This window comes from Lycium barbarum, chromosome 5 (assembly GCF_019175385.1).
Source record: "Lycium barbarum isolate Lr01 chromosome 5, ASM1917538v2, whole genome shotgun sequence".
In the NCBI taxonomy this organism is placed as follows: domain Eukaryota; kingdom Viridiplantae; phylum Streptophyta; class Magnoliopsida; order Solanales; family Solanaceae; genus Lycium; species Lycium barbarum.
Genome location: NC_083341.1, coordinates 143,366,123 through 143,438,211, shown reverse-complemented (window position 1 = coordinate 143,438,211; position 72,089 = coordinate 143,366,123). Strand labels below are relative to the sequence as shown.

Here is a 72,089-nt window from a genome sequence, read left to right as displayed (position 1 = left end):
ATAGATTTAGCGAGATATGATGATCGGTCCTTACCAAACGGATTGGGGATATATACGGATTGCTTACACGAGCACAGCTTAACTTATTTTTTCATTTATTTGGTCTAAACAATAAGAACCCTCGTTTGTAGACCCGCCGTGAGTATTGGCTCATAGATTTGGCGAGATCTTATGACCGGCTCTGTTTACCCTGAAAATTCACCGGTCCTTACCAAACGGGCTGGGGACATATACGAATTGCTTACATGGGCACGTCGTAGCTTATTTTTTCATTTATTTGGTTCAAACACCGGGTACCCTTGTTTGGAGACCCGTCGCGTGTATCAGGTCATAGATTTGGCGAGATCTGATGAACGGCTCTGTTTACCCTGAAAATCCACCGTTCCTTATCAAACAGGTTGGGTACATATATGGATTGCTTATATGGACACGTCGTAGCTTATTTTTCCATTTATATGGGCAAAACACCGAGGACCCTGGTTTGGAGACCCGTCGTGTGCATTAGCTCATACATTTGGCGATATCTGATGACCGGCTCTGTTTGCCCTGAAATTCGACCGGTCCATACCTAATGGGCTGGGGTCATATACCGAATGCTTACACGAGCACGGCTTAGCTTATTTTTTATTTATTTGGTCCAAACACCGAGGACCTTTGATTGGAGGCTCGTCGTCTATATTAGCTAATAAATTTGGCGAGATCTGAAGACCGCCTCTGTTTGCCCTGAAATTCCACCGGTCCTTACCAAATGGGCTCGGCACATATACGGATTGCTTACACGAGCACAACTTAGCTTATTTTTTAATTTATTTGGTCCAAACACCGAGAACATTTGTTTGGAGACCCGTCGTGTGAATTAGCTCATTGATCTGGCGAGATCTGATGACTGGCTCTGTTTTCCCTGAAATTTCACCGGTCCTAACCAAATGGGCTGGTACATATACGAATTGCTTACATAGGCACGTTGTAGCTGATTTTTTCATTTATTTGGGCCAAACACCGAGGACCCTGGTTTGGAGACCAGTCATGTGCATTAGCTCATATATTTGGCGAGATCTGATGACCGGCCCTGTTTGCCCTGAAATTCGACCGGTCCATACCTAATGGGATAGGGTCATATACTAAATTCTTAAACGAGCACGGCTTAGCTTATTTTTTATTTATTTGGTCCAAACACCAAGGACCTTTGATTGGAGGCCCGTCGTCTGTATTAGCTAATAAATTTGGCGAGATCTGAAGGCCGGCTCTGTTTGCCCTGAAATTCCATCGGTCCTTACCAAATGGGCTGGGGACATATACGGAATGCTTACACGAGCACGGCTTAGATTATTTTTTAATTTATTTGGTCTAAACACCGAGAACATTTATTTGTAGACCCGCCGTGTGTATTAGCTCATTCATCTGGCGAGATCTGATGACCGGCTCTGTTTTCCCTGAAATTTCACCGGTCCTTACCAAATGGGCTGGGTACATATATGGATTTCTTACATGGGCACGTCGTAGCTTATTTTTTCATTTATTTGGGCCAAACACCGAGGACCCCGGTTTGGAGACCCGTCGTGTGCATTAGCTCATAGATTTGGCGAGATCTGATGACCGGCCCTGTTTCCCCTGAAATTCGATCGGTCCATACCAAATGGGCTGGGCTCATATACGGAATGCTTACACGAGCACGACTTAGCTTATTTTTTCATTTATTCGGTCCAAACACCGAGGACCCTTATTTGGAGACCCGTCGTGTGTATTGGCTCATAGATTTGGCGAGATCTGATGACCGGCTCTGTTTCCCCTGAAAATCCAACGGTCCTTACCAAACGGGTTGGGGACATATATGGAATGCTTGTACGAGAACGGCGTAGCATATCTTTTCATTTATTTTGTCCAAATACCAAAGACCCTCGTTTGGAGACCCATCGTGTGTATTAGCTCATAGACTAGGCGAGATCTTATGAGCCGGCTCTGTTTGCCCTAAAATTCCACCGGTCCTTACCAAACGGGCTGGGGACATATACGGATTGCTTGTACGAGAACGGAAAAGCTTATTTTTTTCATTTATTTGGCCCAATCGCCGAGGACCTTTGTTTGGAGACCCGTCGTGTGTATTAGCTCATAGATTAGGCGAGATCTGATGACCGGCCCTGTTTGCTGTGAAAATCTACCGGTCCTTACCAATGGGCTGGGGACATATATGAATTGCTGGTACGAGAATGGCGTGGCATATTTTTTCATTTATTTGGTCCAAACACCGAAGGCCCTCATTTGGAGACCCGCCGTGTGTATTGGCTCATAGTTTGGCGAGATCTTATGACCGGCTCTGTTTGCCCTGAAAATCTACCGGTCCTTACCAAACGGGCTAGGGACATGTCACGCACCAAAACCCACCCTAGACGTGACTGGCATCTGACGTCATGAACAACATCGGAAGAACCTGAACAACACAATAATAATACTTGAACCCGCCAGGTTCAACATTCGCCTCCAACAATTTATAAATTAACTGTAATACCTCATGAATACATGAATTAAATCAGCGGAAGTCTTTATAAGTAAATAGTCATAAACGTTGCAAACACCCATTAAGTCGAACGAGACTTGGACAATCTACCCACAATTCTGACAACTATCTATGGAGCTTATAAGAGACATAACAATCGTCAAACTTCGGGACGCAGCCTGGAAATCTAGAACAATAAATGAAACAGGAAGTGTCCCACGAACAAGGATGTGGGCTCACCAAATCAGCAGCAGCAGCAAGTTCTCTTAAGCGTCGAAAGTATCACGAACCTGCTCTTCTTCGTTACCTAACATACCATCAAAAACAACAATGGTATGCCTGAGTACTTTCGTACTTAGTGAGTGCCTCGGGGACAACAATTATTATAAAAATAAAATATAATAATACACAAAGAAATCAGTTCTGAAAGGATAGTATAAAAACAGTCATTCCACTTTGTGATTCTTAATATCATTTGCTAAGCAGTTTACAGAGCCATTAACCGATATAAAAACAGGTATTCAGCATATGTATCTCAATAAGAATTGTCAAAATCGATTACAAATCCTTTTGTCAATTTATAACTTTCAACTATGCCTTTCAAATTAATCATGATTGTCAACAACAGTTCTATGAGAGAATAAGAATATCACACATGCCAATACAGGCCCAAGAGTCAATCATATCGCGCATAGCGCACCACACCGGAACATATAATTCTCGGTGGCTATCCTTCCTCCCGAATAGCTAGGCATACATCAATCATATCGCGCATAGTGTTAGGATTTGAATCCCAAATCCGACCTTTGTAAGCAGGTTCCCAGGAAAGATTGGAGGGTCACAGCTGGACCACTTAAATACCAACCTCCTTAGACAGAACCTACTTACGCCATGATGTAAGCGAAGAATAAATAGCACACACAGATTTATAGTGGTTCACCCTTAATGTGAGGGCTACGTCCACGTTGCTGCTGCAGATCTTATTAAAGAAGAAATATTACAAGTTTTTACAACACTCAACCTCACAACCCCAATCCCAATTACACTAAAGAATTTTTACTAAATAAATCTCTCAAAAAAACTTCTCTTACTTAGGCCTTTCACTAAGAGTATTTCTGTTAGATTTTTCTCTCTTTAGGATGTGTTGTCTTCTTCAACTTTTGGTGTGTCTAGAAAATGAGAAAGCTTCCCTATTTATAGGGATGAGATGAACCTATTGATGTCATTAGTGACTCAAGCAAGCACTTGACAATTTTCCAAATACAAAGAATATGCTTTCTTCCTCAAAACAAGGGAGATGTTTTCTTCCTTAAAATGATGGAGATGTTTTCTTCCTCAAAATAAGGGGATGGACCCAACAAATCTCCCACTTGAAGACTAATTTTAATTTGTCCTCATACTTTGATCGATGCAGCAACTCTTTATTAGTTTCATACTTCGTGCAGGCCAACTGAAGCTGAACATAGCTTCAGTTTGTCTATCGTCACTGCCTTTGTCAGCATGTCTGCTGGATTCTGACTCCCTGCGATCTTCTCAAGCACTAACGCTCCATCTTCCAAAGCTGATCTAATGAAATGGTACCGGAGTTGTATGTGCTTTGTTCGAGCATGGTAGACCGGGTTCTTTGCCAAATGAATGGCACTCTGGCTATCACAATATAGCACACTTCCCTCCTGGTCCTGATCCAATTCCCACATAAATGATTATAGCCACATTATTTCCTTTGTGGCCTCTGTCACAGCAACGTACTCACCCTCACAACTAGAGAGAGCTACTATCTTTTGCAACTTGGAAACACAAGAGATTGCAGTACCTCCGAAGGTGTAAACATACCCAGATGTGCTCTTTCTGCTATCAACATCACCACCGTTGTCAGCATCAACATAACCTTGCAATCCTGTTTCTGATTTTTGGAAATACAGAGTTGAACTCGAGCTGCCTTTCAGATATCTAAATATCCACTTCACAGCCTCCCAGTGTTGCTTTCCCGGATTGCTCATAAATCGGCTAACAACTCCCACTGCATGTGCAATGTCTGGCCTTGTGCATATCATTGCATACATAAGACTACCGATTGCAGATGCATAAGGTATCTTTTCCATCTGATTCTTCTCATCCTCGGTTGTCGAAAACTGATCCTTTGACAACCGAAAGTGTCCAGCCACGGGAGTGCTGACTGGCTTGGCATCATGCATGTTGAACCTTTCGATAATTTCCCTTACATAATCTTCTTGTGAGAGTTTGATGCCCTCCTTGCTTCGGTCGATTCTCATCCCAAGGATTTGTTTTGCAGCTTACAAATCCTTCATTGCAAACTCTTCCGATAACCCTTTTTTCAACCGATCAATATCCTGCAGGTTTGCTCCTACGATTAGCATGTCGTCGACATAGAGTAGCAGTATCATGTACGAGTCTTCAAATTTCTTGAAGTAACAACAATGATCTGCCTCGCACCTTGAAAAATCAGCTTTCTTCATAAAGCTGTCAAACTTTAAATACCACTGTCTTGGAGCCTGTTTTAGTCCGTACATACTCTTTTGAAGTTTGCACACTAGATTATCCTTTCCTTTGACTTTGAATCCCTCCGGCTGTCGCATGTAGATTTCCTCGTCTAGATCACCGTGAAGAAATGCAGTTTTCACGTCCATCTGTTGCAGATGTAGACTTTCCTTTGCTACCAGTCCAAGAACAGTTCTGATAGTCACCATCTTGACTACGGGAGAGAAGATCTCCGTATAGTAGATGCCTTCTTTCTCTTGAAATCCCTTTGCAACCAGCCTTGCTTTATAACGCTTGCTTTCATTGGGTTCTTCCTTTATCCGATAAACCCATTTGTTTTGCAGTGCCCTCTTATCCTTTGGCAACTCGGCTAACTCACATGTATGATTTGCCGATAGTGAATCCATCTCATCTTTCATTACCAGCTCCCACTTAGTCGATTCATCAACTTGCATTGCTTCTTCATAACATTCTGGCTCCCCTCTATCAGTGAGTAGAATGTAGTTGAGGGATGGAGAGTACCTGTGAATCGGCATCCTGATCCTGGATGATCTACGCAGTTCTGTGATTGGCGTCTGTTTACTTGTTTCAGAATCAGCACTTTCATCAGCACCTTCTCGGATTGTTTGTTCCTCTGCCTCGACTGTACCAGGCAGCGGCTCAGGTGTCGGGAAGTCCCTCAAATTGACTATTTCCAATTCCTTGTCCTGACATTCTGAAATTTTTTACAACTTGTCTTTGTACAGTACCTCCTCGTTGAAGACAACATTCCCACTTCGGATGATCTTCCGATTTTGTTCATCCCAAAATCGATAACCAAGCTCGGTGTCACCATAGCCAATAAAGTAACACTTCTTTGATTTTGGATCAAGCTTGATTCTAGTCGTATCATCATTATGAACATATGATAAGCAGCCGAACACTTTCAGAAATGAAAGATTTACCTTCTTGCCACTCCAGACTTCTTCTAGAATTCTGAAATCCAAGGGAACTGACGGTCCTTGTTTAATTAAGAAGGCCGCGGTATTGACTGCATCTGCCTAGAATGTCTTGGGCAGTCCAGAGTGTATTCTCATACTCCAAGCATGCTCGTTCAACGTTCGGTTCATTCTTTCGGCTATTCTATTTTGTTGCGGCGTTCCAGGAATAGTCTTCATCATCTTGATCCCATTATCGGCACAGTACCATTTGAAATCATCATCGGTGTATTCTCCGCCGTTGTCGAATCTCAAACACTTCAACTTGAGGTTTGTTTCATTCTCGACCATGGCTTTCCATCTTTTGAATACACTAAACACATCGAATTTCTTTTTCATAAAGTAAACCCATACCTTCCTGGTTGAATCATCAATAAAGGTCATATAGTAGTGTGATCCTCCAAGAGAGGGGACAGTGGTTGGTCCCCACACATCTGTGTGCACCAATTCCAATTTCTCGACTTCAACTCTCTTCCTGCATTTGAGAAGCTTACTAGCTTTTGTTTTCCGAGAATGCAGCTCTCACACGTACGAAGGTCCACCGTCTTCAGCTCCGGAATTAAGCCATTTGTCACCAACAGCTTTATCCCCTTCTGGCTGATATGCCCCAGCCGACAATGCCACAAATTTGTCTTCTTTGTATTGTCAACCACAGCAACAGTATCACGACAGCTAGTCGTCATGTAGAGAGTGTCAATCTTCTTTCCTCGGCCAACTACCATAGCACCTTTCGCCACCTTCCAAGACCCATTACCAAAGTTGAGATCATATCCCTCATCATCAAGCTGACCTACTGAGATCAGGTTTCGCATCAGCTTTGGAACATGTCTAACTTTTGTAATCTTACACGAGGATCCATTTGTCATCTTCAAATTAATGGCTCTCGTGCCAACGTCTAGCGGCTCTCCATCGGCTAAATAAACTTTTCCGAGATTCCCAGCCATGTAGTTTGTCATTATATCATGATGTGGGGTGGTATGAAAGGACGCTCCTGAGTCAAGCACCCAAGAGTCTATCGGTCTGTCAACCGATAGCAACAACGCATCGCCAATGTCTTCCGTAGCAGCGTTGATTCCAGCCCCCTTGTTGTCCTCCTTCTTTGGCGCCCTGCAGTTCTTTTTGAGGTGACCTGGTTTTTCACAGTTCCAGCACTCAAGTGTTCGTCCTAGTCTGGATTGACCCCTGCCATTCCTTGACTTCGATCTGCCCCTATTTCGGTTGTAGTTTCTGTCATAATTTCTGCTTCTGTTTTCAACATTAAAAGCAGAACTCGTCGATGCCTCTCCAGAATCTGTCCTGTGCACCTCCTCAGCAAGGATACGATCCCTAACATCGTTGAACTTTAGTTTGTCACTGCCGAAAAAATTACTAACCGCTGCTCTCATTGGCTCCTAGCTATTTGGTAGGGATGCCAACAAAATTAGAGCTTGCACTTCATCATCGAAATCAATTTTTACCGATGACAATTGATTTACAATGGTATTTAATTCATTTACGTGTGCAGCAACATGAGCATTTTCCATCATCTTTAGATGAAATAGTTTCTTCATGAGAAATACCTTATTATTTGCCGAAGGTTTCTCATACATGTCAGACAATACCTTCATCATATCTGCGGTGGTCTTCTCCTTTGCCACATTGTGAGCAACGTTCTTCGACAGCGTCAGCCGAATGACTCCCAGAACTTGTCTGTCGAGGAGATCCCAATCTGCTTGCTTCATCTCCTCTAGTTTCGGACTCAGAGGTTCATGAAGCTTTCTGCCATATAAATAATCTTCAATTTGCATTCTCCAGAACGCAAAATTTGTACCATCGAATTTACCGATGTCGTGCGTCGTACCATCTTCGCCTCCCATCGTTTCTAAATCACAACACAACCTGTTGCTCTGATACCAGTTGTTAGGATTTGAATCCCAAATCCGACCTTTGTAAGCCGGTTCCCAGGAAAGATTGGAGGGTCACAGTTAGACCACTTAAATACCAACCTCCTTATACAGAACCTACTTACGCCGTGATGTAAGCGAAGAATAAATAGCACACACAGATTTATAGTGGTTCACCCTCAATGTGAGAGCTACGTCCACGTTGCTGCTGCAGATCTTATTAAAGAAGAAATATTACAAATGTTTACAACACTCAACCTCACAACCCCAATCCCAATTACACTAAAAAAACTTTACTAAAAAATTCTCTCAAAAAAAAACTTCTCTTACTTAGGTCTTTCACTAAGAGTATTTCTCTTAGATTTTCTCTCTTTGGGATGTGTTGTCTTCTTCAACTTTTGGTGTGTCTAGCAAATGAGAAAGCTTCCCTATTTATAGGGATGAGATGAACATATTGATGTCATTAGTGACTCAATCAAGCACTTGACAATTTTCCAAATACAAAGAATATGTTTTTTTCCTCAAAACAAGGGAGATGTTTTCTTCCTTAAAATGAGGGAGATGTTTTCTTCCTCAAAATAAGGGGATGGACCCAACACATAGCGCACCACACCGGAACATATAATTCTCGGTGGCTATCCTTCCTCCCGAATAGCTAGGCACAAACCACACCCTGGGTAGCGAACCCAGTGGTGGCCACTCTTCCTCCCGAATGGCTAGGCAATGACACACTAGGATCCATAGTGGCTACCCTTCCTCCCGAGTAGCTAGGCCAAACATCACAACAAAGTTCATAGCATAGAAGCCGATTCACAAATTGTCTCAAAGTTGTCACACCATCAATAACATTAACGTTCATTATGCATATCCAAAGAATAAGTCATTCCAATCAATGTTTTGAAAACGTACAACTTCTTTACAAAGATTTCTATGTCCTAATTCACTAATGAAAATGTCATTACCAACTCTTAACTAGCATTACTAAGCATCTCCCATAGAGGGAAACATTCATAATAGCTTATACATATATAAGGTTTGTTGCCATCTAGGTATAATGTGGGTTTGTCCCCTCACACATCAACCACCATTTAGACATAAATTAGAGTTCAAGAAACATGAAAATATTGCTTTTTATTTCATTCATTTAAAGAATCTTGAATAAAATTTATGCTTCCAAATTCAAGAATAACAACTTATCAACAACATGAACAACAATATCAATAATTATTTTATATCAATATCCAACTAATCATATCCATTAAATCATACCAAAACAACCACGAATTTTATCCCAAAACAGCTCCAAAACAGCCACGAATTTTATCACAAAAACAGCCCCAAAACAGCCACGAATTTTATCACAAAACAGCCACAATTTTATCCCAAAACAGCCCCAAAACAACCACGAATTTTATCACAAAACAGCCCCAAAACAATCACGAATTTTATCACAAAACAGCCCCAAAACATCCAAGAATTTATCACCAAAACAGCCACGAAATTTATCCCAAAACAGCCACGAAATTTATCATAAAACAGCCCCCAAACAGCCATTTGATATGCAAAAATTATAACCGAACTTTCAATGTCATTTTCTCTATTCTAACCCATTAAATCTATCAAGGATCAAGACAAGAACATCATTAAAATCTTAGACATACCTTATATGAGCAGCCACCACGAACACAACATCCCCCAAGTTCAATTTTTATCTTAGAACGACGGCAACAACTTGTACCACACTTTATCCTTCACGAGCCTCGTGATTCGGGGCCTCGAACTTGATCGATTCACCACTTTCTCTCTCTAACTCTCCTCTCTCTCTCTCTCTCTAAAATTCTGAACATTGGTAGGAGAAAATGAGGCTGCTAGGGCTGAACATTTCCCTTAAATATCAAGGGAAATGGGCCTGACCCGATTTGGAATCGGGTTGGGCCAACAGACCTTTCTGCCTTAAACGTCCATATCTCCTTATTCCGATGTCATATGTAGGACCACGACCTATGGTTGGAAAGGTATTTCAAAGATCTACAACTTTCATTGAGGAAGTTTTTCCAAATTCTCAACACATTTGCACGAAAATCGCCCAGAAGACAGACCTACCAAAACTTAGGCGAATTTAAGAGCCCTTAAGAACTTCACTAGTTGGTTTGACTTCAAAACGACCATTTTCCACCCGAATTCATCAAGAATGGATTCATATAGATAAAATATCATCTTGACACTAGATATTTACATATTCACACCTATTTCAAGTTTACGGGGTGTTACATTATCCCCCCCCCCCCTTAAGATCATTCGTCCTCGAATGAGGGTTATGGCATAAGATTTTCGCTAACCCTCAAACTTTCGAATTCTCAGTAGTGATTCTTTATGTGGTAAGAGATCACAAGAAAAACTCATATAATGCTTTAAAAAAAACTGTATAGTCCTCGCAGAGACTCCCACAACAACCAGACAAACCTTAGCATGGAATAAGGGATTTACACCCATAGCCTACCTCGAGATTTAACGATATTACTCTTTCAATCTATAATGGGTTCACCTAGAACTACTAGTCTAACCATTTCAATCTAGAATTATATAACACTTGGTAAGACAATCTGTACCCATAATCACGTCAAAGTTCTCTATTCCTGTTTCCAACAAATCAGAAGTAGTCTCACGATCCTTAACTACACCATGCAATATTATAGATCCTAGAGGTAATGTCGAGGCACTAGCTATTTGGGTTCTCTACCATAGTCGAGGACAAAGAACAGAGTTTTATAATAAAGAGTCAAACTTGAATCGATCAACGGATATACTTCAAAAGAACATATAGTAATAATACCTGTGACCCCGGCACCAGGATCTTCTGCCGTCTCCCTACGAGTCAAACTATAAAGTAGAGCTTGTCCCCCATTAGCTGTGTTAGCAACCGCTTTACCAGCCCCGTTACCACGAGCATTAGGAGTGTTGTTGACACTACCAACAGGTGGATCTTTAGCAGATGCAGAAGCAGGCGAATTATTCTTTTGATTAGACATAACAATTGTCTCGCGTAGCCACTTTCCGCATTCCCTCTTAATATGCCCCCTAATACCACAGTGATGACATATACGATCTTCCCACGTTGGCGGACGACTACTTCCCTGCGAAAACTTACCATTATCTTTATTATTATTATTCTGGCCTTGCCTACCAAAAGGCACACTAGCATGGGAATAAGCGCCAGACTGAGCAGGTGCAGAATACCCTTTACTCTGTCCTCCCTTATAATCATTACCACTGAAATCACCCGCTGATCGGGCCTTCTTATGCTGATCTCGATTCACCCTCTCTTCATTTTCCCAACTTTCTTGTTGTTCAGCAAACCCAACTAGAGATGAGAAAGTGCAAGTAGGAGACATAGCAACAGCAGCACATGCAGACTTGATACGTGGTACCAAGCCTTTCACAAAATGAGTCAACTTATGCTTTTCAGTCGGAATCATGTATAAAGCATACTTTGACAGACGAGTGAACTCCAAACTATACTCACGAACCGACTTGGCACCCTGCTCTAGCTTTTCAAATTTCGTAGCCATAGCAATTCTTTCCTCATTAGACAAGAACCTTTCCATGAACGCCTCTTCAAATTCATCCCACGTCGGAGCTACAGCAGCATCACCCCTCTCAGATTCCCACATCTCAAACCACACGTGAGCAACATCCTTTAAATGATAAGAAGCAAGCTTTACAGCTTCAGAATCCCGGGTATCCATTGCCTTCAATGCCTTGAAGGTCTCATCCAGAAAGTGTTGGGGGTCATCCACTTCTCGTGACCCAAAGAACTCTGGCGACTTTAAGTCTAAGAATTGCTTAAGTCTGCCTCCACCATGAATTCCCACACCTCCACGCTGCTGCTGAGCAGCGACCAATGCAGTCAACAATTGAATAGCCGTTTGCATAGCACCAATCTCAGGTACACCCGCAACAGGAATATCAGGAGCAGGCGGTGCTGGAGGTGGTGCTTGATTTCCAGCATCATTTCCATTACCAGTATTCGCGCCCCCAAGATTTCGGTTAACTTTCGCGGGACGTCCTCGTTTACCATTTTTGGATCGCGTCAGAGTCATTTCTGTAAGGCACGAATTAACGAGCGAATTAGAACGATCCTAAAAGGGACTTTAAGCTCTACAGCACAATCTAGAATCAAGGAGAATAGGAAACACCTATAAATGTCCTGGGAGTTTCTCGGTCATACAGGTGATCAGGCTGCACAAGGAAAACTCCACTAGACACAGCTCCACAGACACAGACGACAATCCTAGGACATATTTAAACCTGGCTCTGATACCAAGCTTGTCACGCCCCAAAACCCACCCTAGACGTGACCGGCATCCGACGTCATGAACAACATCGGAAGAACCTAAACAACACAATAATAATACTTGAACCCGCCAGGTTCAACATTCGCCTCCAACAATTTATAAATTAAATGTAATACCTCATGAATACATGAATTAAATCAGCGGAAGTCTTTATAAGTAAATAGTCATAAACGTTGCAAACACCCATTAAGTCGTACGAGACTTGGACAATCTACCCACAATTTTGACAACTATCTATAGAGCTTCTAAGAGACATAACAATCGTCAAACTTCGAGACGCAGCCCGGAAATCTAGAACAATAAATGAAACAGGAAGTGTCCCACGAACAAGGATGTGGGCTCACCAAATCAGCAGCAGCAGCAAGTTCTCTTAAGCGTCGAAAGTATCACGAACCTGCTCTTCTTCGTTACCTAACATACCATCAAAAACAACAATGGTATGCCTGAGTACTTTCGTACTCAGTGAGTGCCTCGGGGATAACAATTATTATAAAAATAAAATATAATAATACATAAAGAAATCAGTTTTGAAAGGATAGTATAAAAACAGTCATTCCACTTTGTGATTCTTAATATCATTTGCTAAGCAGTTTACAGAGCCATAGTGGCCACTCTTCCTCCCGAATGGCTAGGCAATGACACACTAGGATCCATAGTGGCTACCCTTCCTCCCGAGTAGTTAGGCCAAACATCACAACAAAGTTCATAGCATAGAAGCCGATTCACAAATTGTCTCAAAGTTGTTACACCATCAATAACATTAACGTTCATTATGCATATCCAAAGAATAAGTCATTCCAATCAATGCTTTGAAAACGTACAACTTCTTTACAAAGATTTCTATGTCCCAATTCACTAATGAAGATGTCATTACCAACTCTTAACTAGCATTACTAAGCATCTCCCATAGAGGGAAACATTCATAATAGCTTATACATATATAAGGTTTGTTGCCATCTAAGTATAATGTGGGTTTGTCCCCTCACACACATCAACCACCATTTAGACATAAAATTGAGTTCAAGAAACATGAAAATATTGCTTTTTCTTTCATTCATTTAAAGAATCTTGAATAAAATTTATGCTTCCAAATTCAAGAATAACAACTTATCAACAACATGAACAACAATATCAATAATTATTTTATATCAATATCCAACTAATCATATCCATTAAATCATACCAAAACAGCCACGAATTTTATCCCAAAACAGCTCCAAAACAGCCACGAATTTTATCACAAAAACAGCCCCAAAACAGCCACGAATTTTATCACAAAACAGCCACAATTTTATCCCAAAACAGCCCCAAAACAACCACGAATTTTATCACAAAACAGCCCCAAAACAATCACGAATTTTATCACAAAACAGCCCCAAAACAGCCAAGAATTTATCACCAAAACAGCCACGAAATTTATCCCAAAACAGCCACGAAATTTATCATAAAACAGCCCCCAAACAGCCATTTGATATGCAAAAATTATAACCGAACTTTCAATGTCATTTTCTCTATTCTAACCCATTAAATCTATCAAGGATCAAGACAAGAACATCATTAAAATCTTAGACATACCTTATATGAGCAGCCACCACGAACACAACATCCCCCAAGTTCAATTTTTATCTTAGAACGACGGCAACAACTTGTACCACACTTTATCCTTCACGAGCCTCGTGATTCAGGGCCTCGAACTTGATCGATTCACCACTTTCTCTCTCTAACTCTCCTCTCTCTCTCTCTCTCTAAAACTCTGAACATTGGTAGGAGAAAATGAGGCTGCTAGGGCTGAACATTTCCCTTAAATATCAAGGGAAATGGGCCTGACCCGATTTGGAATCGGGTTGGGCCAACAGCTTGACCTTTCTTCCTTAAAACGTCCATATCTCCTTATCCCGATGTCACATGTAATCCCACGACCTATGGTTGGAAAGGTATTTCAAAGATATACAACTTTTATTGAGGAAGTTTTTCCAAATTCTCAACACATTTTCACTAAAATCGCCCAGAAGACAGACCTACCAAAACTTAGGCGAATTTAAGAGCCCTTAAGAACTTCACTAGTTGGTTTGACTTCAAAACGACCATTTTCCACCCGAATTCATCAAGAATGGATTCATATAGATACAATATCATCTTGACACTAGATTTTTACATATTCACACTTATTTCAAGTTTACGGGGTGTTACAGGACATATACGGATTGCTTGTACGAGAACGGAAAAGCTTATTTTTTCATTTATTTGGTCCAATCATCGAGGACCCTTGTTTAGAGACCCGTCGTGTGTACTAGCTCATCGATTAGGCAAGATCTGATGACCGGCTCTGTTTTCCGTGAAAATCCACCGGTCCTTACTAAACGGGCTGGGGACATGTACGGATTGCTTGTACGAGAACAGCAAAGCTTATTTTTTCATTTATTTGGTCCAATCACCGAGGACCCTTGTTTGGAGACCCGTCGTATGTATTAGCTCATAGATTTGGCGAGATATGATGACCGGCTCTGTTTGCCCTGAAAATCCACCGGTCCTTACCAAACAGGTTGGGGATATATACGTATTGCTTACACGAGCACGGCTTAGCTTATTTTTTCATTTATTTGGTCCAGACAGTAAGGACCCTCGTTTGTGGACCCGCCGTGTGTATTGGCTCATAGATTTGGCGAGATATGATGACCGGCTCTGTTTGCCCTGAAAATCCACCGGTCCTTACCAAACGGGCTGGGGACATATACGGATTGCTTACATGGGCACGTCGTAGCTTATTTTTCCATTTATTTGGTTCAAACACCGAGCACCCTTGTTTGGAGACCCGTCGCGTGTATTAGGTCATAGATTTGGCGAGATCTGATGACCGGCTCTGTTTGCCGTGAAAATCTACCGGTCCTTACCAAATGGGCTGGGGACATATATGAATTGCTTGTACGAGAATGGCGTAGCATATTTTTTCATTTATTTGGTCCAAACACCGAAGACCCTCGTTTGGAGACCCGCCGTGTGTATTGGCTCATAGTTTGGCGAGATCTTATGACCGGCTCTGTTTGCCCTGAAAATCTACTGGTCCTTACCAAACGGGCTGGGGACATATACGGATTGCTTGTACGAGAACGGAAAAGCTTATTTTTTCATTTATTTGGTTCAAACACCGAGCACCCTTGTTTGGAGACCCGTCGCGTGTATTAGGTCATAGATTTGGTGAGATCTGATGACCGGCTCTGTTTGCCCTGAAAATCCACCAGTCCTTACCAAACGGGCTGGGTAAATATACGGATTGCTTACATGGGCACGTCGTAGCTTATTTTTCCATTTATTTGGGCCAAACACCGAGGACCCTAGTTTGGAGACCCGTCGTGTGGCGAGATCTTATGACCGGCTCTGTTTGCCCTGAAATTCCACCGGTCTATACCAAATGGGCTGGGGTCATATACGGAATGCTTACACAAGCACGGCTTAGCTTATTTTTTTGTTTATTTGATCCAAATACCGAGGATCTTTGTTTGGAGACCTGTCGTGTGTATTAGCTAATAAATTTGGCGAGATCTGAAGACCGCCTCTATTTGCCTTGAAATTCCACCGGTCCTTACCAAATGGGTTGGGTTCATATACGAAATTCTTGCACGAGCACGATTTAGCTTATTTTTTCATTTATTTGGTCCAAACACCGAGGACCCTTTTTTGGAGACCCGTCGTGTGTATTGGCTCATAGATTTGGCGAGATCTGATGACCGGCTCTGTTTCCCCTGAAAATCCATCGGTCCTTACAAAACGGGTTGGGGACATATATATAATGCTTGTACGAGAACGGCGTAGCATATTTTGTCCAAATACCGAAGACTCTCGTTTGGAGACTCATCGTGTGTATTAGCTCACAGATTAGGCGAGATCTTATGAGCTGGCTCTGTTTGCCCTGAAATTCCACCGGTCCTTACCAAACGGGCTGGGGACATATACGGATTGCTTGTACGAGAACGAAAAAGCTTATTTTTTCATTTATTTGGTCCAATCACCGAGGACCCTTGTTTGGAGACCCGTCGTGTGTATTAGCTCATAGATTAGACGAGATCTGATGACCAGCTCTGTTTGTCGTGAAAATCTACCGGTCCTTACCAAATGGGCTGGGGACATATATGAATTGCTTGTACGAGAATGGCGTAGCATATTTTTTCATTTATTTGGTCCAAACACCGAAGACCCTCGTTTGGAGACCCGCCGTGTGTATTGGCTCATAGTTTGGCGAGATCTTATGACCGGGTCTATTTGCCTTGAAAATATACCGGTCCTTACCAAATGGGCTGGGGACATATACGGATTGCTTGTACGAGAACGGAAAAGCTTATTGTTTTCATTTATTTGGTCCAATCATCGAGGACCCTTGTTTGGAGACCCGTCGTGTGTATTAGCTCATCGATTAGGCGAGATCTGATGACCGGCTCTGTTTGCCGTGAAAATCCACCGGTCCTTACCAAACGGGCTGGGGACATGTACGGATTGCTTGTACGAGAATGGCAAAGCTTATTTTTTCATTTATTTGGTCCAATCACCGAGGACCCTTGTTTTGAGACCCGTCGTATGTATTAGCTCATAGATTTGGCGAGATCTGATGACCGGCTCTTTTTGCCCTGAAAATCTACCGGTCCTTACCAAACAGGTTGGGGATATATACGTATTTCTTACACGAGCACGGCTTAGCTTATTTTTTCATTTATTTGGTCCAAACACTAAGGACCCTCGTTTGTAGACCCGCCGTGTGTATTGGCTCATAGATTTGGCGAGATATGATGACCGGCTCTGTTTGCCCTGAAAATCCACCGGTCCTTACCAAACGGGCTGGGGACATATACGGATTGCTTACATGGGCACGTCGTAGCTTATTTTTCCATTTATTTGGTTTAAACACCGAGCACCCCTGTTTGGAGACCCGTCGCGTGTATTAGGTCATAGATTTTGCGAGATCTGATGACCGGCTCTGTTTGCCCTGAAAATCCACCGGTCCTTACCAAACAGGCTGGGTACATATACGGATTGCTTACATGGGCACGTCGTAGCTTATTTTTCCATTTATTTGGGCCAAACACCGAGGACCCTCGTTTGGAGACCCGTCGTGTGCATTAGCTCATAGATTTGGCGAGATCTTATGACCGGCTCTGTTTGCCCTGAAATTTCACCGGTCCATACCAAATGGGCTGGGGTCATATACGGAATGCTTACACAAGCATGGCTTAGCTCATTTTTTTATTTATTTGATCCAAATACCGAGGACCTTTGTTTGGAGACCCGTCGTGTGTATTAGGTAATAAATTTGACAAGATCTGAAGATCGTCTCTATTTGCCCTGAAATTCCACCGGTCCTTACCAAATGGGCTGGGGACATATACGGATTGCTTACACGAGCACGGCTTAGCTTATTTTTTTATTTATTTGGTCCATACACCGAGGACATTTGTTTGGAGACCCGTCATGTGTATTAGCTCATAGATTTGGCGAGATATGATGATCGGCTCTGTTTGCCCTGAAAATCCACCGGTGCTTACCAAACGGGTTGGGGACATATACGGATTGCTTGTACAAGAACGGCGTAGAATATTTTTTCATTTATTTGGTCCAGACACCGAGGACCCTCGTTTGGAGACCTATCGTGTGTATTAGCTCATAGATTTGGCGAGATCTGATGAGCCGGCTCTGTTTGCTCTGAAATTTCACCGGTCCTTACCAAACGGCCTGGGGACATATACGGATTGCTTACACGAGCACAGCGAAAATTATTTTTCCATTTATTAGGTCCAAAAGCCGAGGACCCTCGTTTGGAGATCCGTCGTGTGTGTTAGCTCATAGATTTTGCTAGATATGATGAGCCGGCTCTGTTTGCTGTGAGATTCCAGCGGGCTTTACAAAATGAGCTGGGGACTTATACGGATTGCTTACGCGTTTACGGCGTAGTTTATTATTCTATTTATTTGGTCCAAACACCGAGGACCCTTGTTTGGAGACCCGTCGTGTGCATAGCCTCATAGATTTGGCGAGATCTGATGAGCCAGCTCTGTTTGCCCTAAAATTCCACCAGTCCTTGCCAAAAGGGCAGGGGACATATAGGATTGCTTACGCGGGCAAGTCGTAGCTTATTTTTCCATCTGTTTGGTCCAAACACCGAGGACCCTCGTTTGGAGACCCGTCGTGTGTATTAGCTCGTAGATTTGGCTAGATCTGATGAGCCGGCTTTGTTTGCCCTGAAATTCCACCGGTCCTTACCGAACGGGCTGGGGACGTATACGGATTGCTTATGCAGGCACATCGTAGCTTATTTTTCCATTTATTTGGTCGAGACACCGAGGACCCTCGTTTGGCGACCCGTCGTGTGTATTAGGTCATTGATTTGGCGAGATCTGATGAGCCAGCTCTGTTTGCCCTGAAATTCCTCCGGTCCTTACCAAACGGGTTGGGGACCTATACGGATTGCTTACGCGAGCACGGCGTAGCTTATTTTTTCATTTATTTGGTCCAAACACCGAGGGTCGTCCTTTGTAGACTTGTCGTCGGTATTAGCTCATAGATTAGGTGAGATCTAATGAGCCGACTCTGTTTGCCAAGAAATTCCACCAGTCCATACCAAACAAGCGGAGGACCTGTACTTATTGCTTACGTGAACACGGCATAGGTTATTTTTTTATTTAATTGGTCCAAACACCGAGGACCCTCGTTTGGAGACCCGTCGTGTGTATTAGCTCATAGATTTGGCGAGACCTAATGATCGGCTCTGTTTCCTCTGAAAATCCACCGGTCCTTACCAAACGGGCTAGGGATATATACAGATTGTTTATACGAGAACGACGCAGCATATTTTTTCATTCATTTAGTCCAAACACCGAAGACCCTCGTTTGGAGACCCATCGTGTGTATTAGCTCATAGATTTGGCGAGATCTTATGAGCCGGCTCTATTTGCCCTGAAATTTCACCGGTCCTTACCAAACAGGCTGGGGACATTTACGGATTGCTTGTACGAGAACGGCATAGCTTATTTTTTCATTTATTTGGTCCAATCACTGAGGACCCTTGTTTGGAGACCCGTCGTGTGTATTCGCTCATAGATTTTGCGAGATCTGATGACCGGCTCTCATTGCCCTGAAATTCCACCGGTCCTTACCAAACGGGCTGGGACCTATACCGATTACTTACGCGAGCACGGCGTAGCATATTTTTCCATTTATTTCATCCAGTCACCGAGGGCGCTCGTTTGTAGATCTGTCGCGAGTATTAGTTTATAGATTTGGCGAGATCTGATAAGCGGGCTCTGTTTGCCCTAAAATTCCACCGGTCCTTACCAAACGGGTTGAGGACATATACGGATAGCCTACACAAGCACAGCGTAGCTTATTTTTTCATTTATTTGGTCCAATCACCGAGGACCCTTGTTTGGAGACCCGTCGTGTGTATTAGCTCATAGATTTGGCGAGATCTGATGACCGGCTCTGTTTGCCGTGAAAATCCACCGGTCCTTACCAAACGGGCTGGGAATATATACGGATTGCTTACACAAGCACGGCCTAGCTTATTTTTTTATTTATTTGGTCCAAACAACAAGGACCCTTGTTTGGAGACCCATCGTGTGTATTAAGATTTGGCGAGATCTGATGACCAGCTCTGTTTGCCCTGAAAATCCACCGGTCCTTACCAGCGGGCTGGGGACATATACGTATTGCTTGTACGAAAACGGCATAGCATATTTTTTCATTTATTTGGTCCAAACACCGAGGACCCTCGTTTGGAGACCCGCCGTGTGTATTAGCTCATAGATTTGGCGAGACCTTATGAGCCGGCTCTGTTTGCCCGAAAATTCCACCGGTCCTTACCAAACGGGCTGGAGACATATACGGATTGCTTGTACGATAACGGCGTAGCTTATTTTTTCATTTATTTGGTCCAAACACCGAGGACCCTCGTTTGTGGACCCGCCGTGTATATTGGCTCATCGAATTGGCGAGATCTTATGACCGGCTTTGTTTGCCCTGAAAATCCACCGGTCCTTACCAAACGGGCTGGGGACATATACGGATTGCTTACATGGGGACGTCGTAGCTTATTTTTTCATTTATTTGGTCCAAACATCGAGGACCCTGGTTTGGAGACCCGTCGTGTGTATTAGCACATAGATTTGGCGAAATCTAATGACCGGCTCTGTTTGCCCTTAAATTCCACCGGTCCTTACCAAATGGACTGGGGACATATACGGATTGATTTTTCGATATCTGATGCGGTGACTCTGTTCTCCCTGAAATTCCACCGGTCCGTACCAAACGAGCTGGGAACACATTATCTATGAAATAGACATTCAAGGGGGAGTATTATAAATATTATTTATTTATTATTGTGGATGTCTATCTTTAGGAGAAATGTCAGGGTTTGTGACTTTAGGACCAAGCTACTTTCCCTTATAAATAGAGGAGTTCTCTTCATTGTATTTGCATCCTCAAAATGAAATAAAGAATTTCACTCTCTTCTCTCTTTCTCTACAATATTCTTCTTCTTGCTTTGTTATTTTTTAACAATTTTTTTTTTTTTTTGTGTAAGATAATTTGTTGGAAAAGATTTTGTTCTAGTTGTAATTATGAGCTCACTTTTGTCACCTTGGATAAAATCCTTATATTTAATATGCATAACAAATGACATCTTGATCTTGCACATTAGATATGATAATTTGATATAATTTATAATCAACGTCAAATTATGTTACGTTCGATGTAAAAGTAAAATCATGTAAAGAACATGAGCAACGTTTCTTATTACTTTTTACAATTTTCTTAAAATTCTATCTCGTAATTCAGTGAACGATCAATAAGAATAGACCTTAAATAATTGTGCGCGTTGAATACTTTAATAATTTGATGTTTACATTTAATTTTCAAAATGCTTTTTTTATTCTAGTGTAAAATAAAAAGTTGATGGTGTTTTTGGTAATGTGCTATAAATTGTTAAAATTATTCAACCCAATTCGTCAATTCCTAAAGATACTTTCGGTATGTGCTAAAAGTCTTCCCTTAGTTATTACACTCGAAACACTCAATCGAGCACAGCCATGCAAAGGAGTAATTGTCAAGAGAGGACTGCAATATTAAAAAAGTTAGGCAGTTTAAGAGTGCTTATTCAAGGAATAATCGTGCATGATCATAAGCAAAAATAATGATTGATACTCGTTACGCCAAATGATCTCGATTATGAGTAGCATTTGGCACATACCATGGTAAATGCTCTTGTCAGACACAACTAATCAAGGAAAAATCCACACATCTGTAACAATGCTCTTTTTCAAATTCTGTGCGCTCTGAAATGGGGTGATAAATCTAGTGAAACTGAGAAATAAATATCAACAAGGAAGACATTATCAAATATTGGCAAGAAAGGGTATCAGTAAAACTTTGGAACCCTGACTTCTGATAAGCCTACACTGTTCTCATCCTGTTCCTATAATCTAGCACTCCTACTTCACTAATATACAAAATCCTGTCTCTCACAAAACTAACGTGCAAATATATCTCCTGTCACCTCACAGCTTGTTAGATACAGCAGCTGGAAGAAGATGAATCTGCTATGTAATTCAACGCCCGGGGCAACATCACCGATGGAAACAACTTTCCCATTCTTTCTTACACCTTCATGTACAAAAGCGTACACTCAAACTCGTGCCCGGGAGATAATCAAATTGATCAGTCATTACTCAAATCCCAGAAGCAGCTCCAAGATCCAGTAAGGCCCTCTCCACAGTGGAGGGAGAAAAAAATGAAAGAATCACAACAGTTAGCAGCTGAAGTTCATGTCTACTACAAGAGCAAGAACAGCACCTGCTGACATGCACACAGGTTAGGCGCTGAAGTTCATGCACGCTACGAGAACAAGAACACCACCTATTGACAAGCACACAGATCACGTTACTGAGGATGATCTAGAATCTTCGGTCTTGTTACTCCGGCACATGCAATCTGGGCAAGGGAATGAATATATTGAGTCATTTGGCCTTTTAATCTCAATTCCTTTTGAATCACTATGTGCTCGTATATTAAGCATTTGCCGCTTGAAGCTCCTCCACCTGGAAGACGAGCATATGGAAAACATACACCGATCAAAAGCAATGCAAAACCAACATACAAGACTGCATAGAGTGCCTAACTACATTTGAGTCCACATTAGAAAAATGAACGTTCAAATTAAGATAACAGGTAAGTTACCAAACAGCCATGAAACACCTGTAACTAGCAAAAGCCAGAGTTACTGTCTTGACCATGGGCCTTCATTATTGTAATACCCACTCTTTTACTACCAAAGGGGCTTTTAATCCCCGTAACGGCTTCTTTCAGTTTTTTTTTTCTTTTTTTTTTTTTTTTTTTTTTTGATAGGGCTTCTTTCAGTTTCTTTACAGGCACACTAGAGAGGTCTCACCTAAACTGGTAAAAAGATGGCAGAAATGTCAACCAAAAGCTTACCCGATATTGGGATTATCATATAACAAAGCTAACTTCCTCTTGTCTGGTCTGATGGTCCTGGAGTGTCCACCATATAAGTATCTTCGATGGCCCAACAGAAAGTGGGGGAAATTGCCTCCCTGAGTTGTCACAAATACTTCACTATGAAGGCAAACAGTATAGTCTATGGCAGCCATCCTGGAAGAGTAATTCTATAAGCAATAACTTGAGTCAGACGGTAGGCCAAAGAGGAGGGCCGGGGGGGACTTAAAAAAGCCTGGAAGAGCAATCGAACAATTTAGACCTGAAATGGAGCTAATTCTTCTGGGGATGCCAGCATTTCTTTAGTTTGTAAAAGAGGAAACATCTCTAATAGTGGTTTCATATGTCGCTCAGAGTCGTATATTTTTCCAGATGCTAAATAGATGGATGTAATCTTGTCAAATCCCATGCCTCTCAACATCAAACCAACCTGATAAAGAGTGTGTAGAAAATGAGCCACAATTTTTCTAGTAAGGTAAATAATTTTTTTTAACAATTGGGGGAAACCCCGTATACAAGCCATATACCTAAAAAAGAGAACCTGCATCAAAATATGGTTCTCAAAAGAAATGTGAGCTCCCCCTTCTTGGAATCTTACTAAACATTAGTCACAATCCTTGCAACTCAACTATGACAGTATAAACTGACTAAAGAAGACAAAAAAGAAGGATACTCCAACTCACATTTCCAAGGCAACCTTCTCACACATGATTGAAGAAATTTTAAAAAATCACCACCAAGTATAATGCTCAAGTCTCACGAGTCACTTCAGCCAACAAAATTAATATGAGTAAAGCTAATGCAATTACTAGTTTTACGCTCTCATCATCTCATAAGGATCCTTGTGCCTAGCATAAGCATATACTAAATCTCAGACAAAGGTAGGATTCCAGTAATTGAAATAAGGCCAGGTACAAAGAAGTGCTATCTCCAGAAAGTATTCTAAACCATACGCTTTCTGAACAAAACACTTTCTTTAGGAAGGAAGTCTCACGAAGAATCAGAATGCTCTGACCAAGTCAAGAAAGTACATTCATACAACTTTTTTGAAACTGGAAAAAAAAAAGTATATAATGTGTTCTGTTAAGTCAGGTCTCTTGAAAAGAGATGAAAACGACAATATATTACCTCTAAAGGAGTTAAGGGACACTTGCCATTAATCCTGATAGCTCCAGGACGAATCACACGACCAGGTTTTGTAAATTTTCCCTTCCATCCTCTCTCTCTTGCAGCATCCATGTCCCTTTTTTCTTCTTCACCACCATCATATATGCAACAAGAGAAAGCCACCATATCCTGCAAGAGAAAATGATCAAGGCTCGATAACCTTGGAAAATTAAGCTATGGAGCACATTAAAAAACAGTATATAGCAGTTTGCACCACATGAAACTAACCTCCTCAAAGCGGAGATGCACAGAGATATACTTTCCACTATTATTGGCACTCCGTTCTTTCATTCTTGACACCAATGTTTCCCCCAAACTCAAAATGGAATTTGAAAATCTAAGGGCTTCATAATTAGCCAGGCACCTAAGCCGCTGAACGGTTGGAGGAGCATCAAATGATAAACGGTTTGCGAATGGGGATATTCTGATGAGCCTGAGTCAATGATCAGAAAACACTTAGCAAAACTGTGGCCCTAGATAGCAAAACAAAATGCTTCAAATATGAAGAAATGAACCTACCAATTAAGCATCAAAGAATTGACGAGGAATATATCCAGCTGACCAAACATGATAACAGACTTAAAGATTGATAGCCTAGGCATTTACACTTCTATAGATTGTTGGCCAAGCTTTCAAAGTTTGCTTATTTTTAAAAGTGATTTTCCCCGGATAGGGTTTCAGAGAAATTATTTTTGAATAGTAGCAGCTTGTGTTTGGTGAAATAATTTGAGAAGCACTTTTTAGTATTAAAGAAGCAGTTTGTGTTTAGCCAATCTTCCTGGAAAAAAATGCTTTTAATTGTCAAATAATGAAAGAAGCGTGTAAAGATTCCTTTTACAATTAGTTTATATATATATATATATATATATATATATATATATATATATATACAACAACAACAACAACAACAACCCAGTGAAATCCCACATCTTGGGGTCTGGGGAGGGTAGAATGTACGCAGACCTTACTCCTACCAAGGTAGGATGGCTGTTTCCGAGAGACTCTCGGCTCAATAGAAGCATAAAAAGGGAGTCAGATAAGGTTAAAAGATTCAAAACGATATTGCAATGAAATAATGCAAGCGACACAGTAAAAACAGAATAATCAAGGAATTCAAAGTGATATGGAAATGCAAATAACGGAAGCGGCACAGATATAATAGAGTAATCAGAGTACAGAAAGTAGCAAATAATAACATAAATCAGAGCACAAGAAATTATTATGCGCTAATGCGCCTACTAATAAGGAAAGATAACGAGACTTATCTACTAGCCTTCTACCCTAATGTGGGTCCTCCACACCCTCCTATCTAAGGTCATGTCCTCGGTAAGCTGTAACTGCGTCATGTCATGTCTAATCACCTCTCCCCAATATTTCTTTGGCCTACCCCTACCTCTTCTGAAACCATCCATGGCTAACCTCTCACACCTCCGCACTGGGGCATCTATGTCTCTCTTCTTCACATGCCCAAACCATCTCAGTCGCATTTCCCGCATCTTGTCTTCCACCGAGGCCACTCCCACCTTATCCCGAATAGCCTCATTTCTAATCCTGTCGCTTCTAGTGTGCCCACACATCTATCTCAACATTCTCATCTCGGCAACTTTCATCTTTTGAACGTGAGAGATCTTAACTGGCCAACACTCCGCCCCATACAACATAGCCGGTCTAACCACCACTCTGTAGAACTTGCCCTTAAGTTGTGGTGACACCTTCTTGTCACATAGCACTCCGGAAGCTAGCCTCCATTTCATCCACCCTACCCCAATACGATGTGTGACATCATCGTCAATCTCCCCGCTGCCTTGCATGATAGACCCAAGGTACTTGAAATTACTTTTCTTTTGGATGGCCTGAGCACCAAGCCTAACTTCCACGCCAACCTCCTGAGGTGTCTCACTGAACTTACACTCTAAGTACTCTGTCTTGGTCCTACTCAGCTTAAATCCTTTAGACTCCATATATATATATATAATAGATTATTTTATTTTGAGAGATTTTAGTTGGTTTTTCAATTTTATTTAATCAAAAGGGAAAAGGCATAGAAACACCCCTAAACTATAACAAAATTGCCAACTATACACCTAAGTATGTTGTGGTCCTATGACCCCCTGAACTTAACTTTTTCCGCATTATTTACCCCCTTGAACATATTTTTTCGTATTATTTACCCCCTTCACTAATCGCCTAGTAAAGAAAATAAGTAAAAAGCAGCACGTGTAAATATGCGTTTATTCTAAACTAAAATAAAGGGGCCTTACTATCTTTTTTCATTTGATTCTTTCAAACTCAAACGACCGGACCCTCATCAAGTGATTCAGAAAAGGAAAAAAATTACAAGAAGAGATGGAGATCGTAACAATGGAAGGAGGAGAACGAAAAGTTTGAAAGAAGATGAGGGTCCGGTCATTTGAGCAAAGAGCCACAAAAGAGTTGTATACAGGAACACAACCAAGATGCCTACCAAGTCTCACATTGGTGCCAAACGAAGAATCAGTACCAAACCTCACACTAGCGCCAAGCCAAGAATTACTCCAAAGACAAGGGTGTGAAGCGAAAACTCAAACATACTGAAATTAAAATAAAATAAAAAGTCTTTTCTTCTTTCTCAAATTCTACATTGTCAGGGTGATTACAGCCTTTGAGGTGAGCTTTCTCCTTTGCAGCACTAGCATCCTTTTTCTCAATAAAGGAGGTTGAATTCTCCCCCACTTGAAGTTGTCCGCGTTTGAACAGTTTTTTGTCGGCGTCGTAAAAGAACCAACACCACCACAGGCTTCGACTGAAGACGGTGGCCAAGCCCCAGTAAGCCGCTGCCAGATACCAGTCCAGACACGCCGTCACAGGGCACCAGAAGATTCGGCGGCATGTGATTGTCACGCGTTGGTGTGTGAAGCCTTCTGGCAAAAAATAATAGTTTTTTTCTTGTGTGGGGTTGCAGGTCAATTTTGAGCCTACCCATCCTACTCTCAACTTTTTCAGACCACCAAAGGTCTTTTTATTAAGTGTGTCACATTGTTTCCAGTGAAGTAGATCTGTTTTTCCGGCTTGAGTTTCTGAAAAAAATTCTGCTCTGTGGGTGTCACCTGAAACATTTACATGTTTTTCAGACATCACAAATTTTCAGCTTCATCCAGATTTGAGTTTTTGGGTTTTTTCCTCTATAATCTAAGAAGCTATTTTTTTCTTCGGTTTACTGATTGCATATGTGGGACACAAAGACAGTAAAGTACCTCTCTTTTCCAAATCAGTGCGGTAACATTGGATGGGGCTAGTGCGTGTCTTGCTTGGTCAGGATCTTGTTTGTTTTGGAGTAGGGAATGGTACTCTAATTAGGTTATAGAAAGACAAATGGACATGCAATACCACCCTCCAAGATGCCCACCCCACTCTTTTCAATCTAGCCCAAGACCCAAGACACTGTTGTTGTTATAGCCACATACAGGGAAGGGGTTGATTGGAATCTCAAACTAAGAAGGGACTTGTATGATTGGGAGTTCAGGAAACTGCTAACACTCAGTAGTGCAACCTCAATCCACTGGCAGCAGATAGGCTAAAATGGGGCAATCAAGAAGGAGGCATCTACACCGTCAAGTTAGGGTATCATCAATTGTGCTCTAGCAACGCTATGCCAGATAACTGGCCCTGAAAACTACTCCCTCCGTCCCAAAATAAGTGTCACCTTAGCAAGAATCACACCCATTAAGAAATCAATAAATACAGTGTGGAGTTTAGTTTACTAAATTACCCCTATTTTTTTTAAATTGAAAAAAAATAAAAAGGGACTACTTATTAGATGCTTTTTGAGAATTACCCCTATTTATTAGATGCTTTTTGAGAATTGAGCAATATTAAAGAGGACTACTTCTTTAATGCAAAGGGCATAGTTGGAAACACTTGCCAATTTGTCTTGAATTCCTAAGGTGACAGTTATTTTGGGAATTTTTTTTTTTTTTGCTCAGGTGACACTTATTTTGGGACAATTTTTTTTTGCTCTGGTGATGCTCTTTTTGGGACGGAGGGAGTAATATGGAAAACTAAGTTACCTCCTAAGATCATCTGCTTCACCTGGATAGTCCTTAATGAGGCCTGTCTCACTCAGGAATCAGGATAACTTAGGTGCCGTTTGACCATAAAAATTATTCACTTTTTTCCGGAAAATTTTTTCACTTTTTTTACTTTGGCGTTTGGCCATAAATATTCGGAATACAATACCAAAAACAAGAAAAACTTGTTTTTCAAAAAAATTTCACATTTTACAACTACATTTCACCAAAAACTACAATTTCAAAAACTATGGCCAAACACAACTCCAACTCCAACTCCAACTTCAAAAATTCCAAAAAAGTGAATTTGTTTTTGGTATCTATGGACAAACACCTACTTAATGAAAAGGAAGTTCCAACTTCCTAACAGATGCTACATGTGCAAAAAGGAAATTGAAAGTCCTGGCCATCTATTCCTTTACTGTGAAGTTGCTACAGATATCTCGAGCATGTGCATCACTGGACTCAAATTGTCCACCCCATACTCATTAAAGGAAGCTTATATGAGTTGATGTTTTTGGAGAGTTGATAAAGCCATCAAGAGTATCTGAAGAATGATACCTGCTTGCATATTTTGGTGTATTTGGACAAAAGAAACAAGATATGTTTTGATGGGGTCTCAACTCCTATAGGGTCTTTAAAGGCCAGATATATTGCTAGTTTATTTTGATGGTTCAGTTTGTAAACAGCTAGTAGTTCAGATCAAATCCTGGATTTCATTAGTTCCGTAGCTCTGGCATAGTCTGTTTTTTGTATAGAAGGCAGACTTTTTTGTAAGATCCAAAGACAAATCCTGTAACCACTGCATCTTCTTGATGCTTTTGTTTTAAAATGATATAACTTCTTCGGGAAAAGAAAAGATCTCCTTGCTAGACTCCAACAATGTCAAGTGAATCCTCAAATCCAGGACAAACTAAAATCGGGAACTATGGTGGAGGCAACTACACAGTCAAGATGGGATACCAACATAGCTGTTCAAGAAACTCTCTGATTGATAACACTGGCCGTGGAAACTCATTTGGAGAACTAAACTGCCTCCAAAGGTCATCTGCTTCACTTGGACTCCCTTATATGAGGCATGCCTCACTCAAGATAATCTGATTAAGAGGAACTTCCAGCTGCCAAACAGATGCTACATGTGCCAAAAGGATGCTAAAACTACATGCCACTTGGTACTGCACTGCCAACTAGCTACAGATATTTGGAGTACGTTGATGAGTATTTTTGGTCTAAATGGCTCACTCCCTACTCAATGAAGGATGCTTATGAGAGCTGGAGCTTATGGAGAGTTAATAAACCATCAACAAAATTTGGGCTATGGTCCCTGCTTATATTTTTGGGGTGTATTTGGTCAGAGAAACTATAGATGTTTTGATGGTAGATCAACTCCCTTAGGCTCCTTAAAAGCCAAGTGTATTGCTTTTCTGTTTTTCTGGTCCCCAGTTAGCAATGCTGATCATTTTTTAGATTCCATTAGCTCATTAGTTCTCTAGTTAACAATGTTGTCAAAGGCGCACTTAAAGTGAGCTTAAGCCCTGAAGCGAGGCTCAAAACATGTTGAGCGCTTTGTCTCGCTTTATGTGCGCTTCAGTGTCATCATCAAGGCTCTAGAGATACTTTTCCTTGCCGACGTGTCTCTCTTGAAGAGGTGACACTAGATAACTAATATCACTTTATCGTAATGTTTTTACAATTTATTTGTCCATATATTTGTCATATTATTATTACTCTTGAACTAAACATATATTTGAATTTTTGCACCATTGCGCCTTTTTTCATTAAAGCCCCAGCTGACCTTAGAGCTTTCTTGCGCTTTTCGCTTTTGATAACACTCCAGCTCTGGAAAGTTGCCGAAAAAATACTAGAATTGGCTTAGTCTTAGACTCTGTATAGAAGCCAGTCCGAATTTTTGTAAGCTTAAATGCTATGTCTTGTACTCACATCTTCTTGATGCCTTTTATTGAATCCACTTTGTGAAAAAAGATGTCTGCTTACATGCCTTTTTGTACTTAGGAAACTCGTTATAATGAGACAAGGAAATAATACGACATTTCGGATAATCCGCACCTATTTTCTGATAACCAAAACTTTTCAATTTCAAACAGCATAATAGGATTTAACCACAAATTTGAAAAATAGTCAAACAATCAAAGGGATAGCCGTGCAGATAGAGAACTTCTCACTAGTGGCAGCTTGAGGGTGGCCAGAATGTTACCGAAAAAATCTGACTCTGTACAGCCGAAAATCTATTTCGATAATGGGTGTCACCAAAAAGTTGATTGGTTGAGCTGGAAACCAAAAGGCAAGCATCAACGAAGGAAGATGTATGGGAGACTAGGGAAAAGAGAGATTTGGCCGGTAAAGAAACTGGTAAACTGGAACCCTTGCTTCTGGTGATCAGGAAGTTCAAGAAATAAGATGGGTGGCCTCGAGATGGCTAAGCGACCCCCAAGGAGTAAAAGTCAACCCTGGAAAATTGCCGAAAAAAACCTTGAGGGTAGAGGAGGGGGATTGACGCGTCACCGTAGCTGGACTTCTGGTGGTGCATGGTTGTGCGTGCGACAGAGTCTGACGAAGGAGTTGTGGGGTTTGTTCATCGGATGATAGTGGACCTTCTGGTGGTGTTGGTTTTTGCAAGACACCGTCAAAAACAAAGATTGACAAAGACAACCATCGAAAAATTGCAGAGTCACGTAGTTTCTTCTCGGATGTCGCTAGTAAACTGCACGAGTATTGTCTCATTAAAGCTTTGATACCATGTGATAGTGAGATATAACACGGAAAACAAATGAAGAATGTACTGCTTGATTATTCTTCCAAGCTATCAGGTGTTTAAATAGTACATACAACATCAACTATGCCTCAATCCCAAACAAGTTGGGGTCAGCTTTTTGAACCTCGCTTATTCTTATATCTCCATCATACGAAATAGAAATAAAAGTAAAAAATAAGTCATATATACATATACTAATGATAATAATAACAACAACAACAATGCAACAATAATATTAAAGTTCTCTAACAAGTCTAAAACTTATCCCAATATTTTTTACATCCCATGAGAAGAGGTAAGTATACAAGTGAATCTTAACTGATTAAGGAAAGACAATCAGTTACAATAAAAGAAAATATGTTGTTCCTATAATTACGTTAGGAAAAGGAAAAATAAAGTCTCCAAAAATTTGCTAATTAATTAACACAATCGACAAAGTCATCTTAAGATGTCTACCCAATAGGTGATAGCTAATTATTAGCACTAATATTCTAACTAAAGGCCGTTCAGTCTAAGAGTCGATAGTGGTGATAAAAAAAACAGAAATGTCCAGAAACTCACTTTTCTTCGAGCAGCTTTGGAAGAACTGTATCCCTGTAGTAACTGATGGAGGACCAAGCTTTGATCCTGAAGTTGTAAACATTGCTCATATTGTAATCGAACCTTTGCATAACATAATCAGGAATCTTGTTCACCACTCGCACATCACTGGCTAGGGTTTTAACAAAAAATTCTTCATCATAGATATCTCCGAACTTGCTGCAGAGAACAACCGCCGAGCATTTTTATGATTTGAAATGAAAGGAAGGTGCAGAGATGGATGTTAAACTAGATGGATCAAGAGAACAGCCATGAAAACTAACACCCACTATCCCAGAAATAATCCGAGTTGCATGAAGTAATTCAGATTTTAGTTTGCTACAATGATATCTCAAAAGGAAATGGCCATGAACCTAAGGTACAGATTCACCAAACCACTGGAACTGTTCAAATTCTTGGGCTACTGAGATCTTTTTGCGGTCATTTGTCAAAAAAACTAGCCCAAGTAATAATAGCAACAATTAAAAACTATTTATGCATCCACCAAATTTCTGAGTTTACAGTACATAAATGCCCCGCTATGGAAGTACTGCATTACTCAAACAAACAAAGAAGATGAAAAAGCAGCCAACCTTGGATCCCTCCAAATACTATGAAAATGGAAGTGTGGGATGACCAGGGTTGCATTAAGATAACCTGCCACAGCAACAGCATTGCATATCTGGAAGCAAAAAAGCAACATTAGTGATCTTAAACTACCACCGTCACCCAAACAAAACTTCAGCATTTCAATGACAATTATCTTTTGAACTGAAGGACATACCGACGTCCTTTGCTGATTCAGACCACCATTTGCCTCGATATAAAGGTAACCATTTGATTCAGGAAAACCTGAAGATATGCGATACAATCTTAGTTCATTGCTCACCAAACCTCATCTAAATTAAATAGAAAAAAAAAAAAAAACAACAACAAAGAGAATCAAGCTATCCACTTAGTAAAATGGAAATCCTTAATTACTAGCAAGGAGAAAGGGGGATTGGAGGCTGGTTGAGCATGGGGCTTTCATAATGGAGGTCTCAGGTTCGAAACCCCCTGCCTACAACAGTAGGGGATTTGCCTTCTGGGTCGAGCTCGTCGCACTGGGCTTGCCTAGTGCGGGTTATCTCTCCTGTGTGGTTTGCGAGCTATTACACAGGAGCTGGGTTTACCCTGTGCGCACCCGAAGGGTAGCGGCTGCGGGTTCCCATGTCATCAAAAAAAAAAAGGGGTGGGGGGGGGGGGGGGGATTGGAGTATGGACGTCTATCAGGTCATACTGGGGTTATATTGCAGCCAACTCCAACAACAAAGTAGGAATTGGTAGAAAAACTTTTTTTTTTTGGTTGAAGTAATTAAAATGCACTAGAATGGCATCAAGAAGATGCAGAGGTTACAACTAAGCATAATGCTGCTTCAAACAAGAATTAACATGAAGCTAGCTGAGCAAAAACCTGTAAACCAGTCAAAAGATCCAAAAAGATATCCCCTAAGATTGCTGCTAACTTGAGTTAGGGAGCTAACAAAACCCAAAAAATTATCCACACCGTTTACAGGGGAGAAAAAGTGCCAACTGAAAAGAATGACTAAACATCTAGCCTTAATGATACTTATGGAAGTTGATATTCCATCAAAACATCTGCAGTTTCTCTCTTTCCAAATACTCCAAAAGATTGCTGCTAGGATCATCCTCCAGATCCTTTTTTTTAAAAACAGGTAACATTTATCATCCTCCAGATCCTTTTGATGGTCTTGTCAACTCTCCAGCATATCCAACTAACATAAGCATCTTTGATGGAAAAGGGCATCACCAATTGGAGGCCAAACAAAGAGAAGAAGAAATCCCATATGTTAGCTATTATGGGGCAATGCAAAAAAAGATGATTGACACTCTCATTGTCTTGTTTACAGAAAAAACATCTATTGATGAGAATGATGCCCCTTTTCCTGAGATTGTCTTGAGTAAGGCAAGCCTTATGAAGGGCTGTCCAGGTAAAACAAGAGACCCTAAGAGGTTGTCCAGGTAGAAAAACTTTGTTCTGACCTCAGAGCTTTTTTGCGCTTTTCGCTTTTGATAACACTGGGCCACACTCTAAAAGATTTATTCGCTGACCTTTATTTTATTTATCTGGTAAAGTTTTTCATTAATAATAACAAGGCCAACATGGCCGTATACAAGTGGTATACCAAAAAGGAGAAACCTACAAAATATGGTTCTCTCCAAAAGACACCCAATCCTCTGTACAAACAGGAACTACATGGGTGCACCAAAAGAAAATAAGGGATAGGAAACTACTCCTTAATTGAGCAAAGCTCATCTCCACCCCTTCAAAAGCTCCCCTATTTCTTTCTTTCCAAATGACCCATATCACAGCAAGAGGAGTGACATTCCAAGCCTTGTGCCTTCTTCTCCGAGCTCCACTCTTCCAACCGGACATCAACTCCTTCACAAACATTCCAACTCTTATTCGCTGACCTTTATAACATTGCCTCCCTCTGAAAGGGGTGCTTGCTGGAGCAGCTCCCCTAAAGCAAGTTTAGATACAACTTGGGATGGAATATTACTTTTAGAAGGGGCCTAAATGACTAGGAAATAGGAGTTGTGGAATTTTTTAAGACTCTGGAAGAATTCAAAGGGCTAGGTGGCTATCAGAGTCTTGTGATAAGGTCTACTGGAAACTTGGAAAAGATGGTGCTTTTTCAGTGAAGTCTACCTATCATACTGTGTGTAATTTGGATGAGTAAATTGTAGTGGCCAACAACAACAACTACATACCCAGTGTAGTCCCCAAATTGCACAGTGGCCATGGAGATATATTTGGAAAGTTAAGGCTCCTACAAAAGTTGTGTTTCACCTGGCTAGTGGCAAGAGAGGCTTGCCTGACTCAAGAGACTTTGAAAAAAAGGGATTTCGCTTATGCTTTAGATGTCCTTTTTGTGGTTTAGAAACAGAATCCAATAGCCATTTGTTTCTTCATTGTCATGTCACTGATCTTCTGTTAAGATGGCACTTTTGGATAAATGGTTGTGGAAATTCAGCATGGAGGGAGAAGCGTTTTGGAGAGGGGTGATAGTTGATAAATATGAAATTATGGAAGGAGGGTGGAGAACAAATGGGATTACTATGCCTTTCGGGTGTGGTGTGTGGAGGAACATAATGAAGGGGTGGGAAGCTGTCAGTGATAACATTGCTTTTAAGGTTGGGGTTAGGAATAGAGTTAGTTTTTCAGGTCAAAAGTGGTGTGGAGGTGTGGTGCTAAAGGATGACTTATCGGTATTGCATAGGGCCTCTTGCCAAAGGGAATTGTCTGTTCATCAAGGTAGGGGGGACACAAGGGGATGGTACTTTTTGGGGTTTGAGATTCAAGAGGAATAATTGAGCTTCAGAGATTGCTAGCTTTACTTCACAAGCAATGCGAGCCAGTTGATAGACCCGACGCTCCGAGTTGGGAGTTGGGAAGTAATAAATTGTTCTCTATCAAGTCCTTCTATGAGATGTTTCTGCTTAGGCGGAGGATAGTTTCCCATATGATTCGGTTTGGATACCTAGGTGCCGAGGAAGGTGTGCTTCTTAACGTGGTTGACGACTGGAGGGGTTATATTGATGGCGGAGAATCTTAGAAAAAGAAAGGTCGTGTGCATAAGCTAGTGTTTCCTATGTAAGAAAGCAGGTGAGGACGTGGATCATATTCTGTTACATTGCAAACTAGCCATGAGTTTATGGTGGGATATCTTTAAATGGTTTGGTGTTTCTTGGGCTATGCCAAACTCCGTGAAGGAGTTGAAGTTCGGATGGAAGAGTGGAGCTAGGAGAAGAAGGCACAAGGCTTGGAATGTTATTACTCTTGCCTTTTTGTGGGTCATTTGGAAAGAGAGGAATATGAGAGCTTTATAAGGGGTGGAGATGAACTTTGCTCAATTGAGGAGTAATCACTGATCCGTTATTTTCTTTTGGTGCAACCATGTAGTTCCTGTTTGTATAGAGGATTGGGTTTCTATTGGAGAGAACCATATTTTATAAGTTTCTCCTTTTTGGTACACCTCTTGTATACCACCAAAATGGCCTTGTTATCATCTATGAAATTTTTTATTTAAAAAAAAAAAAAGGTAAAGAGTTAAGATTCCATCAAAACATCTATAATTTCTTTCATTCTAGATGCACCAAAAAATAGAAGCAGGAACCATTTAATGGGTTCTCCAACTCTCCATGAACAAAAGTTTTCATAAGCTTCCTTAATATATTTTTTTTTAGATGGTAACAGTTAGTCTGTATATCCACAGATTTACTACATCCAAAAGTGTAGTCCCCTCCAAAAGTATTACAACTTACATTGCCCTGACTATTACATTATATCAATAACCAATCTAAAGTTGTTAAAATATCTATTGTCTAATCTATCATTTCCTGCTTACACCAAAAGTGATATAATCCTAGGCAGTTTAACTTCAATCTCTGCATGCTGCTTTGTTTGTCATCAAAGCATCTCTGATTTCTCTCCTTCCAAATTGTCCACCATATACATCATGCTAAGACAATCTTCCATCTCTCCACCTTCTTTGTTGCATTTCCATCTCTGTTCCAACACTTCATCACCTCTTTTATGTTACCTAGTTTCACCCATTTGATTTTCCTCATCTTAACAAAGATCTGCCAAAGCTGGTCTATCCACTTGCAATGTAAAAAGAGATGGTTGACTGCTTGTTCTCCACATAGGTAACACCTAGAGCATAGTTGGAATCCTCTCCTGTTCAAATTCTCATGAGTCAGTACTGCCTCTTTTGCTAATAGCCAGGAGAAACAATTTACCTTGTAAGGTACTTTTGTTCTCCACATCATCCTCCAAGGCCACCCTTCCACCTGAGTATTTGTTGAGCTCAAATCTCTGTATGCAGATTTGATAGTGAAGCACCCTTTGTTGTCAAGTTTCCATAGCAGAGTATCTGTTAAGTTGTTAAAGTGAGCAACTGTGTTGTAGAAGTTTGCTATCCTTGGCATTTCCCAGTCATTCAAGTATCTTCTAAATTGTAAATTCCAACCGTGACCTGTCCAGATTTCAGTCACTGTAGCCTGTTGAGCTTGTCTTAAGATGTAGAGATCTGGATATAGTTGCTTCAGAGATTCTTGACCACACCACTTGTCATTCCAAAAGGATACCTTCAGTCCATTCCCAATGGCCAGAGATTTCTAATGGATCTCCATATACCGCATCCATATGGAGTATTCACCACCTCTGTCATCCATTTATCTTCCATCCCAATAGGCTCTTGTTCTGTTTAGCCAAATCTCTGATGCCCACCCCTCCTTTCTCACTGATTGTCATTTCCTCCAGTTAACTAGATGAAATTTCTTCCTGTCCTCATTTCCTTGCAAGAAAAAGTCCCTTCTCAATCTATCTATCCTTTTAATCACATTCACAGGAACTGGAAACACAGACATCATATAGGATGGCAGTGCATGACCATGCTAGTCTAAAAGTAGGGAAGAACGTATTCCACATATGAGCTGCTACTCGACAGTGTAGAAATAGATGTCTAACACTTTCAGATTCCAACTAGCACATGTAACACCTGCTCACTATTAGTATGCTTCTTCTCCTGAGATCATCATGAGTGAGGCATGCTCCTTATAAGGTTATCCAATTAAAGCAAATCACTTTAGTAGGTAGTTTGGTCCTCCAGCATAATTTCCACGGCCAGTTGTCTATCAACCCCATGTTGGAAGATAGTTGTGCATATGCTACCTTCACTATAAATTTCTCATCCTTTGAACTGACCGAGAACAGCTTATCCTTTACCTGAGGATTGACAGAAATCCCAGCTAGTTTGGCAAGAAATTCCATTAGCGCATTCATTTCCCAATCTGTTTCTCCTGAAGTTTAGGTCCCATGAATTGTTCTGCTAGCATAGCTCTACAGAGGAATCTTGATCACTTGCCAGTTGATAAAGGTGTGGATATTCATCAAGTGTCACTTAACCAGGTCATTTGTCCTTCCACATTTTTATGTGACCCACCCCCTACCTTGATTTGAGTTTAGTTGGAACTCATCCCATAATTTAGAAATGTGCTTCCAAAGGCCCACCCCATAGGGTGATCACGCACCAGTTGTTCAGCTCATGCTTTGCTTTAATTACTGCTTTCCATAACCAGGATCTTCCATACTATACCTCCAGTGTAATTTCATTAGCATACTCTTATTGTGAAGTGCCAGATCTTTCACACCAAGTCCTCCATGCTTCTTTGGTAAGATAAGTATTAGCCTGCCCCTAAAAGAAAGATACTGCATTTTCCAAGATGCAAGTCTTTTTTAAAACTTCTCAATAACCCTATACCAGATTTCCTTTGACTTGTATCTTGCACCCAGTGAAAGGCTGCTTAGGTCTTTACCAAAATCATAGAGTTGTAATACCATATGAAAAGAGATATCAAGAGGGAAAAGCTAGCCAGATGGTCATGAAACAAGAGGTTGCTTCTATAAGATTTTAGTCCATTGGAAAAAAGAACTGTTTAGACTACATGAAAAAAGAAAAGTTATTTATATAAGAAAGCTAAACTGAATACCAAGGTTCTTAGTTTCTGACTAATTAGAGAAGAATATTTTGTACGATAAACCTGAACACATAAGATGAACATAAACTTCCCAGCATATAAATGCATTAGTTATCTTGAATTTCAAATTACGATAAGACTATGCATTGGGAAACCTCCAATATAACCTGAACGCAACAAGAGAGTTGTCCTTACTATATGACGAGTAATTAAGAGAGAGAGAGAGAGAGAAGCATCATAGCATACTAAAGAGGACAAAGGATAAGTTCGATTCTCCAAATTTTGTACCTCCTGAGGATTTGTTAATGCATGGTCTCCATTCACCACCTCTATAGGAATTTTTCCATATTGTTGATATCTACAGGAAATTTGCACCTCTACTTAGTATGATTTTAGAAGATAAAAGCAAAAAAACAATCATATATGCAAATTGTTTTCACTGCAAATAATTTCATGATCAGATTCATTACCAACATTGACATCATGAAATAATGGACAAGCTTCACCATTTTTGGGAGAATTTGAACTAAAATATCAGAATTCATAAAATAAGATCGGGTTACAAAGTAACACACTTATTGACAGAAAGAAATCGGAAACATTCAAGGGGGCAACAAGAACCTAAATTTATCATCAAATATTTCATGATTGAACAGAATACTCAATGTTTCTCTAAACATAGGGACTCGACAACAATGACACTAATCACTTGAGTTTGTGCAGACTTCAGTAGGATTTCTGCTTGCCTCAAATGATCACAGACAAACTTATGCCCTTCAGACTATTCAATGTCAAAAAACAACTTTCTCAATTCTCAGTAATGATTTGACGTGCCAGTGAAACCAGAGAAAGGGTCTTAAACAATTAAAAAGTTTTCCAGGAGAAGTTAAAATTATGTATATGTATTCTCTAACATTTCTAAACACCTATCACAGAAAGAGGACTTGCACTCAAGCACTGTAGCTGGAAATTGTAATTGGGAACACTAACTGAGCACTGTGCATATGGCCTGGAGTCTCAACCCCATCCAGTTACTTAGTACGCAAAGTAGGAGGAATGATACACATTTGCTACAGAATACTCAGATGATGAGAGAGAGAAAAAGAAAGAAATTCCAGATTAGAGAAGAAGCATATACACTGAGTATTGCAGATCTAGACGAGGCATGTGAAAGAAAAAGATAGAGAATATTTAGTGAAAAAGTAGTAGAGTGTTTACACTAACCGCATGAGCAGTGGAATTATCAGAGTCCATTTCGGGTCGGAGTTTGGCATAGAGCTGGGGGCTGCGATAAAGAGAGCCGGGAGCAGGGCGGTGCCTGATGATAGGAACAACATCAAAGGATACAGTGCCCATGTAAAACAACATCCCAGCTATGTACAGCAAAGGAGCAAACAGGAATATCCCCTGTCGACGAAGGAGAATTGATAGAATGAGCCAAGCAAGACGATGTGCAAGGGTTCTGTGTGCACCCGGAGGAGTAAAACGGGCTGCGCTGCTGGGTTTGACCCGTCCACCACCACCACTATTGCTATTAGTAGCGCCGCGTAAACGAGGGGAGCGGGAGCGTGGCGATGAGGGCGTTGATGGGCTGCTGTGTCCACTACTCGGTAGCCTATTATAAGCGTGCATCTCTCTCTCTCTTTCTCCTTCACATCATACAACACAAACAAAGACTCCAAAAGGATTTTCCAGATTTACAACAAAGAAATCCTTTTTTCCTCTCCAACCCCTTTGTTCCTCTCTCTCTCTCTCTCAGATGTGTTGATATTCCGTAGAGAGAGGGGGCGGGGGGCCGGGTCGTGGATCGGTATGGAAGAAGTTGAAGAGAAATACAGCCAGCCAAAATAGAGGGCAAGTGTTAAAAACGAATTGCCATCGCTGTGAGGAGAAGGTGCGCACGTGACCTCATATAAAAGATGGATGCACTCACCTCTGCTGTATCGTAAGAGGAATTCACGTGCCTCTGATTAGTGAGGTAAGGGTGTTCTGGGCTAGTGGGCCATGCTGGAATACTGGACTGGCGTGGTGGCTCCTGAAGAAGATTAAGTAGGCGTTTGGACACTTTTTTTTTTGAATTTTGAAATTGGAGTTGTGTTTGGTCATAGTTTTTAAATTGTATTTTTTTATTGAAATGTAGTTGTTTTGTTGTGAAAAACTCAGTTTTTCTTGTTTTTCAAATTCCGAAATACAACTTCAAGTTGTATTTAGAATTTTCATGGCCAAACGCTGATATCGGAGAAAAGTGAAAAAAAAAATCCGAAAAAATGTGAATAATAAGGGACCTAATACTACACCATATCTCTTACTTGCCCTTACATCTAGTACAAGTATATTTATATAGGAGGACAACTACTCAACTGACTCATCACCAAACTACTTCTTTTAGCTCACACAGAATGTGAAGGGGAGGTGTTAATGGTGAAAGATTACATGGAAGGAGGCGGAGGTGGGGTAAAATTCGGTTTGGTTAGTGAGGTGGCATGTCACATAGTGTCCACCTCATTAAATTATTAGTGGTCGTTTGGTTTAAGGTATAACATGGGTTATGTCGGTACTAATTTTTATACCACGTTTGGTATAAGGTATAGATTTATCCCGGGATTATTTTATACCTTGTACCAAACGTGGTATAAAAATTAGTGCTGGAATAACTCAACTTATACCTTCTTAACCCACTTATACTGGTATTATTTTATACCATCTTTCAGATGGTATAAAATAATACCAACAGATGGTATAAATTAGTCCCGGGATTGTAATCCCGGGACTATTTTGACCTCAAACCAAACGACCACTTAGTGTCCTATGGGATTGGGCTCCACCTGTAACAGTGGAGGGATAGATTTAAGCTAATAATATAACGTTAGAGGCATATTTTGACCCAAAGTATAATGAAGGATATATTTGATCCTATTTTGATAGTATATGGGTATATTAGGCCCTTTTCCGTTTTTATATAAAAAAACAAACTTGAATGAAAACACAACAAAAATTGGAGAGAAAAGCTCCAACTTCTCTCTTCCTTTCCCCCTTTTCGTTATTTCCCATATTGTCTCAACAATAACCGTCTTTTCTAAGGACGTGAGCCCTCCGGCTACCCTTACGGGGAAATGTTCGGTCATTCTTCTTCTCTCTCGGCGAATTTAATTATGCAAAAACCAAAGTCTGCTCTGAATATTCTAAACTCTTTTCTCCCTCCAGTTCATCCAGTCGCAACGTAAACTCATCAAACGTGCTCCCTAAATAAACAACCCCCTATAACAAATCTCTTACAGAAAATCCCCAAAACTATGCTTCAAATTTGAGGGAACGAGCAGCAATGGAACCTTATCAATGTTATACCCCATTTTTAACCGGGTTAAATTAGAGTACAACATATTGGTGATTCCTATTTATTTTGTTTTAAGGACTCGCCACCTAATTAATTTAACGGTGAATTAGGACACCTAGACGTTAACTAAGGTAAAGTTAAAACTAAACCTCTGTTAATAGTCTGCTTAACCAATGTGATTCTAGGTAAGGGCTCTATATTATCCTAAATGGAAGGGGTTAGGCATCCTTTAGAATCCGCTAACTACGGTTATCCGACCAAACTTAGGTTAATTAATTGAGGCTAAATATAACACTTAAATTTTAAGAAAATGGGTTGCAAATGTTATTAAGGTTTTAAAGGAAAACATAGTAATGTTATTTAGACTAACTTGAAGAAATACATGGTAGTCCACTCAAAAATAAAACTTATAAATGTTGTTAAGCTTTAAATGATAATTTTATTTTAAAAATGAGACTTGCAAAATATAATGATTTGTATATTGATAGAAGCTTTTTAAGAGAAATCTAGACTTATCTTTTTAATAAAATGCAAAAGGTAACGAGTTTTCTTCCTCTAACTTTATTTGGTTGTATTCGGCTAAAATATGTATAATTGGATGAATCTTGAAAACAACGTTTATAAAATATACTTGAGTTTATATTTGCGTATTAGTGACGTTTTGAAATGTATATGATAGAATAAAATATGATTCCCTTTACTTAAAATATATAGTCTTATGGAATTAATTTTAGTCTTCCTTAAACTAACTACCCATTTTACTAAAATCAAACCCATTAATTTCGCTAACTTCACTACGGTTCATCTAATCTAGTAAGACAAAATAAAACGTTAGTCATACAAGGCAAATAAAATACACAACAATAAAAATAAGGAAGAGAGTAAAGAGTGAATGGGCTAGGCCCATTTTCTCGGACTGCTGCTGCGGTCTGTTTTGCTATTGGGCTTTGACCCATTTATTAAGACCCGAATGTTGCGAACTGTTCATGCTATTGGGCTTCAACCCAGATTTTGTTTTCTATCTATGCTGCGGCTGGGCTGACACAGGAGGAGAGTTTCGTTGGGCTTTTAGCCCAACGCCGAATACTGGAGAAGACGAGTCCCCTCGGACTCGTAAGCGATGTTCATGCATAAAAAAAAAATGGAAAGAAAAGGATTAGCACATAACCAATAAATAAGACTAAACATGTATAATGTAAATGATTCATGTATATACCAGGTATACTCTCATGTATATATCCTAATATATACATGATGTCTCCTAAACCAATGCTTCAGTTCATTTATTTACAGAGGCCAACAGGCAGAACACAAGGCCTTCTTTGCAATCGTGAATATAGGGGACAACAGTCATTGAACAATTTTTAGGCAATTATAAAACTTCCTCATATGTATTATGAAAATCCCAAGTAGGAAAAGAAAAACAGAAGATGGAGGAGAGGAATAGAAACACATAAGAAAACAAGTCACAAAGGGGGCAGGAGCGTTATGCAGAAAAATTAGCAGGAAACAGTAGCATAGAGTAGCATGGGTATGCAGCAGTCAAGATGAAAGAGAACAGGCAAGTTACAGCATGTTTGAAGGGAAGAGATTATGCAAAATTTATTCAATGATACACGATGACATATCTAGTACAGGGAGAATAATCAACTCTAGATAAAGCACAATCCAAGCAACAAACTGAGTGTGACAGTAGGAATGCATCAGGGTCAATTATCACATTCAACAGAAAGGAAATAGCCAAGACAAGTCATGGAGTCAGTCACTGTACAAAAACAGATGAGTTCAGAAACAATTCCAAAAGCAGATGTGGGCATGAGAAGGAGACAACGCACAAGTACATACATGTGAAATTCACATCATAAAAAGACCTTAGTGACACAAACAGTAATAAAGTCAAACACATACTTCTTTGAAAGGGCAAAAACAGTAAACAACAGTTGTAGGCAAGGCAAAAGGGAGAAGTATGCAGCTGCTGAGGACAAGCAAAGGCAAATTAGGTTGACAGCCAACTCAAAACATTAATGCAGAGCTGAGTGGAGTTTTTCCATACAGTAAGACATAGAGGGAACATTTCAAAGTGGGAAGACACTGCAGCAGACTGACCAAGCTAGGCATGGATCATGTTCAAACAGGCTGTGGACTAAACAGCTTCTAATGAGTACCTCTTAGGACAGTTTTCACTTTAAACAGAGCTTATAGGAATGCCAGTGATTAGGTAAATGTATCTTAGCTCAGGTTAGGTTGAAGCAGTAACTAAACCAAGCTAAACCAACTAATGCATACAAACCAGATAACAACAGCGCATGTATGATTTCTAAACTAAGCTATATAAAAAAAGGGCTAATGTTAATCAAATTTTGACTTAAAACTCATAAACTGACTAAATTATAAATCAAGCAGAGAAAAATATCAGAGAAACAGAGAAACATATCCAACAAATATATAAAGGGCCTATTAACAGACTAATCTGCCAGAAGTCAATAAAGTTGCACTAGGCATCATATTAAGCCAACCAAACAGCCCTCATATGCATAATTATCAAGCTAATCTAACAACTTAATATGATGAATGTCACACTTACATATAGTCGGCTGGACCATATCTGATTAATACTGAACATACATAAATTACTAAGAAATGCTTAGTGACTAACGCATACCAACATAATCCAATTAATCACTAAGCTAACACTCGACCATCACTTAGGCATAAGTTAAATAGATGGATAAACCACAAAGCAATAGTCACATAGACATCAAATTTCAGGAATTGAGTCAACATGAGTTTGATTGAAGAATACGCTGACTTTAAACACCAAAATCACCATAAGTGATAACCAGCAAATGAATAAGCTAATCTAAACAGGACCAAAAAAACATGACTATGTCAAATTAGAGACCAAAACGAATCAGCGAACAACATTGACATATCATGTAATCATTTCATCGTATCTAACCCAAGCAGATTTCGTTCATGTCAGAGTATATTACTTGAATAAACAGAGTGAAAGAGGGACAGTGCCGACCTGTTTTAATTATATACACAATATACCTAAGGTATATACACCATGATGTGTATATCAGATGTATATTGAATGCATACCTCCCCCTTTACCTTGATACCCACCGTATATCCTATGTATATTCAGCTTTGAATAGGTTCTAACTCCTGAGAATTCAGTCTAAGCATCCAAAACTACGATGTACATCTTTCAAATTCATTTTAGTAATCAACATCCTATCCTAACAGCATCCAAACATCCACAAACAACACGACGACAGGGAAACTACATAGTTAGCTAACTAGAGCAAAAACTAAAGATTGAAAGTAAGAGACGTATCAAGATTTACCTTTTTTGTGTGCAGTGAACTGAGGCGTCGGGTCTCGGACCTATACTCGACTGCTACGAGATCTGAGCTTGAATCCACTCAGACCCAGAATAGTAGTAAAAAAAAAACGATTTAATATTTCGACTGAACTTCAAGATAAAAAAACGAAAATTGATGAACCCAGTTCTTTTCTGGGGAATTTGAGGCGATAAAAAGTTTGTGCTTTCGGGTATTAAAAAAAAAAGACTGAAATAACTCCTATTTTTCATAGATTCGAAGCAGCTAAGAATAATATTTTCTTAGGGGGATCTCGGCCAACTCCACTTGTTCTTTTCAGGGGATTTCGGGTTCAAGATCTCCTTTTTTCAACGATTCAACTTCCCCCTCTTTATAGATTTTCGCTTTGTTTGAAGGAAGAGAGAAGGAGGAGCGGGGGACAGGGGAAAGTGGGGAACAGAGCATGGGGGGACAAGAGAGCTAGGGGGGGTGCGGCTGATGAAGGAATGAGGGAAACAAAGAAAAGAAAAAGTGGGGGGAGGGATTTAGGTTTAGAAGAAGAGATTGGGCCGTCCGGGTCGGGTCGGGTATTGGATGTAGTGGGCTGAAAAATATAGGCTGGGGTAGATGAGGGCTGATGAAATTAAAATATAGACTAATGATATTGGGCTGATTATTAACGGGTAGGGTACTATTTTAGGGGACAATGGGCTTCTAATTCTAAATAAAAGGAGTAGAATATATATATATATATATATATTTTTTTTTTTGAAGTTGCCAAAAATATTAGAAGCGTAAATAGATATTTTGGAGGAGAGGCGGGACAAAATTGGGTGTCAACAATCAAAGAAAAAGGTTTCCATCTGATATATACCTTATTAGCCTGTGGATGGAAAACTAATAGTAAGTTTCACGAACAAAGAATGGATACTTGCCGCCTCACCATTGTTGGCAAATTTCCAAGAACAAGACCCTCAATTAACAAAATCAAAACGGAATTCAGGAAAGCAATCCCCCTAGAAGGCTCTTTCAAATTCAGCGCATACAATCTTAAGTATGTTTTCATTGATTTCGATCTTGAAGAGGATCGCAAGAAGGTCTATGGCATATATGGATTTTTTGCCAAACAACTTTGAGGCAAAAAGCACTTTTTGGGAATTTAAGGTGTTTGGGCAATTAGTAAAACTGATTTTAGGTAGAAGCAGAAGCAATTTTTCTGCAATTGGGGAGAAGCTAAAAGTTTCTGCTCCTTGAGAAAAGCAGAAGCAGAAAATTATCTTTTTCAAAACAAATATATCCCTACCATAAATACATATTTACCAAGTATCTCCCTTGTTAATTCATTAATTTCTAATTATACATATTTACAACAATTCGTTTTGATTCTCAATGAAATCTCAATCATATAATTTAAATGTTTAAAAGAAAATTACAGTTACTTCATACTCTTGTTATAATTATCAAGTTGTTATTTTATATAATTTAAATTTTTTTATTGTTTATAATTCATTTCTTATCCAAAAAAATGACGTTTATTTTTCTTTTGATCTTCAAGCAGTCTTATAACTCTTTTTGTACTTAAAAAAATGACAACATCATTTTATTAAATGTTATTTGTATTGATTTTTTTAGTATATTTAAACCAGTACGTTATATTATACCAATCTATAATATTTGTTTTGATTTATCTATGTATTACTGATTCAATTTTTTTAATTTTAATTAAATAAAAATAAAAACTTAAATTAAGTCTATCATAATAAATATTTAAAATAGTTTCTCTCTATAAAATAATATTTTTCGTAAATGTTCATTGACACTTGTCTTTTTTCATAATTAAAACACTTTTTAAAAAGGATTATCTAGACATAATTTGCTTATCAAAATACTTTTAAAATGAATTAGTCAAATACAAACTGATTGTAACACCTCGTGCCTTCAGGCTAAGGTTGACCTGTAAGATGGGGATACAATGGAACCAAGAGGGGAAGTGTGGGAAGTGTTTTGTAACCTATAAAAGGTATAAGAAGATTCCTTGGGCAAAGTAAAGTCGGAAGCTACTCTATGGAGCATGTTTTCAAGTGAGTTTGTACCAGGTCTCACTTAAAGTGAGTATTAGAAGAAATCTATAAGGAATTTTTAAAAACTTGAACATGAAAATTGTAGATCTTTGAAATACCTTTCCATCCTTATATGGTGGAGCCCAAATGAACATTTGTACAAAAAGTTATGCACGTTTTACTAAACAGCGTTCGGCTAACTTACGGCCGAATCTACGGGCCGTAAATCTGGCTGTATATTTTGCCCAAAAATCATACACTCTGTTTTTGATTTGTGCTAGACTTTATGGGCCATAAAATGGGCCTCGAGTGGGCGTAAAACAGGGCCGACAACAACTTTAAAACTTTAATTTTTTACTTTTTCACTCCATTCTTCACATCCCCAAGCCCTAGAACGACCATTCTCTCTTCACGTCATCCTCATACGTCAAGGTAAGTCCCTCCAGTGTATTCCTAAGTGAATTTTAATGATTATACATGAATTCTAAGTAAAATCCTATGTTACCAACCTAAGATTTTCAAGAAAACCCTTCTCAAATGTTCAAGTGAAGGTTTTAGGGTTTCTCCTCCAAAGATTGGATATTTCTTTGAGTTTAGGAGCGATTGAGGTATGTAAGGCTAACTCCCTACATGTGGAAAGTTAATGATTCTCCCCATGCCTCGTTCTTTTACGATTATTATGAATTGCCTCAGAAATAGAGTTAAGCCTTAGTTTCATGAAAAGCTCAGACTTCTATTCTCTAAACGACATAGTTTCATAATTCGTTCATGATTGTCGTTTCGAATATCGTTGTCACGCCTCGAAACCTGGGCCTGGACATACACGGCACCCGGTGCCTGACTACATGTGACCGAGCGAACTAACTGGCTGACTGAATCAACATGTAGTATCATAACATACTGAATGCGAAAAATAAGCTAACACATGCTGATATACTGAAAGTATGAATGAATAAATAATTGAAAGTGCGGAATACTTAACTAAGTCTTAAAGATAAATATTGTAGCCAACAAGGCTAACATAAAAGCATGTGTTTCTGCCTAGCTGATATATAGTCTATGAAGCCTCTACTGAAGTACTGTAAATCAACTGTTGCCAGGACAAGGCCCCCGGCATACCTGACTGTCTATAACTGCTATAAAAACTGTAAATAAATGATAAGGCCCTTAAAGAGGAGCTCACCAATCAGCTGATACTGGAGATCCTAACGAGCAGATGCGTCATCCTGTAAATCGTTAGCTGCATTGCGAGATGCAGGCCCATGCAAAAGGGAAGTCAGTATATTTGAATTGCACTGGTATGTAAAGCAACTGAAAGAAAGAACTATAAGTGGGGTGCTCGGGAAAAGGCAGCCCAAATCAAGAAACATGTATATATAATCTGAAACTGAAACTGATAACAGAACTGAACAAAAGAAGTAAAGTAATAGGTACTCCCTATTCTGAATATGAATTCACCTTTTTAACTGAATTAATCATATGTGGGGCCTCGGCCCAATACAAGTGCACAAATCAGTGGCCTTGGCCAAGTAAGTGCGTCAGGCAATGGCTTCGGCCAAGTATACGTATACATAAGGTTGTACCTCAGGCAAAGATAGAGGTGTTCAACATTCATCAACTTATATCAAGGAATTGAGAATCATGCTGTAATGCATAACTGTCACGACCCAAATATTGGATCATGCGGGCACCCACACTAACCCTCCCTGGTGGGCGAACCCTTCAGGTAACTACCTTAATTTGATACAACATGCGGAATAAATACTTTTATTATAAGAAATCCCCAAAACCTGGTCTAGACTCATACAAGAGCTTCTAAGAAGTTTACAATTTGAAGTAGATAACAGACTCAAACTGGATACGATTTCTGTTTAAGGATAGAGAACAACAGAAATCTAAGGAGAGACTCTGGGTTGCAAGATCTCAAATAGCTCACCCAAACCGCCTTTGACGAATGCCTCGAAACGGTCGTGAGACTCCGAACATCACCTGAAAATAACTCTACACTCCACAAGGAGTGTAGCAAGAGTAGTATGAGCACAACACAAGGCTCGTAGGTATCATAGGCCGAAAATGGTTAGTTCACGCATATAAACAAGAAGCAACTAACAGGTAAGCAGGTAAGTAATCAAACACAGTCACAACTCTAGCACACATGAAAGTCTTGCAGTAACGATAGTCACAAGGGATTTCAATGTCTCAGGTTATAAGCCTAAGGAGAAATCTATAAACCTCGAGTCCATCAAGCCTCTAAAATAAATACTTACAAACAACAACTCAATAATTCACAATTCAAGAATCAATCATAGAATGTGCCATGCAATGACATGAATAGCAATTCAAATGGAGTGCTATGCAATGCAATGTCGTGCTATGTAAATGTTATGCAATGCAGTAGTCACCTCTCACGCTCCATTCTCGTACACACATGCTATGGCAATACCTCATAGTCATGACCCATGGGGGACCCGCGAAGTCCATGTACCACTCGTGCTCTCCGGCAAAAACCTCGGAGGCTATCAATTACTCTCAATCTCCAGCAAAGACCTCGGAGTCTCTCTGTCACTCTCAATCTCCGGCAAAGACCTCGGAGTCTCTCTGTCACTCTCAATCTCCCGCAAAGACCTCGGAGTCTCTCAATCACTCTCCTCACCATTAGGACAACATAAAAGTAATATGGAAGCATGTCATGCATGAAGTCTCAACTATATCACCAATATGCAATAAACAAGTACAAGACATATTATTGTCCATGGCTCAATAATCAATATTACCCTTCCCTTTCATAAGGTGAGTGAGCTAGTATGTGATAATGATACAACTAGGTGATAATTACATCAAATAGCACATAGAATATGGGATGCATTCCTCGCATGAAATCAACCTCAACAATCACCGCAGTCATAGGTTCCATAGATTCATACTAGGAAATGCAATTCAATATTCAATTTCTCAGTAATAACCTTCCTCTTCCATATGACCAGTGAGATAACAAGAGAGAGGAAATTATATCAAGTACATGAAATCACAATACAGTGACAAGATCACCTAACACTATCGCAATGGCGACGAGCCCACATAACAGTATCACAATAACGGCGACAAGCCCACGTAACAGCTGACAATATCAACCTAGATGGAATTTACCTCCACACCATGCCTGAAGACCTATCATGCTTTCCCCGTCAATCACTACTATCTACATACGTTTTGCTAACCGGAGTCTAGACATAAAGTAAACCGTAACCTACCTCAATGTCGAACAGGTGTCACGAACTTTCACGCCAAAGCTTTTTCCTTCTGAAGTGCTTCCGAACAGACAGAGTCTATCAAATATATAATCTACGTTAGAATACGAATCTAAGAGCGCCCATATTGCTATACCTATATTCGAAACCCAAAAACGCACTAAAAAGAATGGCCTTGGGCCCACGAGGGCAAATTTGGAATTTTATTGAAAATAAATTTCACCCATTATCTAAGGATCATATAATTCGGGCGGCATCTCCTCTAAATAATTCACCCCATGCGAACTCCAAATTAGTTCCAAATCACAACAACAACACCAACAACCTCATGTACATCTAATCCATAAGAACATAAGTACCATAACAATCCTCATAATTCCACAAAATCCAATTCATATCTCAACAATTTCATATAAACAACTACAACTTTAAATATCAAGATTTCTTCACTCTTAACACATAATCAATGACAACAACAACAAGTTATACGATTTCCTGCCATTAATCCGGTAGTTCTCATCTCACAATTTATAATTAGCTAGGCCATAAATCAATTTCGGCCCAAAAGAAGAAAACGTTATATACCACTATTTCTGATCCATTTAATTAACTAAAGAAATAATGACTAAACTAATCTCTTCTCAATGCCAAGACCACATGGCCCATTTTTCGTCGTCCTCATGCATTATCCAATAACAAATAGTAAAACAAACATCCATTACAGTATAACAAATCAGGTAATAAACCATTCACACTAATATGATGCTAGCATTTGTACACTTATTTAATCCATTAAAATACTCATTAAGTCAAATAGGGGAATGAAACACAAATAGAAAACTTAAGTTAAGAAAACAGTAAGCTAAAATTCCTCGATACGTATCAACGTGCTTGCATCTTCAAGTTCTAATTATTAAGAAAACATGAACTTTATTAGAGAACTTTAACATTATTAATTAACAAGCCCAGTTAGCAAGAAACCTAAGTAACAAAATAAACGTAGCAACTAGAGAAAGAAAGATACATATTTGTATATAACCAACTGAAAATCAATGACAAACTCATCAAGATCATATTTTTACTCAAGTCATACATTCACAAAAATCATGCCATAAAATTTAAAGAGCAAAGTGAAAAATGGACCTTAAAGAGCTTTTCAACAAATTTGAATCAGTTAAGTTTGAATAACCAGAGCTCGACGGAAAACCTCAAGCGGAACTCGACCTCAACCGGAGTAACGAAATCCGAACAGAAGAAACTCGACCCAAGGATTCTCAGCTCAAATCCATCTCGGGCGGCTTTATGGAATTTTAATGTGGTGGTTAACAAGTGGTTTTGGAGCTGGTTTCGTATGGTTCTTTTTCAGTTGCTGCTTTAGGTTTGTTTTTTAAGCTGATGTGATTCTAATGGGTCTAGTTTTATGGCTGTTTGGAGAAGGGATTTACGATGGCTACTGGGTGGAGATGGAGTGGATATGTTGTATCAACTATAGAGGGGTGGTGAGCTTTATGCTTGAGCTGTGTTGATGAAGAAAATGAGACGTGAAAATTGGATGAATACGTATGCAGCTGAATATGGTGTTTCAAATTAGTGTGTTGATTAGTTTTGGCTGTCAAGCTCTTGAGGAATATAAAATTCCGAAGTAGTAATCATTTGCTGTACACGTTGTTTTCAAATATGAAAAGTCAGCAAATTGTACTAATACCTACTCATCAATAAGTTTTCCACCTCACCACTTATCCATTCATCCAATATTTATTTTACGGAAAAGGGTCAAAATTACCCCTGAACTTTAAAAAATAGTTTATTTATACCCTTCGTTATACTTTAGGGTCAATTATACCCTTACCGTTATATTATGGGGTCAATTATACCCTTATGACTAACTGCTGCCACGTGGCATCATCCCAACCCTTCAAAATTATTTTACCCTCAAATAATTTTTTACCCACTAAAATAACTCAACTCAACCCGATTTTTTTTTCCAGCAAAAATAATACGGATACTTTTTCTAGGAAAAAAAATAAAAATAATTTCGTATTATTTTTGCTGGAAAAAAAGTTGTTGAGTTATTTTAGTGGGTAAAAAAATTATTTGAGGGTAAAATAATTTTAAAGGGTTGAGATGATGCCACGTGGCAGCAGTTAGTCATAAGGGTATAATTGACCTCATAGTATAACTGTAAGGGTATAATTGACCCTAAAGTATAACGAAGGATATAAATAAACTATTTTTCAAAGTTCAAGGATAATTTTGACCCTTTTCCGTTTATTTTATTAGTCTCCTACTAAGTTTAACAATTGACCAATTAAAATGGAAAATGGGATCTGAATGGGTTGTCTATGATTTATTAAGGGACAAGACTAATTAAGTGAGATCTAGAGTTGGAATCCCTTTGTGGACCGTGGGCCCCACCCCACTAGCAATTACTTTCCAAAAGAAACATTTCTATACTAGTTGTAGGTGTCATTACAAGATTCATATATATATATATATATATATATATATATATTAGTCACTTGCTGCTAAAATTCCATGGATCCACGTGGATTGTGCTTACATAATACCTTCCCATATAAAATCCTTGATTAAAATATTAGTAAATGAAAAAAATATCTCATAATGATTTCATAAATATTGAGATATGTAGAAAATATATTTTATCAAATTCTAATTTTCTCAATCTTATATCAAGAGGATAAATTTTTGTACTATTAATTTTCACAACGAAAGAAAATAACTCTTTTTATGAATAAACTATTCACACACATTAAATACATATATTCTAAAATTTACTCGTCAATTAAATAACCGAATCACCCGTTATCGCCAGCTATAGACACCAAAATTAGACCACGAAAAGGGTGTTTTAGGGATATTAGGCCTAAAAGTGCTAAACGACCAAATGGGTCGTTACAATAATACTAGAATACTGAACAGTACTATGTCGAGACATGTATTCATGAATTGATTATGGAGTTTAAGGCATTAATTGTTCATAAGCATACTGAGTTTTCATGACTAAGACTTATGGGATTGAATGTCGAACACCTGTATTTGGGCCTGAGGCTACAGTTTATTCATACGTATACTTGGGCCCGAGGCCACAAATTTGTGCACTTATATTGGGCCTGAGGCCACATATGATTAATTAAGTATTCCATATTCAGAATAGGAAGTACTTATGACTTCTCTTGTTCAGTTCAACTATTAGCATGTTCAGTTTCAGTTTCAGTATAACATTTGTTTATTGATATAGATTGCCCTTTCCTGAGCATCCCACAACTATTTATTCTTTCAGTTAGTTTCACATACTAGTGCAATTCAAGTACTAACGTCCCTTTTGCCGGGGGCCTGTATCACGATTTATAGGATGACAGATTAGCATGCTAGGATTCTCGTATCAGCTGCTTTGGCGAGCCCCAATTCGTTCGGGGCGTTATCTTATTTACAGTTTTTTTAGTGTTGACACCCAATTTTGTCCCGCCTCTCCTCCGAAATACCTATTTACGCTTCTAATATTTTTGGCAAATTAAAAAATATAATTATATTTTTACTATAATTATTAGCCTCTTATCAACATCGGCGTTTCATTATTCTATTACAGTTACTAGGTATTATTATTATTATTAGTTCAAATACGAGCCCAATTTACCCCAATATTTTCGGATTAACCCAAAACAATTTTCATAGGACACTACCCATTTTAATTCACCGCAACCCAATTTTCAGACCAGTCCACATTTTATCCCAACCCATTATTTAAGCCCAATACCCGGTCCAGTAACCCGACGACCCGGCCCAATTCGCCTCTTAACAAAAATGAAACCCTAGGGGTTTCATCTTTGTCATCACCGCCTCCTTCTCCTGTTCTCTCTCCTCCCTTCCTCCTTCGTCTCTCTCTTCTCCTTCGTCTCTTCCTCATCTCCCCCCACGTTGCCTCTGCCACTTCCACCTTCCTCTGTCCCCCACACTCCTCTTCCCCCACTTCTTTCTGTCCCCCCACGCTCCTCTCTCTCTTCCACTTCCCTTTGTCCCCGCCCTTCTCAAACGAAAACCCTAATCCGCCCTATAAATAATAGTTTTCTGTTAATTCATTAGACAGGCCTGGAAATCGAAGAACCCCCCTACAAAAACGAGTTCTTGAACCCTAAAAATCCACTCGAAAGAGAGGTTTTCAGCCGCATAAAACCCTTCCTGAAAAACAGTTCTTCAGCTTTGAATACCTCTGAAAATAAAAAGTCTTTAATCGTTCAAATTCCCTTTTAAAATATTAGTTTCAGTTTTCTTGATATTATCTCAAAAATACTAAATCCATTCTGTTTTTGCTCGTTCGAATCTGAGTGCCAAGAACTCGGAGTTTGTGTTGTTTCGAGGTAGATCGAAGACTCGAGGCCTCATTTTGCTGCACCCGAAGAAGGTAAACCCCTTTCCTTAGCCATTTCGGTTTGTTTAAATTGTTGTTTATACTATTTATGCTATTGTGTTTAATCCCGTATTAGTAGTAAGCCTGATTAGGACAGTTATGGTTTGGTTAGTTTAAACCAGGATTGTATACGTTAAAATTAGTTGGGTTTTAGTCGTATTTGTATCATTTGCAAAGTTTAATCATGTTTAAGAGTATTTAATTCCTGCTTATTTGTTAGCTTGGGTCCTGTTTAGCCGAGATTCAGTATGTCGAGTAATCTGTTCAATCGATGTTATGCCTATTTCAGCTTCTGTTTAGCATGTTCTTAGTTTAAATCATGTTTTAGCTTATTGCCTTAGCTTAATTATTAGATTAGTCTTGTTGTGTTTTCTAGTTTAATCTGAGTTTTTGCTTCATAATTGTCGCTATGTGTGCAAATCAGTTCATTTTCTTGGTACTATTTGGTTTAGCCTAAACCTATCCATGACTAATTAGCTAGTCTGCGAGTCTGTTCTGGTTTCCTCCCTATTTAGCGTGATTGGTAGCTTGGTTGAGCATGTGTAGTCACTTATCCATGACTGTTCAGTTTGTTTGTGTTTAAATGTTGCTTAGCTTGATTAAATTGTAGTCAAATATAGTTTATTCAAGCCAGTACGAATCAGTAGAATGATTATGGGTCTAATGTGAAGGCATAACATAGCTTGCTCATCGATTTTGTTTGTTAGTAAAACTCAGAACCATCGTTAATTATGGGATGTTTGTTGAATAGGCTTTGGCCAAGTCTGTGAAACTTGACTGACTTAAAAGGGATAGCCATATTTCTGTTGTATATTCATAGAAGCTTAGGTACTGGAGGCTGTGATATATGTGCATTAGCTATAAATTATGGATTTGAATATTGGGATTTAAATATAGTCTAAAAATGGATAAAACCTGGTCCAAAGAATGATATTTGCATTAGTGAGTATACTGTTAAAACCAGCTGGTATGCCTTGCGTACATGGGTTTATTTTCTTAAACAACTCTGCTGTACTTGTTTAACTAAGGCTGCGCATGTTATGTATACCCGAAACTGTTTGGTATATTATTTCTCTTTTCCTGCACATGCTGTTGCTGTATTTTGGGAATTCAGCTTGGTGAGAAATATGGGTTCAGCTGCTGTTTAATGGCAGCAGTCCTCTCGTTTGATCTGAATTTGCTTTAAGTGGGAGCTTCAGTCTATTTATAAGTTGTTGTTTTCATGGTGTCTTCAATCTGTCGTATGGATCTGAAATCTGTCGAATTCTGTTTTCATAAGTGCTTTCGTAGCAGCCCTCTCGTTTGGTCTGAAATCTGTTGAGTTCATCATATGATAATACTATGCTAAATAAACTTGAAAGATGTCGACTGTAGTTTGGATGCTTAGGTGTGAATTTCGTGAACCTGAGAATTCGGAGCATATGTATCAATTATAGAATATAGTATACTGAATTAGTTCTCTGTATTTGAACCTGGCATTTCATCTCTGTGTCTGTTAAATATGTTCGTCTGTAAATATGAATATCTTTGTTGAATACCATTGTTGTATATGAACCTGTGTTCAGTCCAGCTTATCATGCATTTAATTCAGTTTGTTAATTTGAAACTGCCTTGCATAAAGTTTGGACAGTTGAATTGAAAATGATAGCATGGTCTTTTGTCATTCATGTATGTTATGTGTCTTGTGCTGATGCATTTCTTGAATCAGATAAGAGCATGTCATTTAGTCTGCCATAACTGGAATATTTATATTCTGTTATGAGATTAGCTTGGGGAATGCCAATGAACAAATGCTTTGGGTTCATTGGGGAATGCCAATGAACTGATTTGTTTTGAGTCTATATTTTATATGTTTAGCTTTACTCATTGATTAGATACTAATTCTCCATTTCCTTTTATTTTATGCATGACTTTCGCATACGAGTCCGAGGGACTCGTCTTCCGCATTCGATGTTGGGCCGAGGCCATACGGAACATCATTTCCCCCTTTCTATCCAGTTGTGTCCGCAGCAAAGGAAACAAAATATTGGGCTGTTGGCCCAAGCAAACAACAACAAATTGCAACACCCCCCTTAAAAATGGGCTGAACTATCCCAGCAGCATTATGACTATCAGTCCGAAAATGGGCTGAGCCCATTTAAATTATCTCTTCCTCTGTTTATTTTGTGCATATTAATTTATATTATTCAACTAACTCTTTGTTTGTTTTGTTTTCTTAGTTTAGATAAATCCTAATGAATTAGTAGGTTTAGTTTTAGTAATGGGTAGTTTAGTTTAAGGAAGACTAACAATTAATTCCATAAGTTATTCTCTTTTCATGTTTTATTTTATTTGGAATAATTGATTTGCAAAATAGCATGACTATATGTTTCGAGTTAAGAGATCATGTTTTATTCTTACTATCCTAGAAATTCCAAAACGTCACTAATATGCAAATATAAACTCAAGTATATTTTATAAACATTGTTTTCAAGATTCATCCAATTATACATATTTTTAGCCGAGCATAGTTAAATAAATTAGTAAAAAGAGAAAGAAAACTCATTATCTTTGCATTCTATTTATAAAATAAGTCTAGATTTTCTGCACCACTATACCTATATAATGTAATTTTATCCTAAATTTAAATTGGCTAGGTCTTCTCCTAAAAGTTTCTATTTATATGCGAATCATTATATTTTGCAAGTCTCATTTCTAAAATAACATTATTATTTAAAGTTTAGCAATATTTATAGTTTACTTCAAATAACATCCGAAAATAGCATTTTTATTATCCTACAAGTCTTGTTTAAAAGTCTTGCTTTAAAATAGCATTTTTATTTAAATCCTTAGCATATTTTTAAATCTTATTTTAAACAACCTTATTATATTTTCCTTTAAAACCTTAGTAATGTTATAAATCATTTTCTTAAAATTTAAGTACCTTATTTATCCTTAATTGATTAACCTAAGTTTGACCGGACAACCGTAGTTAACGGATTCTAAAAGATGCCTAACCCCTTTCCTTTAGAATAATATAGAACCCTTACCTAGAATCACACTGATTAAGCAGATTATTAACAAAGGTTTAGGTAGCTTTACCTTAGTCGATAAATTAGGTGTCCTAATTCACCGTTAAATTAATTAGGTGGCGACTCCTTAAAATAAACAAAAATAGGAATCACCAATATGTTGTACTCCTAAATTAACCCGGTTAAAACGGGTACGACATTTAGTATTGTTAGACAGTCAGCTATACCGAAGGCCTTGTTTCGATAAACAATCAGTACTCCATTATTCTTTAGATGCTTCATAGATTAGAGTTGCAGTAAGTCAGTTTCATAATTAGTTCGCATTTAAGATTTAGCAGTTAGACATTTCGTTATCTCAGTTGTTTATATTTCTTATCACGCATCAATCTATACCTCATGTTGATTCAGCTAGACAATTGATTCGCTCGATCACATGTAATCAGGCATCGAGTGCCTTGTTACGTCTAGGCCATGATTCAGGGAGTGACACTACTTCTCGTCAAAAGTAATATTTTAAAAAACACTTCTCAGAAAAAGTAAATTTTAGCCGCTTGGCCAAACAGAAGTTACGAACCGTTTTAAGTTTTGCTTTAAGTGTTTTCCCATGTAAAAAAAAAAAAAAAAAAAAAGAAAAAAAAAAGAAGATAAACCAATGCTCGAATTTACATTTTAGTACCAAAGTAGAGGTAATTTGCGTATAAGTTGTCACAGAAAATAGTGTCAACTCGGCATACAATTCTTGCAACCCTTTTACAGCACCGAGACGGTCAAACATGGGTATTGAAGGAAACCTCAGTTCAGAGCAGCTTCAGTTCTTCGATTCTCATGGTATTCTATGTTTAATACTAAAGTATTACTATGTAATTTGATGATGTTTATTTATGTGAAAGAGAAGTTGAATGGAACAGGGTATTTGGTGTTGGAATCATTTGCAAGCCCAGAAGAGATCGAGTCCTTGAGGAACAGAATGGATCAGTTGCTTGATGACTTTGATTTCTCTTCCACTGCTTCTATTTTTTCTACCAAGAACCAAGTAAAGATTCTATTTTTATTTCTCACTTTAATCGGTTCTGAGATTAACCCCCCCCCCCCCCCCCCCCCTCTTTTTTTGTTGTTGTTCAGCAAGAAACGACTAATGACCACTTCTTTGAAAGTGCTGAGAAGATTTCATTCTTCTGGGAAGGTATGCTTGTCTTAAATTTCCTTATACTCTCATTTAACTTATTACTAGTATTTACTAACAAGTTCTATTTTAATTGCAAAAGAACCAATTGAATGTTGTATTAATGGCTTTTGGTTTGCACATCAGTCTTTTCTCTTGCTTCTTGATTTTCAATTAAAGCTGAGTAGGCAGTTATCAGTTTAGTATTGGCTTTCAACTGTGGAGATGTTATTTTTTGTTGCCATGTTTCTGTTTCCTATGCTCACAAATATATTTTTTGGGGTTGATTTAAGTAATAACTGGACGGGAAACTGCTATTTGCTCTAGTTTTTCATTTTGCACATTCTACTTTTTTTCTGGTTTTGTATATGCTTTCTCACTTTGGAGAAACATTTTCGTATCTTTCTGAACATTTGGGCTTTATCTAGATGATATTTGGATTTTAATTTTCTGATCCTGTGGTGTTGAATCTTTTTGGTAATTTGCATCTATGTCCATAACTTTCAATTCCTTTATAGGCTAATTATGTTTTAAGTATTTGCTTAGGATGCTTTATTGATGTTTGTGCTCATGGCAGAGAAAGCATTTGATGAAGATGGCAACTTAAAGCAGCCAAAGCAACTCTCAATAAACAAAGTTGGGCATGGTATGGTTCTGTTCATTACTTATTGTCAACAGAGTTCTACCAACCTTTCTAGTCTCAGCTCAACAAGTTTGTTCTTTGATTTCTCTGACCTGTGCTATTGCAGCTCTTCATGACAAAGATGCCGTATTTAATAAGTTCTCTAGCTCAGACAAAGTCTCAAGCATGCTGCGGTCCTTGGGGTACCAGAGGCCAGTAGTCATTCAGTCAATGTACATATTTAAGGTAAATACTGATATTGTTTTATCCAGTAATGGGGTTTCGAAGATTGGTGTCTTAGTAAGGCTAGAATGTAACCCAGTTGAAAAGTGATAGTATTTCTGAACTTAATGTACGAGAAAAAGCTTGATTATTTTATTTAACGGGGTCAATGAAATTATATAAAAGAAAAGCATCCAAGGTTGTTGCGTCCTGTATATAGACGTGGTATATACAACTCATACATAACAAATCTCGCATATAACCTATCGAATCTACCCCTAAAATTTCAAAACAATTTGTTCTCCTTTGACTTAGGTTTTGGTATTAGCTTTTCTAGAACTTCTACTGACATGATTAAACCCCATTCAAGCATTTAATCAGGTGCTAGTTTTTTGAATACAAAATTTGGACCATTTCTCAATTTGTGCATATCATCCCTGTGTAGGGGTCTTGTTTAAGCTGAGGGTCTATAGGAAACAACCTCTCTACCCCAAAAGGTAGGGGTAAGGTCTGTGTACATCCGACCCTCCCCAGACTCCACTTGTACGATTGCACTGGGTATTTGTTGTTGTTGTATACCTGTGTAGGGGCCATGGTAATCTCTCTGTGTGCCAAATTTTATCAGATATCCTGAAGGGACCTAATAATGTGTTTATTCAATATTTCATTTTTCTCTTTTTCCTCCTATCTTCTGCTAGCTCTTGCCAATTCCTACTAGTTGATGAAGCTTGAATGTTTAGGTTGAATATTTGGTACTTGATTGTAAAGCTAGTGTCTACACATAGGCAAAATTTTCTGCTCTCATGCAGTGACTCGGATGGAAAGTTCTATCTGTACCTGTACCATGACAAAGAGTATTACAAGAAAATGAACACTTATCAGAATTACCTCATGTTACTCTGTGTGCTTTCTCCATTACTCTCTTCCATTTCTATCTAATAGACCCAAATTCTGTAATGATCAACGGTACCGCGAAGATACATCTTCGTATTAACCTAATACACAGCTATATATAGGCTCTTTGGAGTTCTTATAATTCTCCAAATAACATGATGAAGTATGTAGATAATTTTTATGATGCTTATTTCCTTGGCTATTCAAGATTCCAGTCTGAGATATTTACTGCTAAAATGTTTGATCTAAGATATTATCCGTGGTAAAGCATATGTCACATTATTATTTATCACTTTGTGCTCTTGAGTTGGTCTTCTAACTACATACATAGATAAGATTTTCCTATATATATCTTTATAAACCATTGATTCTTGAATTTTATTTTCTTATCTGTCTATATTTGGGGAGTCAAATAGGTTCTTCGTTGACCAAAATTTTCCTGGGATATTATTTTATATATTTTGAATTATTGACTATCCTGACTCGTCGTACTTTTTGTATTGCTTTTAAATATGTATATTTTATGTCAAAAAACTTGAAGAATAAATGTCTGATTTCACAATGAAAATCAAGTCGTGTAATCCTTGTACTCCTAACCCAGCCACATGAAATAGAATGGACGGAGTATGTGATTTCATAGTCAACTTGTTGATACCAAAATCCATACTTGAGTAACACCAAGATTCCTAGCTAACTTTTATATTATTTGGATGAATCATGTAATCAAGAACATATTAGTTTTTGAAATGAAATATCTTTGCTCATGTCACATCACTTTGCTCGTGTTACCCAAGCATGCATCCATAACATGTGCACGTCTTGTCACTTTAAAAGATTCCACGCCTCACTTTGGTGAAGTGAACTACTAAGTTCTCTTTCGTGCTGCATATCCTCTTGTGGCACTTGAAATTGTTTTTTCAATTGTCTCTAATAGTATGATAACATCGTAGAGGAGGGATGTTTTCCTGTATACATGGAGGCACCACACTCTGTGCAATTGAACGAATTACAAAAAAGAAACAAAAACTATAAGGTAATGGAGTTATAGTAACTATTATCCATCCTTCTGCGAGTGACATGTAAAACTCTGCTTTTCAGCAACCAGGTATTGGGGGTGAAGTGGTGCCGCACCAAGATAACTCTTTTCTGTACACTGAACCAATGACATGCACTGGCTTGTGGCTAGCTTTAGAGGATGCAACAATTGTAAATGGCTGTCTATGGGCTATACCAGGGTCCCACAAAAGTATTGTTTCTCCCAACTCTTCTTTGTCTTGCTACCTCTAAATCATTGAACCCCTTTGTATAACATACATAATGTTCTATTTCTTTAGATGGCCTTGTCAGGAGATTCCTTAGAGATGATAATGGGGTTCATTTTGATAAGCCATCTCCATGCTATAACCAGAAAGATTTCGTTCCGCTTGAAGTAAAAGCTGGATCCTTGGTAGTCATTCACGGAGATCTTATTCACCAGAGGTCAGTCACTTCTATAACTTCTCTGGGACCATTTAGAACTGTCAGTTATGCTAACCATTTGTATTTGGTTTATTTGGACTGTTTCTTATCCATTCAATCTTCTTAATGTATGATTGCAGTTTTGAGAACCAGTCTTCAAAGTCACGACATGCATACAGTTTGCATGTGGTGGATACTAGTGGCTGCAAATGGGCTGAAGACAATTGGTGAGTGGCCAGGGTTTTGTGTTTAATTTACTCTGTTTCTTGGGCTGTGGCCCTTCCCCGGATCCTGCTTACACGGGGTGCTTTTTGTACCGGGCCACCCTATTGTTTCTTGATTCTTAATGCCATATTTTGCTGAGAGGTAAAGCAGCAGAGTTGTGCTAACTTAATTATCAGAAGAGACCTCTAATGTCCAGTGTTTTAAAAGACGGGGGCGTAAGGGCGATGCGTTTTACGTATGTCTCAGCGTCGTAAGCCCCGAGGCACGGGGCGTAAGCTCTATAAGTATTTAATTTTTAGTATTTCATAAAATAATATAATTACAGTAAATATTTTTAAATAGGTAAAATTGCATAAAAATTTGAGGAAAACTATAAATAAGTGAAAAATAGATGTGCTCCATCCCCACAAAAAACTAATCAAAACAATTATTATACGCTACTTACAAGCACAAGTGACTGTTTGTTACTTTTTTTGAGATAGTAGAAGACAAGATAAATAATTGGGAAAGAACATAAATTAAGGCATCTAGCAATAAAAAAAGGTCTTGACTTTTATATGTAATGTTTCAATTCCTTTTTGAAATATTTGAGTAATTACCAGTTGACTTTTGAGAATTTGGGCATTATATTAAGGGCTTATTTAACAAATATCGTTTTAATTTGAAGAAGTTTTCTGGTCTTACGACCCAACACAAAAAACTCGCCCCACACGTACACCCCAAATTGCTAGGTGAACGCCTTTTAAGGCTTTCGCCTCCCACCATCGCCTTAGGCGTTTCTGGTGCGCCCTGCCCCAAGGCTCGCCCTGGGGCCCCGAAAACGCCTTTTAAAACACTGTTAATGTCTGATACAGAAGCTGCTAGGAACACTGTGTTCAGGGTGACTTGTAGATTGAGCTACCTTATGAAAAAAAGGTGACTTGTAGATTGTTAGGAACTTCGTGAAGTTGTTCTCAACATTACAACTTTGTATAGGTATTAGCACATTATATTTCATGGTTCTGAATTACTGAAAATGACATGGGAACTTCTATAAATCCTTTTAGAAAGCAATATCTGCAAGGTAAGACTGCGTACAATAAGACCCAATTTGGTCCGACCTTTCCCTAGATCTGCTAGCGAGAGATAAGTGCACCTGGCTGCCCTTTGTAATAGCTACATCTCCACTTCGAGTCTATTGCGTGGCACGTTTATTTGCTTATCATCTAGTGGGAGCCTATTTGATTGTTTTATCCTTTTAACCTCTAAAACTGGTACTGAAGTGCACAGGTCTCCTCTTCTGACTCTTGAAAACTGAACTTGTACCTATCTTTTATGATAATGCTAGATACTTACGGGGTTCGGGGGGAGCCTTCCCCCAGAGAAAACCTAATAACACTCATTCTAATACTTGAGTTCAAGCTCCTACTTCGAAGTAAGCCTATGGAACTAGCATATAATCGGCCAAAATAAGCATGAGCGGCTACGAATTCTAAGTTTTTTAGTCTTCTAAGCTGTGAAGTTAAGGCAAAGATTAAGATTCTCACGAATGCTATGGAAGTTTACCTGATCTTTTTAATCTATATTAGATCTGCATCTGGATTGGATCACACGCACTTTCTTACATGTGAGAAATCATTCGATTTATATTCAATGACATGTCTTAGTATCAGGCCACCTCCTGTATAACTTCTTAGATTTTGGAATTGAGTATTTTCCTCCCTTGGATTATGACAGGACCGGGGATGGAAAAGGTATATGTACGTATGATAGTTTATGTAAATGGGCCTATTTTCTAAGATGTAGCTTTCATTCATAGAAACTCTGGAAATATTCTTACCAAACAAAAAAATTAAGTTGCCAAGGAAAAAGGATCAAGCGACTCAAAAGCGGGCATGCTTATTGAATCAATAGCTACTATACAGTGTTAGCTGAATGATTTGCGACTAAAGATCTATAAGTTCCTACTTTTGATCCAACTTACATGTTTCGTTTGTTTTGGGAAACTGTTTCAGGATTAGAAGAAATGTAGATCCAGAGCCCTTGTACAGTTCTTGAATCTGCCCTCAAGAGTCATCAACTGCTAGTTTCTTACTGAAATATCATGTGAACCTTGGAGCGGTCGACCTGTTTAACTTTCGTAGTTCATTTATGTATATGCACATCAAGTACTTGTTGAATAAGATGACCAATCATAGAATATGTTGTTTTTCAAATATTTATATCTTAAAAAAAAGAAGGTAGAAATGGCACCAGGTAGCCACTTTTAGTACCCTTATTTAAAACATATTCAGGTATTAAAAAATTAGACAGCTTTGACATATCTTAGATCGCTCATCTCCTTCTGCTGCCTCCCCTCCCCTCCCCTCTTTCGTCCACCTGCTCCTCCAGACCTTCGGGTTTGAAGTTCTGAACTGAAAGAGCCTAATTTCACACTGAAGGTTTGAAGTTTGAATTACCGCAATCAAAACTTCAGGTCTGAGATTAGGTTTTGGTAGTTTAATATTTAGACGCGTCGGTCTAAAGAAACTTTGTAAACTTTGATAACGGTTCAAATTTGCCCATGAACTTTGTGAAATTGCCATTTGCCTTATCGTTAATGTTTTGTTTGAATATATCCTTATCTTGATAAGATTGATTCAAATATGCTCTCATTAACGAGAATTGTTTTCCAACACGTGGTCTTTTTAGACAGGGGAAAATGTTAAAATTGGCCTTGACCTATGTGGAATGGTGCAAATTTGCTCTTGAACTTTGAAGGATGTTGGTGTTCTAGTAGTGCTTTATCCCCAAATTAAAATTAATCGCCCTCAAGCCTCAAATCATCCCAAATGAAAATCAAGTTATTCCAATTTTTTTTCTTAGTTTCAACATGTTTTTTTATTGTTTACCCTTAAAACGGTACAATTGAATTTGTATGTGGTTTATGGACACGTGGATTGAGATGACCAAACTGAATGAATAAGAAATATAATAAAGTAATATGATTAAAGAGCAAAATAAATAGAACTGGACCATTTGCTAAATACGCAAGAGTAGTCTGAATTCCGGCATTGTAGGCTGGAATAGTCGTCGAGGGAGCCCCATCTATGCAACCAACGATACAATGAAGCTTAAAGAATTAATCGAAATTCGAATGCTGTTCAACGAGAAGGTAAGATCCTATATATAACTAAATTCCAAGGAACAAGATCCACGAATCGCACTCTCATTAAACCCATTAATCGTCCATTATTGAGTCTGACTGACGGTTGTCGATGTTCTTGGGATCTTCTGTAACGGTTGAACCCCATGTCGTATCTCATCTGGTCAACACCCTGCACTTGATTTCTTATCTTTGGAGTCATGATTCTAGCTATTGATATCTCGGGATGCTCGCAGGCCGAGCATGCGAACTGGACCGGGCACTACCTCTGCTGACTCACGTCTGACATGTCCCTTTCAACGTGCTTGAGCACCTAAATTGTCCACCTGTCGATTTCAAATTACACTCCATACATATACTGCACAAGGGAATATATATATATATAACTAGGAAGATTAGGAGAGTTGAGGTTTATTAATTGAGATATTAGCTAAAATGTATATTAGAGGTGCAAAGTTTTACCAAGTACTTCTTTCTCATTCTTATTAACCCATGCCTCTTTTAGTCCCAAATAAAATTGAAAAGAGAATAAAAATTGTTTAAAACAGATAAAATTTTCGTTAGTGTTTAGAAAAGCAACGCCAAATGATGAAGAAAGCTTCTCAGACCATATATATTTTATCGACTGAAACTTTTGTGATCCCTAAGTTCCACCAACTCTTTGATATAGTAACTGAAGTTACAGATTCCAGTGCATAGTTATTCTTCTTTCCAAGAATTTATTTGGTTCATTACTTTTAAGTTCCCGTTACTTTTTCAATGTGGTTCACATTCTCGGACCACTTTTGTTTTCCTATCATGTATATATATGGGGGAAAGCTTGAAAGCATATGGCACATGACTTGTTTTGTGATAACCTCCAAAAGAAAGCAGCCAAAATTTGGAAATTGGTCATAACCACCTCCAATATGGCAATAAGAATGGTGTATAGAAACTTGGCATCTCCAAAAGCTAACACTTCTTTTGGGGTGGGCCACACACTAGATTCTTGCCCTTTAGAACTCACTTTCAAGAATCCTCAAGAAAGTATATATGATCATGCACCATCTTATCTTGGATTGTAGATCAACTTGAAACCAATCTCTTTATCTTATTATGTCACCTCAATTATATTGGCAAGCTCGACCACAAATATAAACAAAGCTTATGTATGTGTGACATGTAATTTAAATCGTCTATCCTATGTTTAATTTCTTTTCTCATTATATGAATTTTGTCTCGTGGCGGACACTTTTCTAAATAACTTGTTTGGACTAAGCTAACGAGAAATGCTAAATTATAAGAAAAAAAGAAGAAGTTAAATCTTGGTATGAGTCGGGACAGATTGGGTTGTGAACCATCATTTAGCCCATGCATCTTGATCATGTACATTTCAGCCCAACCCATTTTAACCTTCTCAACTCATTTATTAACTCACTCAAATTTAACCACCGTCCATTTGACACCGCTAGACACGAGATTACTATCAAATTCCGGAGAAACGTCTGTTGTTTCTTTGGCAATCTTTATGTAGAATTCAGCTATGTATGGTCTTAAACTTCTGATACCAAACAAATTAGGTGATGGTGTTGAACTCAAGCACCTAGATATTTTTAACTAAGGCCAATTAGCACTTCGAGCACATCAGTGTGATTTCATGCTAGCTATGGAAAGTTTTGGGGACGATCACTATAATTAATTAATACTCAATTAGTTGTGGATGATCTGAAAAGGGGCAGTATCAATCATGAAAAGAAAACAAAACTCAACATGAACGATATTGTGAATAAGTATATACTACTTGATATGGTTCCTGGCTGACATTACAGAAATATATATGGCACTCTCTAACTTGATACCTTCCTAACCGTATATAGTGATTTCACACCCCAAAAAAAAGAGAATGCAAGTTTAAGAGTCCACGGAAAGTGAACCTAGTCTTCTATATAATTTATATAACTTACGGTAACTGATAGTATATTTATATAGTAGTAAAATATATTGTTCCAGAAGGAATAAGAAATTAAAGGTTTGTGGAGGAAAAGTACAAAAAAGGAAAAGAAGGAAGGAAGTAATTAAAGGGAGAGAGGAAGAAAAAGAAACCAATAACATGGAGGAATCGTATAAATTAATTTTACCATTAATGTGAGTCTTATTTTTGTGACTTACAGTGAAGGGATTGAAGTTTCTCAAGATTTCTTGCCCTAGATGGTCCCAACCACTTAGGAAGTAAGGCTACAAATTAAATTTATGTTGGGGCGTGTAACGACCCGTTTGGTCGTTATAGCTCTTTTGGCACTTTCGCCACTTCCGAGCATTGATTGACTCACTTTTGACTTGAGGTTGACTTTTGGGCAAACGGACAGAGGTCCGGATGGTTGTTTAGAACCTGTAAGTATGGTTGGTTCGGTTCCCAATGCATTTTGGTGCATTTCGGGACTTTGGATGAGAAATGGGAAGTAGGCACCGGTGGTTGACTCGATCAACGAGACATCCGTTGAAAATTTCGAGACCTCGAGTAAGCGTTTGCAACGTATTTTTGTATGGGTTTAGGTGGTCGAGTTGTGAGCAGATGGCCTCGAGAATTACTCGGATTTTCGATTGAAACTTAGAAAAATTATGGGGAATCTGTGTCTGGTGCACGCAACGGCGGCATCGCTATGGCGGTGTGATGAGCGCTGGGGCGGTCAAGAGTGAAATAGGATTCACTGTTGCAGCGGTGTCCCTGCCTCAGTAGCGGCACTCCCTTCGCCGTGGCCGTCACGGGCAGTGACATTTCATTAAATGTGTCTTAAATAAGTCTTAGACCCTCATTATTTCATATCTCGATACTGGAGCTTAGAGAAACTGTTTTTGGAGACAAATTGAGGAGATTCTTGGAGGTAAAACTTTGTCCAATCCTTTGCTCTTCCTTAATCACAATCATTTTATAATTCCCCCTTCCCTTTTACAATCCCTTAGAGTTGGAATTTGAAGAAGGGTTTTGGGAGATTTTCCCTTAGAGTCCTATATGATAAATTGATGATTTTGATGATAAAACTTGATGAATCTAAGCTTAGTAATCATATATCTTTCACTTTTAACGTTGAATTTCGGATTTGGAGAATTAAGGTTCATACCCAATTTGGGGGTTTTTACTAGAAATCGGATTTGGGGATAATTCTTGAGCTAAATCAACAATTAATGATGGGGTTATGATTACCTAAGATTCAATTTGGTACTTTACCCATGAATTTCCCGTTTCGCCCTTGTGGGCTAGTTTCCCCAATTTCTAGGGTTAAATTAGACCTAATTGATATCATAGCAATATTAGTATCATTATTCATGATTTCTAATTTAGAATTCGATTATGCTTAGACTATTTTGGTTCTGAACTTCAGAGGAAGGGCAAGGCGATAGAGTGACTTGTTGGTGTTGCGGTTCGACAATCCAGGTAGGTTATGGTTTACCTTTGGTGAGACTTAGTATAGTGAATCACATATTTAGATTATGATGTCAGAGTCAACATGTGAACCTTCGGGTGTGAAGTTGGGATGGATATTGCCTTAGGTTGGGTCCTGATGTGTGTTGGGACTAGCCACCCCATTATATGTGTGTGATTGCTTAATTGTGTTGGGTTGATGCCATGTGTAGTTGGTAGATAACGAATGTCTCTTGTTGTCCTGATTCAGATAGGATTGACATACCCGTTGTTGGTATTTGTACTTTGATATATTATTGGCGTACCCGCTGTTGGTACTTGAGATTATTTATAGATATTGGCATACCCACTGTTGGTATTGTGATGTGATGCATTGTTGGCGTACCCGTTGAGGTACTTGTGATATTGAGCTTACTGGTTGATGGTTGACATATGCATTGCACGCATTCTCTCATAATTATCATGCATGGCCAATATCCGGTATCGTTGATTGAGCGAAACTGATATTTGATAAACTCTTTTACTTGAGTGATTGTGAAAAAGGCCGATGTCCAAAGATCCATTCCGGAATCGTTGTTTATATGAAACTGATACTTGATAAACTCTTTTACTTGAGTGATTGTGAGGAGGCCGATGTCCAAGGTTCAATTCCGGAATCGTTGATTTATTAAACTGATATTTGACAACTCTTTTGAGTGATTGTGAGGAGGCTGATGTCCGATGGTTATATTCGGGCATCGTTGTTGCATGGTCGATTCCGATGTTATTCTGGAATCGATTGTAGTGCATGGGCTCCGCGAGTCCCCCAGAGTGGTGCCGGTGAGACTCCCCCTGTGAGCAATTAGCTAGGGTCCCGTCTGTCTGTTTGGCAAAGATTCGGGACGGGTGGAACTTAGACTTCGCGAGTCACACTGGGTTATGCTATCGAGACGTCGATATTTCCGTCCGGAGTGCATGTGTACACCTCATTTGCATAGCATGGCATGGCATCACATTCATACCATTATTGCATTGCATTGCATTATGACTTGAGTGAGATGTCGTGATGACTGTATTGTGACGATTGTGTTGTTGATGATTGGACTGTGATGATTATATTGTGGTGATTGTTTCAGGATCGGATGTACTCAGACTTATTATATGGGGTTTAGATACTTACGCGGGTGTTGATGGATACTCGGTTACGATTATATTGTTCCCTGCGTGATTGGTTTTACTTGTTTATCTGTGTTATTTTCTGAATTGTGTTAACTATGCTTAGTCGGCCTATGATGCCTACCAGTACTGTTGTTTGTACTTACCTACACTTGCTGCATTCTTTTATGAATGCAGCAAGTGTCAGGCCGGATCTACTTCTTTGACTCGTGGCTGACCGACTCTTCAGCTTCCACTTGAGTTTTCCAGGGTGAGCATAACGTCCGCTGACCTCAAAGATTCTTCTGTTGCTTATGTCTTACTTTTCTTTCAAGACATGATTTGAGACTATTTATGTATTATTATTCAGACCTTAGTATTCGAATTTAGATGCTCTTGTATGACTAGACCAGATACTGGGGTGGATTCATTTACTTCCGCACTTATCTATATTATATTATATTGTGAGACTTACGTCATTTTACTTCTTCCGCTATTTTATTATATTTATTGATTGTGAACATTGAGTTAAGGGTTCGCCTACCGAGGTGAAAATGATGGGTGCCCGCATGACCTAGGCTAAAATGGGTCGTGACAGGGCGGGACCTGATTGATTTAATTATTCCACTATAATCTTTTTGGTAAGAATGTAATAGTTACCACTGTGCATGGGGATGTAAAGGTGTTTAATTACTTGTAACATGTACAAAATATTTCACTTATTTAAAATTTCTTAACTTTGTAATATCTGCAGCGGCAGATTCAAAGATTATGTATAAACAGAGATAGACAGATTAGATAATGAATTATTATCATAGCGAGTAGCGACGGTCGACATCCAACACAAATAAATAAACTGTGTACGCTCTTTTTTTCTGACACCTTGCAAAAAAAAAATTAAAAGTTAAATAAACTGACTTCGTTTATTTGAAAACTAGATAACTACTAAAATTTTCAATTATCATATAAATTTTGAAAACATAAATACTTATCTTCAGATCTAGTTATAGATGTGAATAGTAAAAAAAATTTAACGATAAAACGAACTCAACTGCTTGCCAATTGACAAAAAAAGAAGCCCTCACTCGCCGGAACGCAGTTGCTAGTTGCTACAGCATGAAGGAGCTCTAAGTGGGTTAAAACTTAAAAGAGAGAATTGTATTTAGGGATCATTTAGCTGGTAGATAAGTAAAATGTGGTCTATAATACTGTCGTATTATAGTGAAAGGATATCAAATACACCCCTGCGAATGGACTCTGCATATAATTCGTTAAACCTACCATATTGCACGTTTGATTCATTTATTAGATGCTTATTCATCTAATAGAATAATATACATATAACTACGTACAATCTATACAATTAAAAGTTATTTTAAACAAAAGAAGGAATTGATGCTGCATTTCGCACCGAAGTTAATTAATCTGATTATGGTATACTTCAAACCTATCATTATTTCGAGGAAGGAGGGATTGTGGGAGGTAGGTTTCTAGAAAAAATTGAATAAGTAGGAATAAGGGGCCAAATCCATCCTTAAATATCCCATCTTAATTATTCCATGATATCGGAAGATCAAATTGGGATGTGAGATATTATATATGGCATGGCTTTATACAAAGGCCATCATGAAGATGAAAAGATATAATTTATAATTTGGCGGTACATTCACTCTAAAACAAGAGAGAAAAGGATCAAAATCATCCATAATGTTTGGGTTTGGATCAAAATCATACATATTCTTTCACATGGAGCACTAATAGTACATTATGTTTGCATAAGTGGTGCACTTTTAGTCAAACTCCCAAATAAATTTAACGGAAAAGAACAAAAATGCCCCTGAACTTTTAGAAAAGGTATAAAAATACCCTTTATTCATCTATTTTGCTAAAACTACCCCTCAATTCAACCTTTTGGCTCATTTATTCCCCTTGACTAACGGACAACACTATTTAAAAAAAAATAAAAAAAAAAATTGCACATGACATTTTATTACTGAAAAATTGATTTATTCTTTTAAAAAGAAATCTGAAACCTTGGAATTTTTTTAAATTTGGAAAACTTTTTTTTAACGAGTAAAACCTTGACTAACGGACAACACTGATTTTTTTTCTTTTCAAAATGTGAAAAATTGGATTTTTATAAAAATCTGAAAAAATTAAATTTTTTATGGAAAAACTGTGTTTAAAAAAAACCCAGAAAACTATCTTTTTTTAAATCTAGAAGAAAATTATGGAGTATTAGTTTTGCACATTTTACTTAAAAAAAATCAGTTTTTCAGATTTAAAAATTGAATTTTCTAAAAAAAAATGGGGTTTCCACCCGTTAAAAAAAGTTTTCCAAACTTAAAAAAATTCCACATGTTTTAATGAAAATCCAATTCTGTTTTTTTTTTATATATATATATATATATATATATATATAAGGCTTACTACATTTGTTTTTTAAAGAAATGGATGTTGAAAAATTATTTTTCCTTATTCTACAAATAACGATTTTTAAGATTTTTTTTAAAAAGAATAAATCAATTTTTCAGTAATAAAATGTCATGTGCAATTTAATTTTTTTTTTAAAAAAAAAAATTAGTGTTGTCCGTTAGTCAAGGGGAATAAATGAGCCAAAAAATTGAATT

At 38.6% G+C, this 72,089-nt stretch overlaps 2 protein-coding genes and 1 long non-coding RNA gene across 4 annotated transcripts; 1 reads left to right on the top strand and 2 right to left on the bottom strand.

Annotated features, from left to right (window-relative positions):
- Positions 1 to 21,468: 21,468 nt before the first annotated feature.
- LOC132642091 (protein ESMERALDA 1) lies at positions 21,469 to 39,768 on the bottom strand. 2 transcript variants are annotated; one of them, XM_060359371.1, is made up of 10 exons: positions 39,035 to 39,753; positions 38,099 to 38,168; positions 32,049 to 32,116; positions 31,858 to 31,946; positions 31,247 to 31,444; positions 24,095 to 24,299; positions 23,828 to 23,995; positions 22,962 to 23,129; positions 22,679 to 22,869; positions 21,469 to 22,284 (listed from the first exon to the last, which is right to left on the bottom strand). In XM_060359371.1, the coding sequence occupies exons 1-10, from the start codon at positions 39,440 to 39,442 to the stop codon at positions 22,122 to 22,124; spliced, it is 1,728 nt and encodes a 575-aa protein (XP_060215354.1). In that variant the 5' UTR covers positions 39,443 to 39,753; the 3' UTR covers positions 21,469 to 22,121. The 2 variants fall into 2 exon arrangements, with proteins under 2 accessions (XP_060215354.1, XP_060215355.1); XM_060359372.1 differs by lacking the exon at positions 21,469 to 22,284 and having other exon boundaries at positions 22,685 to 22,855; positions 39,035 to 39,768.
- A 7,730-nt stretch (positions 39,769 to 47,498) lies between these two features.
- LOC132642090 (uncharacterized) lies at positions 47,499 to 51,394 on the bottom strand. The gene is made up of 4 exons (XR_009583051.1): positions 50,925 to 51,394; positions 49,785 to 49,859; positions 48,470 to 48,534; positions 47,499 to 47,773 (listed from the first exon to the last, which is right to left on the bottom strand). It is a non-coding gene; the product is annotated as an uncharacterized LOC132642090 (long non-coding RNA).
- A 6,493-nt stretch (positions 51,395 to 57,887) lies between these two features.
- Positions 57,888 to 63,982, top strand: LOC132642089 (phytanoyl-CoA dioxygenase). The gene is made up of 9 exons (XM_060359370.1): positions 57,888 to 58,046; positions 58,127 to 58,251; positions 58,341 to 58,401; positions 58,958 to 59,026; positions 59,130 to 59,248; positions 61,217 to 61,364; positions 61,453 to 61,597; positions 61,717 to 61,803; positions 63,796 to 63,982. The coding sequence occupies exons 1-9, from the start codon at positions 57,992 to 57,994 to the stop codon at positions 63,836 to 63,838; spliced, it is 852 nt and encodes a 283-aa protein (XP_060215353.1). The 5' UTR covers positions 57,888 to 57,991; the 3' UTR covers positions 63,839 to 63,982.
- The last annotated feature ends 8,107 nt before the right edge of the window (positions 63,983 to 72,089 follow it).

Bases quoted from the DNA above. Each gene is read 5' to 3' on its own strand.
- LOC132642091 (XM_060359371.1), bottom strand. From the start codon at position 39,442: ATGCACGCTTATAATAGGCTACCGAGTAGTGGACACAGCAGCCCATCA. The intron at 22,870-22,961 runs GTCTAAATTGTT...TATTGCTTATAG, and splicing joins AAGAATTAGCTCCATTTCAG to AATTACTCTTCCAGGATGGC. The intron at 22,285-22,678 runs GTAAGCTTTTGG...CTCGTCTTCCAG, and splicing joins TATGATAATCCCAATATCGG to GTGGAGGAGCTTCAAGCGGC.
- LOC132642089 (XM_060359370.1), top strand. From the start codon at position 57,992: ATGGGTATTGAAGGAAACCTCAGTTCAGAGCAGCTTCAGTTCTTCGAT. The intron at 58,047-58,126 runs GTATTCTATGTT...TGAATGGAACAG, and splicing joins TCAGTTCTTCGATTCTCATG to GGTATTTGGTGTTGGAATCA. The intron at 59,249-61,216 runs GTAAATACTGAT...TCTGCTTTTCAG, and splicing joins AGTCAATGTACATATTTAAG to CAACCAGGTATTGGGGGTGA.